This window comes from Biomphalaria glabrata, chromosome 3 (genome assembly GCF_947242115.1).
Source record: "Biomphalaria glabrata chromosome 3, xgBioGlab47.1, whole genome shotgun sequence".
Classification (NCBI taxonomy): Eukaryota; Metazoa; Mollusca; class Gastropoda; family Planorbidae; genus Biomphalaria; species Biomphalaria glabrata.
This window is the reverse complement of record NC_074713.1, coordinates 56,281,254-56,353,342: the sequence shown is the minus strand read 5'-3', so window position 1 is coordinate 56,353,342 and position 72,089 is coordinate 56,281,254. Positions and strand designations below refer to the sequence as shown.

General features: G+C 35.7%; 1 protein-coding gene and 2 long non-coding RNA genes across 15 annotated transcripts; 1 reads left to right on the top strand and 2 right to left on the bottom strand.

Moving 5' to 3' along the window:
* Positions 1-12,940: 12,940 nt before the first annotated feature.
* Positions 12,941-54,713, bottom strand: LOC106050675 (uncharacterized). 12 transcript variants are annotated; one of them, XR_008776844.1, is made up of 18 exons: positions 54,697-54,713; positions 49,269-49,426; positions 44,377-44,563; positions 42,842-43,020; positions 36,031-36,139; positions 34,269-34,598; positions 24,953-26,070; positions 23,692-23,802; positions 23,329-23,424; positions 22,165-22,287; positions 21,745-21,887; positions 20,347-20,409; positions 20,133-20,199; positions 19,796-19,902; positions 19,565-19,688; positions 18,993-19,063; positions 18,671-18,793; positions 12,941-13,501 (listed from the first exon to the last, which is right to left on the bottom strand). XR_008776844.1 is itself a non-coding variant. In XM_056022782.1 (5 exons), the coding sequence occupies exons 1-5, from the start codon at positions 24,730-24,732 to the stop codon at positions 21,856-21,858; spliced, it is 396 nt and encodes a 131-aa protein (XP_055878757.1). In that variant the 5' UTR covers positions 24,733-24,942; the 3' UTR covers positions 21,315-21,855. The 12 variants fall into 12 exon arrangements, 2 of the variants coding, with proteins under 2 accessions (XP_055878757.1, XP_055878756.1); XR_008776842.1 differs by lacking the exon at positions 54,697-54,713 and having other exon boundaries at positions 49,269-49,473; XR_008776846.1 differs by lacking the exon at positions 54,697-54,713 and having other exon boundaries at positions 42,842-43,015; positions 49,269-49,473.
* LOC129924980 (uncharacterized) lies at positions 26,085-34,109 on the top strand. The gene is made up of 2 exons (XR_008776852.1): positions 26,085-28,331; positions 33,619-34,109. It is a non-coding gene; the product is annotated as an uncharacterized LOC129924980 (long non-coding RNA).
* A 1,740-nt stretch (positions 54,714-56,453) lies between the features above and the next one.
* On the bottom strand, positions 56,454-69,947 carry LOC129924988 (uncharacterized). Of its 2 annotated transcripts, XR_008776863.1 has the most exons (4): positions 69,384-69,947; positions 67,354-67,503; positions 57,673-57,824; positions 56,454-56,616 (listed from the first exon to the last, which is right to left on the bottom strand). It is a non-coding gene; the product is annotated as an uncharacterized LOC129924988 (long non-coding RNA). The 2 variants fall into 2 exon arrangements; XR_008776862.1 differs by lacking the exon at positions 56,454-56,616 and having other exon boundaries at positions 57,304-57,824; positions 69,384-69,945.
* Between the last annotated feature and the right edge of the window lie 2,142 nt (positions 69,948-72,089).

Genomic DNA, 72,089 nt, shown 5'->3' with positions numbered 1-72,089 from the left:
CTGTAATGAGACATTATGGGATCCCCAATAAAATAATAACCATAATCAAGAACCTTTATGATGGTTTCACCTGCCAAGTAACCCACTGTGGCAAGCTGTCAGAGGAATTTCCAGTCACAACAGGAGTCAAACAGGGATGTCTTCTTTCACCACTCCTGTTCCTTCTAGTACTGGATTGGGTCACAAAAGAAGCCTACTCTAACGCAGGGAAAGGAATCCAATGGACTCTCATACAAAAGCTGGAAGATCTGGAATTCGCTGATGACATAGCCCTATTATCACACAGACTACAGGATATGCAAGAAAAGGTCACAGCTTTAAGCGAAGTAGGAAAAAGAGTAGGCCTCAAAATAAACCACCAAAAAACTAAAGTACTTAAAGTAAACAATAAACAAAGTGGAGACATAGTATTGAATTCTCAGACAATAGACCAAGTAGAAAATTTTATATACCTTGGGAGTGTAGTCAGTATATCAGGTGGAACAGATGAAGACATTAAACGCCGTATAAATCTAGCATGTCAGACATTTACACAGCTAAAACCAACCTGGAAAACTCTAATGTCAAGGCTGTCCTACTGTATGGTTCTGAAACATGGAGAACAACTGAAGCCACAACAAAAAAAATACAGACCTTCATCAACAGATGCCTGAGAAATATCCTAAAAATACACTGGTATGACAAAGTAGAAAACACCAAACTGTGGGAGATGAGTGGACAGAAAAATATAGAAGTGCAGATCTTAGAGAGGAAGTGGAGATGGATTGGTCACACCCTTAGAAAAGATACCAGCAACAGAGCTAGGAAGGCCTTAGAGTGGAACCCCCAGGGAACAAGACGCAGAGGAAGACCAAAAAGAACATGGCGACGCAGTGTACTTGAAGAAGCAGAGAAGACCGGGAAGAGCTGGGACACCATCAAAAAGCTAGCAAGAGACCGTGGAGAGTGGCGTGTTTTTGTCGAAGCCCTATGTTCCATAAGGAACTCAAAGGAGTGATGATGATGATGAATCTATAGGGCAGATGATGTAAATGTCATCTGTTTCAGTGGCCTACAGTTATAAAGGTATCATGATATGGCCAGCACAATGATAAACCTTCTTTACTTCCCCAACTAATGTCATTAGAATTGCATGGACTTGAGGCACTCTAAGATCCTGAAATTCAAAAACAATCTTCACCAAGATTTGAACCTGAAAACTCTAGCTTAAAAGCAGTTGCACTTAACCACTTAGCAAGTCCCTCCCCCCATTAAAAAATCAAATGTTCCATTATGAATCAGCACATCATCATTTGCAGAGAGAATTGCTGCCAATCTTTTGACTATACAGGATATAGCTAGCTTAAGTACAATAGAGATAACTTTATTCAAGAATTTTTAACTTTGGCTGAATGTGCATTGTGACAAGCTAATTCAGGAACTGGCTTATACTGTAATATTTATTTAAATATTTTAGACTAAAATTACAACTATTATACACTAAAATAAAATGTTATTTCATTCACTATGTCATTATGTTATGGAGTGTTTACCCTGGCCCAGCATCCTCCTCCTTTTGCAGCATTACATGTACTGTAATCTTCAGGGGCCCAAAGACTTTTTCCAGTGATGTAAGCCTCCAGAGAATCATATGTCCTTGGATAATGGAAGCTGTGAACAGAATCACTTTTGCATAACACTTTCCAAAATGTACAAACTATTTAAATATATTAATATATGCCTTTATTCTAAAAACAACTACAATTAAAAAATATACTTATTCTTTTAAAAGTTTCATAGAATTTATTACATGCTAGATATCCTTATATGTTCACCTAGATGTCTACAAGCTAGCAGAGCTGTTTGTTAGAAAGTTGATTAGGTCTTTCCAAACTCAGCCACTTTCAAAACTTAATAAATAGTGAACAATACACAAGTTACACCTAAAATAAAAATGCCAACAAAAGAGCTATTCAGGCTTCAGATGGGAACCCACAGACACAAGGCACAGAGGAAGACCAAAAAGAACAGGACAAACACAATCTTCATATCTTCTAGATTACAGGCATTACTTCAAAATAGAATATAATTATGTCCTATGTCCTATGCATTTCATGATCAATCTAGTCAGGCATGTTAATAAGTTACTTCAACTCTACTAAGTCATTGGTTTTCCTGGCCGATTGAGGCATCCCATTCCCCCTCTCTAATGGCATTAGGGAAAATTGAAAATAATTATGTGGTGTTGTCTTTTTATCTGTTTCTATCTCATCATCACTAGTTTTGGGGAGTAAAAAACTTAACCAACATACCCAATAGCATAAACAGATTTAGCTCATTTTTTTTTTTATCTTTTAAGATGTCATGAGCAATATCCCATCCTCCATCATGTGCTATAATTAAAATATTTTTAAAAGCCATTTAAATCCCAAGCCCAGGTGAAAAAGGAGGAGGGTTTGGCGTGGGGCTAGCGACCCCCACCCTGTAAAACCACTATTGCTACAGAAACGGCAAACTCGACACACCAGGTGGGAGGAGGATTCAGACATTGCCAGATCATTATGGAGACAGCTTGCCGCCCAATGCGCCGAACGGCGCGGGAGGACCTAAGTCTAAAGTAAGTTTAAATCTAATGCATTTCTCAAAGTCTGCAAATAGAGAGATAAACAAAGATGTCTGGTAAATGTTGTATGCAGGCCTTCTAACAGAACTAATAATTTCAAAAACAAAAATGATTAGGAAAATATGACCCTAAATATACAATCTGTTGAATTTCAATAATCAATTTATTTATGAACCATCTGGTTTATTATATATTCAAAAAATATTTTGATATGTTTAAAAGCTATAGAAGATTGTCCTTATGATCACTTGAGAAAAAATGTCAATATACATTAAAAGTCAGAATACTTTTTATATCATTTCTACAATGATTCACTATAGAATAAGTGATGCCTTGTGATGACAAGAAACTAATCTTTAACTCTTGGACAACTATCAGATACATCCAATATGATCTGGTAAAAACAAAGATCTTCACTTTTTCCAAAAATATACAAGTATTATTATACAGTATGTCTTATAAAGATAGTATAGTATAAAATGTAGACAATTACCTTTATAATAAGTCCCAAGATAAGTTAGGAATGCAGTATTTTCCGTGGCTGTGCAGCCCCAGCTGAGACCTACATATTTATATAATCAACACTATAGCCTCTCTCATTCCATATCTGATGAAGATAAATTAAAATTAGTTGTTAGATTTATACAAAGTCCCTGTGGGGCTGAGGGGCATACACCAGTTGGCTACCTTTCAAGGGGCTGGATTTAGAATTCCAGTAAGCACCACACATTTTCATAAATTTTCAATTTAGATTTGGCTTGAGCTATGTTGCAGAAAGGGTTAAGTAAGGGTTGGAAACAGCATGGAAATCTTCTCCCAAATACTGCTTCTCCCCACATGTTCCCCAAAGAGCTTAAACTGAGCACTGAGCAAGCTTTATGTTATGATAAACCAAAGAAAAATAATAAATAAATAAACATCTAAATTTCATTCAACAGAAAAGTAAAATCTAGACAGTCAACTGTTAATTAAGACTAGTAGAAACTAGAACAAATATATTCGTTTAGTAGAGTTCATTTTCAAGAATGTTTTTTTTTTTATGTTGCTATCTTGACTAAGGCTAACTCATTTGACACAGAGGGCATTTCAAACCCAAGCAAAGGGGCATAGCACTTGTAATACATATTAACATAAACTTTTTCATATAGAGTTAAATATAAATATCTTTATATTATGAACTAAACTGTGTATGTAATAGAGACCAACAAAAAAACAAAAACAGTCTAGAGAAAACCAATACATAAGACCATAGAAAGTGTAGGGGCAGCTACGGAAACTTACCCCAAAGTAGTCTATTGTTAAATTATGCCTTCTCTTAGCTCCAGTAATCCATCCCTTCTTTGTCTACTCAATCAATCATATACACTCTGGACTATCGTTTAGTGGTCTCCATGATCCTAGGTCCTAGGTTAGACCCCTGCCTGCTGCCACCCCACATCTTCTTGTGGGACGTTCAAGCTAGAATGTAGTTGTTTTCAACTCTGAAGGAACATCTGAAACATGTAAAACATTTTTACAATAATCAGAATGGGTCACCACAATTTAGATCATGCACACATAATAATTCCAGACTCATCATAGATAATCAGTAAGTCAAAGTTAATAAGTAAATACTGTTTGCATCAGTTTAATTTAACTGAAAAAAACAACATTATTACATTATAATATATATGTCATAGAAAAAAGCAGTTTTAAAATCATAATCAAGAAATTACTATTTTTCTCAAATTTACCTTAATTATAAATAGTCTAAGATTTCATTCCCCTGAATCTCTGGATAGTTGACAAAGTAGTTTTGAAGTTGCCTAGGAAAACATTTTTTTTTAGGAATTAGTTTCAAAAAGATCAAACTCATGCCTGTAATAAACCTTCCTCAGTTACCAGTACTATAAAAAAAAAAACTGTGTTTGGTACCATGGGGTCAGTTTAAGCTTTATTAGTCTCATTGTAATTTTTTCATTTATGTTTTGAATTCTCTTAATTAAATAACATTAAATCTCTAAAATCAGTGGCCTGACTTTAAACTGATCTGTTTGTTTCTAGTGTAACAGTGTAAGCTTACTTTATCAACTCTATGCAGTCTCATTTAGTCTATTTTACATGTTGTTGTGTTTTTATTTGCTTAGTTGTTGCTTTTTTTTTTTTAAAGCATCAAATTTACATAAAGAAAAAAATAATATCTTTTTGATGTATTTTTTTTTCTGCCTTTTTATTATGTTTTTCTTTTAATAGGCCTACATAGTAACATAGATCTCTATATATTTTGAACTTCCAAATTACAGCAGTTTTTTGTTTAGAAATAATAATGATATTATGCTTAGACTTAGACTTAGGTCCTCCCGCGCCGTTCAGCGCATAGGGCGGCAAGCTGTCTCCATAATGATCTGTCACTGGCAATGTCTGAAGCCTCCTCCTACCTGGTGTCCACTGTTCTGAGGTCCTCCATGAAGGTGTGTCGCCAGGTAATACGAGGATGTCCCTGTTTGCGCTTTCCACGTTTTGGCTTCCATGTTATCGCAACTCTTGGTGTGCGTAATTCATTTTGACGTAGAACATGTCCTGCAAATCTCATGCGACGCTCAGTCACAACCTCATTAAGTGTTCGACTCCCAGTTCGGCATAGGATTTCCTTGTTTGAGATCCGGTCTGTGTAACTGACTCCCAAAATCCGTCTCAGCCATCTCTGTTGAGACACATTTAGTCTTTTCTCAATTTTGACAGATGACTTCCACGTCTCACATGCATATGTAGCAGTTGGAATGACGATTGTGTTGAGAAGGTGTATTTTTGTCTCGAGTCCAATGGCTTGGCTAGTCCAAATAGGCTGCAGCCTTTGGAAAATGCTCCCTGCCTTTCCTATTCGACATGCTACATCATGGTAAGCATCTCCATCATTTGTTATGATGCTGCCAAGGTACGTGAACTTGTCCAGCTCTTCAAGCTTTGACTCGCCAAGTCTGACGGGGACACCCTTTGCCTTATATCCAACTCGCATAATTTTAGTCTTATCCAAGTTTATGCGGAGGCCAATTTTGGGTGCCTCTCTGTCTAGGCTCTCCGTCATTTCTTGAATGCATTTATTTGTAGCCCCGAGTAGTGCAACATCATCAGCAAAGTCCAAGTCTGCTGCACCCAGACAACGCATATATCTCTAAGTACAGTAACCTGAAGTATCTGCTGCACCCAGACAGCGCATATCTCCGAGTACAGTAACCTGAAGTATCTGCTGCACCCAGACAGCGCATATCTCTGAGTACAGTAACCTGAAGTATCTGCTGCACCCAGACAACGCATATCTCTAAGTACAGTAACCTGAAGTATCTGCTGCACCCAGACAGCGCATATCTGAGTACAGTAACATGAAGTATCTGCTGCACCCAGACAGCGCATATCTCCGAGTGTGTTTTTTGTTCCTAGTCCAGGACAGTTGGACTTTTTTGGATATATATAGTCTAAGTGTGGACTCTAACTATTTTTCTGTATTATAGTGCAAATAATGTAATTAAACATGTTTTATGTCGGTAAAGTGGCATTCTGAATCTTATTTTGTCGTTGTATGTGTCATTATAATAAATGGTATTGCCCAGGACTTGGGTACATTTAGCATGACACATAGATCTACATATATTAGAGAGAAAATGAGTCTTGGACTGCACATTACCAAATTAGTTAATTTAATAAGGTTTGGACAAAGATGTACATTAGATTTATACAGATCTAGAGTCTAGTATAATTCATAACATGTTATTGTTATGATGACTGGTAATCTGATTATAATTATGACATGCCACATGGTGTAAAATAAAAATGATAAGATTCAACTTGGCAGAATTTAAGTCATTGCATGACTAGATGCCTGACGCGTAGGACAAAATAATCTTCTTTTTTTCAAAGTAACGTCTGGGGACTCTGTATTTTATAAGATAAGAAGATTCAACAATCTAATTCTAATATATCTAGATATCTGTCCAGTCGTCTAGATCTAGATCTACTTACGGTAAAATCTGCGGCGTCCTTGTCCTTATCTACCTTTTGTTGGCAGTGGCCAGGGAATGGTTGAGTGTGATGACTTTATTATAGGCTAATCTTATCTTTTAAATTACAGACACGTCTTCAAGAAGACATGCTAATTACGTCAAATGCGTTTAATGTGTCAATCTAGTCATGCATGTTAATAAGGGGCTTAAACTCTAAGTTGGTGTTCCTGGCTGATCCAGGCAACCCATTCCAGACTCTAATGGCACTAGGGAAGAAGAACTTGTACTTGTAATCAAGGGCGGATTGGATGTCAAAATCGGTCCAGGCATTTCTAAACAGTACATTTCGTAAATTGTATATCATTTGATGGGTCTCCAATTATATGCCTATCTGTTCTCAAAATCATTGGGTTTTTTTAATGACGTATTGATAAATGTATGCATGCTCTATAATACTCTATATCTTTAAAAGAAATATAGGACTTATGTTGCTTTTGAATCGTCCTAAAGAATGAAGCCTACTAATAGCACTGTCTACGTATGTAGGCTATTACATTATTTTTGAACATGTGTGAGATTAAATGAGTATTACACTGTAGTCTGTAAAAGATGTATTTAACTTGATGCTCATATAGCCCCTTATATAAGAGAATATTATAAAACCTTTAAAAATTTTATGCGTGCCATAGTGGCATTCATGAGACCATTTAGGCCAGGCATGTCAAACTCATTAAATGGGCCACATAAAAAACTTACTATGACCTGAGGGGCCGCAGCCAAAAATCAATTGCAAAACAACCTACTAGTTTTATGTAAATTATAAACAATAGAGAGGAAGTGGAGATGGATTTGTCAGACCCTTAGAAAAGATACCAGCAACAGCGCTAGGCAGGCCTTAGAGTGGAACCACCAGGGAACAAGATGCAGAGGAAGACCAAAAAGAACATGGCGCATCAGTGTACTTGAAGAAGTAGAGAAGACCGGGAAGAGTTGGGAAACCATAAAAAAAACTAGCAAGAGACCGTGGAGAGTGGCGTGTTTTTGTCGAGGCCCTATGTTCCATGAGGAACTCAAAGTAGTGATGATGATGATAAACAATACAATAGAATACATTATTTAATAGCATACCTGTCCCATAGTTAGCTAAATTTGTTGTAGCCTACTATTTTGGTAATTATAAATTACAATGATTACGCGTTATTTTCTTTGTCCTGATGCTTAACATTCTTTCTGGGATACAAGTTTATAAATGTCTGATTGAAGCTTGTTTGCCACTGACACTTTCATCACTGATGACAAATTTTGATCAGATAATCTCGAACGGGAAGGTGTTTTTGTAGCTTTCATTATGGAAAAGAACTGCTCACAGAGATCACTGCTTCCAAACAAAGCAAGAATTCGGGCTGCAAATTTCCGCAATTTAACTTTCTTTACAGGTAAATAACTGTAAAAATTTTGGCACAGCCACTTCTATCTACTTTGCTTTCAACAAAGATCCAGACTGCTTTTCCATCAGCTCTAGTTGCACATTATAGCAGCATTTTCAGAAGCAAATAAAAATGGAGATACAAACAACGAAAATTCTTGCTTGTATGAAACGAAGTCAAGAAAACGGTCATTGAAAAGCATCTACTAATGATTCCAGGTGTAGGACATATTTACCAAATGTTGTAGCCGTATTTAATATTTTTAGTTACTGACACGTTGAGACGTAAACAAGATTTTCTAATCATATTTGATTTATCCATAGTCGTAATTTTGCTTGAGAGCATTTGACATGATCACACGCAGTAGTGACAATTTTGTCTTTACTTTGAAGTTTCAAATTCAAGTCTTGCAGGTGAGCATTGAGATCAACTATAAATGCAAAAATCCTGAATCCATTCGTCAGTTTGGAAATGTTCAACAGGTTCACCTTTCATGTTCAGAAACAATACATTTTCTTCACGCAGTGCAAAAAATCTCAGCTTTAACGACACACTCCTTCATAAACTCACATTCACTAATGATTTGCTATGGCTTGCAATTAAGTTTGACAAAATGTAGCTTGCTTTCACTGCAGACTCATTCTCGTTGTTCAGCTTAACAAATACTTGTTTCAATTCAAGTAGCTTGTTATCTCTTATTTTCCAGCGTAATAGACTAATATTATTTTGATAATTTTGGAGCTGACCAAGCGGGCCGCATGCAAAGTGTCGCCGAACGCCGTGTTTGATATGCCTGCTTTAAGCCCCTTTGAGTACCGGCCCACCGGGCATTTCCCCAAATGCCAATATAGCCAGTCCGCCCGCTGCTTGTAATAATATAACATTATTATTGTTATAAAGGAGGCTGTTACATTTATATGTGTATTTGTGTACGCTGTGTGTTTGTTTTCTTGTAGTCTCCCTTATTCTACTGTTCAGTGTTTTCGCGTTCGAACAGATCGAGACAGCTGGGGGTCACTTACAAAGGCCGCGGCATACACATTTGAGACCAAAAGAAAATCTGCTGCCGAGGACAGACGCAGACGGCGAAAAGAAAATCTAATTCGACCAATAACAATGGTTATTCTTGCCCTGTGTGTGGCAGGGTATGTAGGTCACAGCTAGGGGTGCGCATCCATGGGAAATACTGCATTCCTCACTAATCTTCGAAGACAAGCCTTATTAGTGTGTTGACGTGTTTTTCTCAAGTTTGTTTGGCATATAATTGTGTATTACAGTCTCCTGTTAGTGTGTTGTTTTTCATCTTCTAGTTTTCATGTCAATAAAATTGAGTTGCATCTTAAACATCAGTGTTGAAATTAAATATTAGACTTAATTGATAGCCTAATATATTAGAGGCAATACAGTATTTTAGATAAATAGCCAACTAATTACTAGCCGCAACAGGTCGATAGGATACCTCTAAAAGTCGCCTGCTGGCAATGGTTGGAGGCGGCTTCAGAACGAGACAGTCGGAGGTTCACTTACAAAGGCCTCGGGATACACATTTGAGACCATAAGAAAATCTGCTGCCGAGGACTGTTGTAGACAGCGAAAAGAAAATCTAAATCGACCAGCGTCGGACAATGTTTATGCCTGCGCTAGATGTGGCAAAACATGTAGGTCGCAGCTGAGGAGGCGTAGCTACGGGAAATACTGCATTCCTCATTAATCTTCAGGATAGAAGACTCAAAAGTAAAGTAGCAATTATACATAAAACACTTTTTATCCATAATCTTCAAATACAAAATTTAATAAAATACTCAAAAAGAAACAAAGATAAAGGCATATTCTTCGTTCCGTATGCTAGGACAAATGTGTAAAAATGCTCCTTCTTCCCTAGTGCTATTAGTGCTTGGAATGGGTAGCCTGAGCTAGCCAGGAAAAACCAGTAGGCCTACGTGGCTTGGAAGAGTTTAGGTCATTGTTTAATATGCATGACTAAATGCATGACGCGTAGGACGTAATCATCTTCTTTTTTTGAAGTAACGTCTGTATAATATATTTGGACTCGAAGACGAGCCTTATTATTATTGTTATAAAATAACTCAGTCCTCGGCAGTAGCCTAGATTTCTTTTTTTTTTGTCTCAATAGTGTATCTCGCAGCCTTTGTAACAAGTCTCGAAGTCTCGTTCTGAAGTCGCTTCTGCCAGGTGTTTTCTATGTCAGTTAAAGCTTGCTGGCTCTAAGCTGATCTTAAAATGGTTTCATGGGATTGGAGAAGGGGGGGGGTGAACATATGTTAGGCCGACCTTTCTGCTCACCAAAACAAAAGGATTGCCTTAAGCGTATGGCCGATTGACTGCAGAGGAAGACACAAGGGGATCATTAAAAACGCTATGAAATTACACTCAAGATTTCTATCCAAGAATGTGGAACTAATATCGGACTGGGAAAACGTAGCTTAAAATCGATTTCTTGTAGTCGGAATTGTCTTGCCGTGAAAGAAGGACAACAGCTGCAACAAGAAACGTAGAATAGAGCTAATTTAATAAGGTATATGCTTCCGTAGGCCATGACTAATTTAATGATCCAGATAAACTCGTCTTTTGCATCCATATTAGTGAAGGCTACATTCAAAATGAGAATATACTTAAACTTTGCGAACACATTGAGATATTATGTGTGTGTGAACTAAGAGGGATTCGTGCTCAGTACCAGTACATGAGATGATGTTTTATAGACATCTTTGATCACGAATGATAAGCATTTTGTTAACCGGTACATGATGATGATGATGTTTTGTAGACATCTTTGATCATGAATGAGAAGCATTTTGTTAACCTCTATAGATGAACAATGGTTATGCTGTGCTGGCAGTGGCAAAATATATAGGTCATAGCTGGTGCTGCGAAGCAACAGGAAATACTGCATTCCTCATCAATCTTTGGACTCGAAGACAAGCCTTATTACTATAGATCCTTAGTTTGATTCTATCCCCTTTAACAGGATTTTCTTCATTACAGAGAATTCATAATCAACTCTACTAATAACATAATGAAACAGAATTTTTTTTTTCTCCGAAATGTTAACATGGACATTAAGCTCAATTTACTTTTGAGTGTATTTTAAGTTTGGCTTAGTCAAATAATAATTAAAAATATTATTTTATTTATTGTTCTTTTTAATGGCTGTAAACTGTTTTAAGTTCATTATGACATCTTTCAATTTGTAGTCACTCACCATTGCCATAAGGCATTACCATTCTCAATCTAGTCCATGCATTGGCTCATATAAAGGCTAAAAGCTATAGTGTGATATTCAGTTTTTTCAAAAAATAAAAATATTGTGTTGAATAAAAAGTTGCATTTTACATTTTACAAATTTATGTGCAGAAATAAAAAAAAAACATTTAGGAAAGAGTACCAAATCAGTTCTAGTAAAGAAATGGATTGCAAAAAGTGATCACTTATTCCAAGGAAGAGGTAATGAAAAACTGGGTAAAATTTTAAATTATCTTTAAATAGGAGAATCACAGAAGAGCGAGTCCATGTTTTGACTTTCATATATAGATTTATGGATTTCAAATATTTACACTTTTCTTTAGAGTAAACTATTCTGGTATTCGACATATGTCCAAGCTTGTGCAAGTTGTGTGCCAGACTAAAGAAATGTTTGCTTTACATGTTTCAGATGTACCTTCAGGATAACATAATTCCACGTACAAACCTCCTGCAAGATGACGGGGATGTCATTGGGCAGACTGCCAGAGTATGAACTCTGGACCATTGAGAATTCTGATCGACAGTCCAGAAAATGGATATTTAGTTTGACAACAATTGACAACCTCAGCACAACTACTGTAACAATAACATTATAGATGCAAATACGAACAACATTCACACACAAAACACATACACACTCACAACCAGCGCTTTATGAATTAGACTTCTATGAACTTCTCGATGATGATAGATGATCTTGTAACACTCTGACCGACAGTGAGATGAAGGAGTTTTAAAATCTTTCTGTTTTAGTTCTAATGGAAAGGAGACAACCACTTCATTCAGATCTTATGTAACAGTGGTTTAATGGGTGAAGGTTATCTTTAAGAATAGTGAGTGTTTTGGAAAGGCATGTTTCATGGAAAAGCTCTTCTTGAGATGGTAGCAAACCGCTACATTACAACCAGGAAGCTATCCAATGTTTATGATGAAAGTTAATATAATTAAAATTGAGGCTTCCATAGAGTGGTTTCAAGAAAAAAAATATAAATGTTTTCTGGAACTTAAAAAAAAAAAAGAGTTAAGATAGGCTTACAGATGATCATGGTTTATAAGTGCGGAAACAAACAATTTAATTTAAGAATCTATATTTATGAACAAACTAAAACACAACAGATATGTAAGCATAAATAAATAAAAATATTAGTTTAAAAACATCAACAGTGTAACAATTTCTTTTTATTTTTTTTACATTCGTAAAATAATATAGAAAATACAATAGACTTACATATAATAACCCACATACTGGACCAAACACAGTGGGGTTTCCTACATTTTGTGACTTTACCATCACAAAAGAGATACAAGACACTGATGGCAATCAAATCATTAAATAGAAACAATCTGATATAAACTTTTCACATGTAAATTATGAGTGAGTCAGGTGTGAATGTACTTTTGGTTTTTTATAGTTATACGACAATAAAGATTATTATTATTATTTATATTATTATACATGTCTATTGTATTTTTTAAAAAAGTTTTTCATCCCTGCAGAAGTAAATCTTAATATTGTATAATAATACGGCAAATTATAAGTAATTGTTTGCTAGACTATTACTTATTAGACTCTCAATTGATTTATCTGAATATTAATAAGATCAGTGAAAGAGTCTCACTTTATTAGAGTATCTTTGTGGTTTAACAAAAATTAAAAAAAAAAAAGATAATTTACAATTGTGTTCTGAAGGAAAAAATTCAATAATGTTATGAAGTTATGGAGGAAATTGATAACATTTTGAAGGAAATGATTTGAAATTTTGGACACTGTCTTACATACATAGATCTTTTTTTTTCTGGAAAGTTACTTCAGATATGGATTTAAACATGTGCAGTTTTTCCTCAATGGTGAAGCAGTAATAGATTTAGAAAACAATCATCAGTATCAGATACAGATAAGCAGAAACATGATGCCATTAAAAAATTACACATTTTTATGAACTCAAATGTATAATCATTTTACAAAACAATTTACATTGTATGTTTTATAAATATTTCATCTAATAAATTTAAATGAGTTTAAAAATGTACTCTAAGATTATGCAGACATCTTGTTTTCACATAAGAAAGACTGCAATCTAAATGGAAACAAACTGTTACCAGAAAATGAAAATCACTGATTACAATATACTGGTATACATGTTTATAAATAGATATCACATCCACCTTGATCCACTCTGGCAGCTACAAAAACTCCACTAGTAAAATTTATTTCCACAAAAATATAAGACCTATAAAATAAAAGAATGTTTATTGTATTAATATCAAAAATAAAGTTAAGTAACTAAATATATTTAAAAAATCATTTTCTAGTGTGTGAAATGGACAGCTTACATGGCTAATCATGAAATCAGAAAGACTAATTTAACACATAGCAATGACTTAATAAGGAAATTTAAGTTGTTATAGTGAGTAACTTTTTATGTTAGAGATCTTTTAAATACAAAATGCTTAAATGTATATATTATATATCATCTGTTCCTTGACTTTTGTCATGGGGGTGCAGTGATAGTTCACCTAACCTAATCCCTAAACTTAACCCAGTCATCATGCAGATAGAATATTATTTGATGGATATGCCTATAAACTAGGGGTGCACCAGATAGTTGCTCCGGCTCTGGCTTCTGCCGAATATTCTGCACTTTTTCACTATCCGGCTCAGGTTGGATATCACTACCGGATAGTAAAAGCTACACCTGTATTTCTATGAATATTGTTATGCGCCTCCGTGCTAAGTGTTTTCTAGATACGCCAAACGGAGGTAACACTTAAATATCGAAACAACACAGGCGAAAGGCAAACAATATAAAGGTAGTCGACGCTGATAAACGATGTCCAACAAGAAGTTTAAACTAAATCTCCATGTTAATAAAAATAAACCAATACTCATAAAGTGGACATGATTCAATAATGTCAGTTCTGAAATACATTAACTTTTTTGTTTCAAATAAAAAAATCTGTTTTTAAAACTATAAACTATGAATATGCACCAAATATTTTTTTAGTACAAAGACAAGGCGTGTTAATCTAAATAGAAATAAGACTTTACATTATAAATTCGCATTACATACATAGCAACGATGTCTTGGACATTTTAAAAGCTTGTCTTGACTTTTGAGTGGTCTAGTAAACATGTAATATTCCTTAACTACGCCACGCTGATAATCTGTCTAGATGTGCGGGTATATCTCCAGAGGTAGAGATGAGCAACCCCCACCTCTTTTTGTTTGTTTAGTCCATAACATTGAGTTCACAGATAGGCAGCTTACCACATCAAGCCAGATGTCAACGTGTTGACACTTTCCAGAGGTCACATCTTATGAGGTAACTGAGTTTGTTTACTTGGAGAAGAATTTTTATTAGGGGCGGGACTACAAGCCAAATCTGGTATGAGTTTGTTTATTATGAGATAGGTTGTCAATCAAGGGTCTGGACCACAAGCCACACCTTTTATACTTTTGGCCGGGACAATAAGTTTGTTTACTTTAAGTCTCAATTAGGAGGCTGGACTACAAGCCAAACAGACACTGACCAAGGGTATCTTTAAAGGGAGGGCTCAAGAGACTCAACACGCTCAACTTCTTATTTGTTTAATCCATGACAATGTATTGATAGACATTGACCATTCTTAAGCCAGAATGGATTAATGCAGATTGTTGAGAAATATTGACGCTGTCTAGAGGTGACTAGATGATGAGACTAAGTTTGTTTACTTGGAGAGAAATGTCATTTAGGGCGCTGAACACACGTTCGTTGCAAAATAAAATAAAACAAATATGTTTTTGTTTTTTTGGTTTTCCTAATTCTCTTAGATCTATATAACAGTAGATCTAAACATAGATATCAATAAAAGGCCTACAGACTACAATTAAATCTATGTTTCGCAACATTTAAAGCTCTGGCTATAAGTAGGTTTAATAGATGTTCCTGCTGTTAATAAAATATTGTTTGCCGCAAATGGATTAATAAATATATGATCTACAACGCTTCAAATTCCAACTATTAACTAACAGCTATCAGTATTAAGCCCTTGAATCCAGAACCAGAAGCAGTCGTTGGACTAAAATTACAAGTCTGATGACCAGTTGTTGGTCAGAAATTCTTGTACACATACATCCAACCACCATACAAGCCAGATGAGAGATTTACATTAGTAACTAGTTAAATACTTACTAACATATTTTACATTGACCCTCCAACACACAGCCTTTATAGTTGGTGGCCTTGTACATACATACAGACACGCTCATGCTACACAGATTAATTTTTGTTTATACTGTTAATCTTTTATAAATCAATCAGTAACAGAGTTTAAAACAATAAGGTATATAAAAGGAGAAAAAAACATTCAAATATAGGTATGTTATTAACAGTTTCGTAATATGCTCAGCAATACAAGCTATTTACAAGACACTTAGGTATTCGGCTCCGGCCGAATATAAAAAAGTACTATCCGGTGCACCCCTACTATAAAAAATTTTTATATTGTTTAATGCTACATATGAAATGTTTGACTAATATGCCTATAAACCTCATTGAAAAAATAATCATTTATACATACAGAATATTATGAGTAGGACTAAAATCTAGGCTATATCAAGTTAAATTTCACAATTATTATTTAAATTATACAAAATGGATCTTTTAAATATTTTGACATGAAACCAAATAAAACAATTTTCAAAATAGGATTTTCAGAAGGCCTTGGTTCCTTTGTTGGAAAATAAAGATAGTTGGTATTTGTGATAAACACATGACACGCAGATTAATAAGTGGTTAAAAAATCTTGACATTATCTTGACATATCAATTAATCATCATTTGATACAAATTTTTTTCCCGGGCATGCTACCCTGCCTCATAGTGGTGCCTGGGTGGAAACGATCGTAGGAGGAAACGAGGTTAAAGGGTAGCAAAACAAGACTCCCGTGGGGGTGCCTAAGGGGGTGCGAGTGCATCCTCTTGCATTGCGCAGAGTTGTAAAAAAGCTCCCACAACCTTGTCACAATCCAGGCGCTGTTCCTCAAGGGGCTGTTACATAAATGGCGTGTCCCGCATGGTTAGCCTGGTATAGAAAAGGAAAATGGCGGGGGTATTAGTGTACGCGGCCTCTTGCCGTGAGTCTGACCCACCCGCCAGACAGAACAGTGTACACTGTTCTCATTCAGGCCGGTGAGAGAGAGCTCTTGTTCACTTTTGCTGGCCTAGAGTTCCAAATAGCCGAAGGCTCAACTCTAACTGACAGTTTCAAGAAGAAGAAGAAGAATAAAAAAAATTTTCTGATAGTTAGTCGCTATTACATTCAAGTTTTTATTTAGCACGCACAAACACATGCCTCCATTTTTGAACTTGAATTTTTTGTCTCACTAACTCTACCAATAGTTTAACATTAACTTCAATCAGTGATGGGAACAGACTTTGAAAACATTTTAGGAAATTTTGTCCACCAGCGTTTTTTTAACTGGCCTGTTGCAGCGACTTTAAAAAGATGTCGCTGAATTTTTTAAAATAATGTAGAATTAATTATATTTATTATATTCTTTAAATAATGTATCATTCATTATCACTAAAATCTAGGACTAAACCTAGATTTTCTAGACACTAGTAATTCCTAGTAAAGATTTATCTACTACAAATCACTCATTAGATGATATTTTCTTGATCAAGAATCTAGATTAGAACTCTAGATAAATCTAGACTTGTAGTTGGACTTTTATTAGTCTCATTAGATCTAGATCTATCTATATCTAGATCTACTTAAATCTAATCAGACATTATATATCACTGTGCAAGAGTTAATTAAAAAGCTAGAAACTTTTAGTTTAACTAAAACAAATTAATTAAGGCCAAAGTTTAACTAGAAAAAAATAGTTTAGTTATAATCATATTTTTTTTTTAGTTACAAACTAAAATGTTTAATTAAAATTTGTAAAATTTTCAACATGTAGTAGCAGTTGAGAAGCACATCCCAGTTTTCTGGTCTTGTGATATCAACAACCTTTGATTATCAAAGAGTGATGCAGTTAACAACTATTTTGTCAGTCTGCATTTGAAGAGGGTAAAGTAGAAGTTACCCGTGAGTCAATATCTGCACTTGAAACTAGCAGTAGTATTAAATGTTGCTAAACATTTGTTTACCAAAAGCTTTTATGCAATATTATGAATAGAGTTGTTCCGAGTTTTTTCTAAAATCATGTTCTGGTGTTTAATGTCTGTTTATAGTGGGAATCTGATTAGCAAGTTAGGTCAATATTTAGTAGTTTTAGTCAATTCATTTTCTGCAAACAATAATTTATTAACTGCAGGAACATCAAGTACAACCTTTTTATAGCTTAAACCTTTGATGAAGCAGAGACATATAATAGATTCTAGTCTTAAGACTTATTATTGAGATCTATGTCTAAATTGACAAATTATAGATCTAAAAGCATTAGCATAATGAACTCTAGAAAAAAACAACATCCTAATCCATACCCTCCCAGACCAAAAAGTAAATAGACTGTGTCCGACAGATTTGAACAGCCTGTAGGCCTAGTGTACTGTACATGTGTAGTCAATGATACTACAAGACTACCCTGGGCTTTTTTTTTCATTGCACGTTATGCAATTGTGTTTGCTTAATGTTGATTGGTCAAACAAGAAAATAACACACTGGCCCATGTTTAGTCAAGCATGTTCGTAGATCTATCTTTACACTGAAATTTGTACACACCCTTCCTGCCCAAAAAGTAAACAGACAGTGATTTTAACAACCTGATCAGATAGACATAGACACATGTAGGCCTAGTGTACTGCAGTGTGCGGCCCACAGTGACAAGACCACCCCGTGTTTTTTTCTATGCACACTTTTAACGGTTATGCAATAGTGTTTTTGAGTGGTCAGACAAGAAAATAACACTCCAAAATTTTGTTTCTATATCTTTCGTTACTAGATCTAAATCTGAAATTCTAAATCTGTTATTTAATGAGATTTTAAACTTTACCGGTATAATAATAAGTTAATATAATTTTTTTTGTAAAAGTACCAGGTAAAGGTTTTAATTCAAGGCAAATATACAAGCACACATATTTATTTAGACATCTTTTTTTTTTAAATTTTATTGTGCATTAACGTTTATGTAAGAAACATCTTCCTCAATACTGATTTTATTATGCTCTACAATGTTAAAAGAATTAGTTCAAGCCGCAGGCATAGAGTCGAATGATTATAGATAGGTCTAGATCCCCTCCCCCCCCAAAGTTATGAAAAGGTTTGTATGGTATGATTAATCTTCTTTAGTTTAGTTTAACTACATTTTGAAATTCATGATAAACTTTTAGTTTAACTACTTTTTGTTAGTTGAAACTTAGTTTTAGTTTAACTTTTTAAATTTAGTTTAGTTCCCATCACTAAGTACTGACCTTTCAAATTAAAGCTTTTGAAGTGTAAGTATGATTGGAGCCCAAGTCCTTAACCTTTAACATTTCTTCTTTTCTTTTACTTGAGTGTTCTTCAGAATAATGTCTGGAGTAGATGCCAAGTTCCTAGACAAGAAATAACCCAAAATTTTATTGCATGCCTTAATCCAGAAATACTGTTGTACAGTAGAGAGAATTACAGCTTTAAAGTAACTGACTTGTGTTGACAAAACTCAAAAACTAACCTTTTCTTAAAAAAAAAAAATCAAACAAATTAGTTGATTTGTCCCAACGAAATGACTTCAAAAAAAAAAAAATGACTTACTACAAACAAACAAACTAAAGCTCCAGTTTTGTTTCACCTCTGTATCCTACTGTTTATGACTCCATCATCACCTAAATAAGAACAAATTTGTGTTAGAGATCAAGTCAAATTAATTTTGGATATATGGACTTAGTAACAACTTAATTTTTATTTTTCAAATAATTCTTAAAAAAAAAACAACATATGTACATGGAAATATAGTTGTTCATTACTGATTTAAACTGTATTCATAACACATTTTCAAATTAGTGCAAGCTGTTCCATGCACCCATGGCATTTGTTTTGTGCAGTCTGTTATTTAAGATCTCAAAAACTAAGACCACAATTAAAGAACTCATTCAAGATTCTATACTCTGTGTTTGACATGCTCTGTCAATGACCACATTCCCCGCCCAGCCCTGCCCCCACTCCAATATACAGTAAACATATGTAAAACACATTTCCTCACAGATTAAAACATTATTATTATTATGGTAAGAATAGTTTAATCATGAGAAGGAAAAAATTAATCTCTTTCTGTTTGCAACACTAATTCCTAATATCTACAGTACAAACATTACTGCTTATTGTACCTGGTTTGAAGTGACTGATGAGCTTCTTCCTAAATAAAATGAAAAGACTGTTGAAGGAACTCGAAATCAGCTCCTTTCAAGATGTCTGCTGCCTCATTCATCATCTTCAGCAGGAAAAACATAACTATGAATAATAACAAAATATTGTTTTATGAGCTTTTACCACATACAGAAATAAAAAAAAAAGATGATTAATAGATAAATAACTCCCTATTCCAACTGTGTACTTACATCTTTGGACTGTGTCTGGGAAATAGCAGCACTTAAAAACTGGATTAAATGTGACCATTTATCAGCAGCAATCAATAGAACTATTGACCTTGATTTGTTCTCCTAATCTAAAATCAACAAAGACAAAACAAAAGATTAGAAAATGACTTCATTGAAAGTGCATACTAATCAATAGACAGTATTTCAATGAAAGTGTGAATCTTTAATAATAAGAGATTATTAGAGCTACTTCACAAAGGATTTAGGTTTGTGGATAGAAAATAAAAATCATTTTGTAACTTGACCTACTTTACAACTAGTTTTAATTTCACTAACATGTAAACATTCATCCACTTACTTATCAATCTGTTGGAAGCAGGAAGGAATGACCAACACAATAGCAGGGACTTCACTTTCTATTCCATCTAAAATTTTGATATGAAACACACAGAAGATGAGATAGTATTAACAGTTTAGGCCAAGATTTCACTTAGGCTGTTATATTTATAAGAAGACTATATTGATAATCGCTAATGAATTAGATTTATACTGAAAAAAATTACAAAAATTACCTTCCATCTTTCAGCATCAAAATTTTCCAAAATCTTGACAAAGTTTCCTTTTGCTAATGACACCTGAATGTATAAGAAACAAAAATCTTTACTATTAATCCCAACAAATACAACCACATTAAGAAGACTTAGCTACCACTAATCATTAATTAAACCTGCTCTGGTACCATGGGATCTAAGTGACATCAAACCTTTTTGGAACATTTTTTTTTATATTACAATTAAGATATTTCATTTCACACAATTCCTTATGAGGCTTTCCAAATTTAAATATTGTCTGGTTATTTATTATTTTGGTCTTTGGATGAACTTTATTTCAAGCATTTTAAAACTGTGACTATGATATGATGTTGGTACACATGGACCAGGGACAAGTCCTAACACAAGATATATGGATAAGCTCCCAACTATTTCATTAACAAACAGGAACAAGACAACTATTGCACCTAACTTTTACTGATAATTTAAAATCAAGGAAACTCAATTTGGAATGATGAAAAAGAACAAGATCTTTGATAACAACAGTTGTATGTTTAAATGAGAATAATATTTTTATTTTTGTTTCAAAAACAGACTGACTTTTAATTGGGAATGAAGAAATAAGGACAACCTGCACCCATTAAACCCCTGTTACATAAGATCTGAACGAAGTGGTCATCTCATTTCCATTAGGACTAAAACAGAAAGATTTAAAAATTCCTTTATCCCACTTTCGGTCGGAGTGTTACAAGATCAGCTGTCGTCATCGAGAAGTACATAGAAGTCAAATTTATAAAGCGCTGTGTTTCGTGTGTGAATGTTGTTCGAATTTTTCATCTATAATGTTATTGTACAGTAGTTACGCTGATGTTATCAGCTGTAAACTGTAGTCAAACTGAATTTCTATTTGATTGGATCAATAAAATTATCTAATCTTATCTTATAATAAAATATGTCACTACAAAGAAAAAAAATTGTTTAACAGACATGAAAATAAATCTTTGAACAGTGGCTAAATCATTGTGTCTTTTAGGGAATGGCTGATAATGCTGCTAACAAGGAATTTCTTGTAGAACTTCAAAGAATGTACAAAAGATAAATGACAAAGACATAATTGGCCCTAGCTTTGATCACTCTTGTGCCATTTAACAGTTTAAGTGTATCAAAGGTCATAAGACTTCAAACAAGTCCTTTGTAGCTGTAGAATTTTCATTGTACAAGATCAGGTTGATATTAGCAACTATCTGGTTAACCATTGAAAAAATCGTCTAAACAATTCAATGATGATAACTGGCTTTAGTTTATAGACACAGCTATACAGAACAAATTATAGATGCAACTTTAACAATTTGGTTCTCCTCCAGAATAATAAAGATTCATACAAGGAAACTGAATGAAAAAGTCCCATGGCAAACTCACATGTTTGTGCTGATATTGGACAAGAGCTCTAGCCTTCAAATGCCATTCTGGCAGTTCCTGGCGGTGATGAACTGGGTGAATATCTCAACTTCGCTCTGTGAGAAGATCTAACTAGCCCTGATAGTCCAACAATTGTTTATTAACTGAAATAAAAATTATTAGCAAAAGAATTGTTTTCCTATTTGTGCATCAGCATCTGACACTTTCTTTCTTTATATTTATTAAACCTTCTCTAGTGCTGTAAAAAACCTGTACAATTTTGCTAAAGAGTAATCTTAACATGAAATATGTTGCTCTGAATATAAAAAAAAGTAATTAAAAAAAGGACATAATCTTGAACTACAATATGAAAAAAAAATAGTGTTTTGTTTATGATATATAATCTAAATCTAAACAAAGCTGAATAATAAATAATCTTACTCTGAAATGTTTTAACATGACATCAGGATCTTGAGTCTTGACTTGAGCTCTAACTGTTGAACTGTCCATCCAAAGCAAGAATGAAAGCATGTCTTCTTCCAGGTGGCAAACATCATGGTAGAACTTTGAGAACATTAGAATAGAAAAGTCTAATCATTAAGGTACTTCTATCAGAACATCATGGTAGAACATTCAGAACATTAGAGTAGAAATGTCTAATCATTAAGGTACTTCTATCAGAACATCTTGGTAGAACATTCAGAACATTAGAGTAGAAATGTCTAATCATTAAGGTACTTCTATCAGAACATCATGGTAGAACATTCAGAACATTAGAGTAGAAATGTCTAATCATTAAGGTACTTCTATCAGAACATCAAGGTACAACATTCAGAACATTAGAGTAGAAAAGTCTAATCATTAAGGTACTTCTATCAGAACATCATGGTACAACATTCAGAACATTAGAGTAGAAATGCCTAATCATTAAGGTACTTCTATCAGAACATCATGGTAGAACATATAGAACATTAGAGTAGAAATGTCTAATCATTAAGGTACTTCTATCAGAACATCATGGTAGAACTTACAGAACATTAGAATAAAATGTCTTATCATTATACTACATCTATAAGAACATCATGGTCAAAATATCAGAGCATCTTGGTACAATTAAGATGCAATTATTGTAGACATAGACCTGGTTTCATGCATGTCTTACTGATTGTACTGAGATGTTTGATTTAGTATTAAAATTGGCATGCAATTTTGGTTTTCTGCCTGTAGTCCACTTCTACAGCTATTGACACTTTGGTTAACTACTCAAACTTTAGTGTCAGTTTCATTTACTTCTTGTAATAATGTTTCACTTGGTCTACTGCTTCTAATTAGATTTCACTTTAGTTTTCTGCATTTTCCAATGACCAGTTTTGAGCCCAGCTTATTTCATAATATTGCATTTTAAATGTTTCTTTTACCATATTTTTGTCTATTTCTCTGGTTCTATATAAGATGAAAGTCTTGAAATACTTATTTTTATTTTTAATCTATGTTGGCTGGGTGAAAATTTACTACACAATTATTTACTGAGAATCAATATCTTTTGATTCTAGCTAGCAATTTCTAATACACAAAATTTCACAAAGGAAAAGGAATAATACTTACCTGATGATAGTTAGCAGTATTTTCACTATGAATGCCTAAACATTCATTGACTGTTTGAATCCAAGACCAACTCTTATGCTTCGCTGAGACACAGTCCTAATTAGAACAGAAAGAAATTGTAAACAAATTGTCTTCTTTTTAAACACATTTTGACAGAGTAGCAAATATTATTTATTTGTAGGAGCTGGTCTTTAAAGTTTTCCTCTAAGAACAATGGTATACTGACTTTCTTCATGCCTATAATCACTGGTATATAGATTTGTTATCCTAGAATGTATCTTGCACTAGACCTATTGTAAACCCTTTGCTTATTTAATTCTATACATAAAATTTTTTTATAATTTAATAAATATTTATACTTACTTTATGAATTTTGGACTGAGCTGGGACATCTTGTCCTCTGTAAACACTGTCAAATACTAGTGGTCTTTGACTTAGATACAAAGCTCTGGCTTCAATATCTGACTCAACATTCTAGCGCAGAGTGAAAAAAAATGGATTTATGGCATAAAACAGGTAAGTTGAAAAAAAAAAGGATTTACTTCAGTTTCTGCAGACTTTAGTGTTCTGACACTGAAAATGTGTAGTATGTAATTTTTTTTCCTAATAACTTTCAAAAATCCCAGAAAATGTTCATTTGTTTTAACTCTTTAAATATTATCCTGCCTCTCTATTTTAATGAGTATAATGAATAGAAGGTACTTATTTAAATAATGAAGTTGGTATCTAACCATGGATAATAAGTTATCAATAGCTAGTGATTTTACAACATAGATGGCTATTTTTAGTATTTTGACAGTAAGCAAACAGTATTGTAAATAAGGCAACTTGTACTATTGTGGTTTAGAGATTAATCTTATAATAAGTGTGACAAAGATGTGCAAGATAAAAATGTTATAAGTTGCAAGAAATATTGTTGTGGATGAAGCTTGTCTGTCTACATCCTTTAACATCTCAATAGATGATCTTTTCTCTTTGCAACTACTCATATGACTTAAGAGGCCAGACCTAAATCCTAGATACACATCTGCAGTCACAGGCTTGGTATTTTTGATCACTAAACATTGCATCATATTCAACTGTGATCCAGGTCATTTCTGTTATGTTTGCTTTCCATGAGGGTCTATCCTGTGCTTTTGCTTTTTTTCTCCATGCTATTGGTGTTGATTTTGAAAAGCTTCATATAGAGCAGAAAAAACAACACCATGGATTTATGGAATAAAACTGTTAAGTTGAAAAAGTGTTCTATGAGATGAACCTTTGTCTTTATGACTGAAGGAGGCCAAGAATCATTTAAAAATGGAATAGAGAAGCTCTACTGCCCTCTATTTGATATGGACTAACCTCTCCATTACTGGGGAAAAATCTGCGCATAAAATGTGTGATTGCTGGGCTTTCCAACATCAGCACTCATCTCTCTTTCATGCTGACCAGATACTGATGTATCTTGTATTATTATAACATCACTGTTGATATCATGATGTAGGTAACTTTCAATATAATTACATCAATAGCTGATAATGTTATATTTTAGTAACATTAATAGCTGAAGTTACAAAATGTAGCTAAAATTATAGAATGATGTAAGTTGCTGATGATGTTGAGGTATCAAGAGCTTACTTACTTAGACATAGGTCCTCCGGCGCCGTTCAGCGCATTGGGCGGCAAGCTGTCTCCATAATGATCTGTCACTGGTAATGTCTGAAGCCTCCTCCCACCTGGTGTCCACTGTTCTGAGGTCCTCCATGAAGGTGTGTCGCCAGGTAATACGAGGACGTCCCTGTTTGCGCTTTCCTTGTTTTGGCTTCCATGTTATCGCAACTCTTGGTGTGCGTAATTCATTTTGACGTAGAACATGTCCCGCAAACCTCATGCGACGTTCAGTCACAACCTCACTAAGTGTTCGACTCCCAGTTCGGCATAGGATTTCCAAGAGCTAATGATATTATAACATTTATAAAGTTACTTGATAAAATTGGTCTTCCAAATATCTTTACAATCCTCAGACAACGACGTCTGAGCTGGCTTGGTCCTGCAGGACAATCATATACCAAGTGTTATTTTTATGGACAATTCACGACAGGTTCCAGATGTACACACTATGTAAAGAAATGGTAACCAAGAAAGGTATGGACAGCGAAAAAGATTTGCCTCAGTTCTGGAAAAAAAAGCATGCCAAATGTCACCTTAACCTGGGACACATGTGGAAAGGAACATCTCTCTACAGCCACATTAATGAAAAAGTGTTATGTGAAATGAACTATTAAAAGAGGTCCACTAGTAGATCCAAATGTGTTGAGTCAACAAAAATGCTAGCTGTGGCATTCATACTCTCTCGCCTTGACTACTGCAACGCCGTGCTAGAAGGTATACCTGATGACAAAATAGCCAAGATGCAATGTATTCAGAACAACGCCGATGTGGCATTCATACTCTCTCGCCTTGACTACTGCAACGCCGTGCTAGCAGGTATACTTGATGACAAAAGATGCAACGTATTCAGAACAAGGCCACATGAATAGTACTTAGAAAAACAAGACAAGATTCTGCTACTATGCTCTTTTGTTAATTGGAGGCGCAGTAGCTGAGTGGTAAAGCACTTAGCTATCTGAACCAGGGGTCCCGGGTTCAAATCCTGTCAAAGACTCGAATTTCTAATTTTGGGATCTTTGGGTTTAGTGGTTGGTTGTTGTGCTGGCCTCATGACACCCTATTTAACCATGGGCCAGAGAAACAGATGAACTTTACATCATGTTAGACACCTTATTTATATAGGTTAGTTATTTTAGTTATTTAGCGACGCACCATAGTAGACGCATATTGAACGGGACTAGTGACGTTTGGGATATGTTGGGTTAGAGACCGGAAAATCAGTTAGCGATATAAGATTCCAGGGTAACGACGTGTTTAGTGACAGAGACTTCTACTGTGGCCTTTTATCAGAATAAATCTATGTACAATTGTTCATCATCGTTCGACTACATCTCTTCACTTGTTACAACTGATGTTGTATGGTTTTTGTCTGACTTGTTGGTCAACTGCACGTAATACACCCGAACAATTACACCCAAACGATTGCAGAGTAATTGGTTGACTTCAAGACAGCCTGAACTAGCAACATCACAGTGGCGACCCCGAACCTCGAAGCCGGACCCCTGATGAAGCTGAACATCGAACCGGACCTCGAAGCAGAACGTTTACTCAGGTGAGGGTCGTGCACTCGAAGATATAAGATTTCATCGGAGTACGGCTGAACACAGCATCATCGCAGAGTGACTTTGTTCTAGATCTACAAGCAGTCGTCGCCTGTTTGATCGCACGTTCAACGAGCCGTTAACTCAGGGTGACCTTCGTCGGGACAGTAATCATCGCAACGTCTGGTCTACTTAACCAGTATAGTATCAAAGCCTGATCTTCATATGCTGTATCGACCTACAACCAGAGAAACCGTTCATTCATAACGGGTGAGAGATCGTTAGTGAACCTGTTGGACATATTTTTTCTTCGTCGTAGGAGCCACATCGAGTATCAAGTTTTACCTCGTCAGTTTCGAGAAGGACAGTTTGCCCGCTGTCAGAAGTATTGTGAGTACTACAAGTTTGGTAGCTAACTAAATCGAAATCGCTCTGTCGTCTTACCCTTGGAGAGATTCTTGTGGAGCAGTTTGCTCATTGAACCGGTTGCTTGCCACGTTTATAACGGTCACTGTGTTTAACCTTTGGAAGGTTAGTGATATATTTAGTATTCGTCGGTCTAGACCATACCTAGACTTGGTAGCAGTGAAGTTGTGGAAACAGCTACATCCACTTAATTTCGTTGAAAACAGTTAATCGTATAACGGAACGTCGTCGGAGGTGACCTTGGTCTCACCTAGTCTACATTGGACAGTTTGGTCTAGTGAAGCAGAGTACAACAGCAAACTTCGTCGTACTACCAGAGTAGCAGCAGAAGCTGTGAACTATTTTAGAGAACCGTTATTCGTCAGCCCAGATCAAGTCATCGTCAAGAAAGTCGTTATTCGTCAGCCCAGATCAAGTCATCGTCAAGAAAGCCGTTATTCGTCAGCCCAGATCAAGACATCGTCAAGAAATTCGTTATTCGTCAGTCGTCCAGATCAAGTTGCCGTCAAGAGACTGTTATTTGTCAGTAGTCGTCTACACAAGTCAAGTCATCGCCAGAAGAACCGTTAACCTATTCGTCAGTAACTGTGTACACAAAGTCGTCGGAACTACACATACGGTCATCAACAGTCGTCAAAGAAACTGGAACATTTTGCTGTGGCATATCAGGACATCTGTGGCATTACGTGGGATACTGGTAGCACCGGAGAACAGAGTCAGAACTGGAAGAGAGGCAGTGGAATTTGTTGTGATCTAGCATATTCGGGAGTCCGAACAAAGGGATCTTTCTTATCAAAAGCTAAGTGCCATTTTTCTTATTAGTATATGTTTAGATTGCCCTTAGAAATAGATTTTGTCTAAATTTGGTACGTTAGCCTGAGTAAAATCAGGTGGTACGCCTTAAAACCCGTCGGGGTAGAAGACGTAATTTAGATGAAAAGCTATATTATACGTTTAGAGTTGTAATTTGTTTTGTTTGTGTAAACGTCATATCCGTTGTTGCCTGGTTACTTCGTGACGTCATCATTGTGTGCCATATTGTCATATCCCAACCCATAGCGATAGTCTCATTTAATTATTTCATTTGTTTATATTATTTTAAATTATTTATTTTTATTAATTTAATTAGATCTGTATTTTTTTTCACTTAATGATAGAAAGTGCGGGTAGGATTCTTTCATTGTGAATCAGACTAAAATAATTTTTAGTTTGAGCGGTTAAAATCAAATATGATTTTGCCATGAGAATAATGCCGAAACTGGCTATGTAGTCAAACACTGTCGTCTGGCTAAATATAGATCTACAAATTTTGTACATCTCTTTGGTACAATTTAATTATCTAGACTCTAATTTGAAATATTATTAATTGAAAAATGAATGAAGGTAGTACTTTCTAGATATATATCTTGAAGACATATTTGACATTGTATACATATATTTATTTCGTATGGTTGAATAGAACCATAATCTAATCTAGATCTAGACTCTAGACAGTCTTTGAATTTACTCTAAACACTTCACTGTGACTTCAGTCACATCAGATTTTAAAATTGATCATAGTTATTCATACTAGATCTAAAAGTCATAGTGCTCTTGATAACTATAGATCTAAATTGTATTATTATACATACTATAATATACTAGATTTAAATTTGTGTGATACTAGACCTAATATACAGATCTGAATATAACTCAGACTAGATTTACTCATTTACTAAATCTATAGTTAGAGACATAACACTTGAAACTGGTATAAAAGTGTGTAAAAACCTAAATATAAAATAAGTTTAAAGTATAGCCATAACCAATATAGGCTAAGTAAAAATATATAAATTTGAGTGAAAATAACATACAATGGCTACATCATCATATGTGGACCTTAAGGAGGTTAAGGAAGCAGCTATGCAGGATGGAAAGGCCATGGAGCTAAAAGGAAAGGACTTAGCAGCTTATGTACAGCAAGTGGTGAAGGAAGAAACGGAACGTCAAAGACAAGAGATAGAGAGACAAGATAGGATCAGAAAGGAAGAATATGAAAAGCAAAAAGAGGACCAAGAAAGGCAGAGAGAACATGAAGCTAAAATGGAGAAGATGAGATTGGACGCAGCACAAGCCAGAGCTCAAACTGAACAAGGAAATAACACAAATAACTCAAATAATCATACCACTCAAAGAGACAACCCTAATTCGCAGACATGGCTAAAGAGGAAGATACAAAGTTTTGATGAACAGAAGGATGACATTGGTGATTTCCTGAAAAGATATGAGGCAAAAATGTCTACATTTAATATGCCTGAAGAAGAATGGTCTGAAATACTGATAGACTTTGTTCATGGTCAAGCTCTAACAATATGCCAAAATCATGACCATCATATTGATGATAGCTATCAGGTTTTAAAAAGAGAGTTATTGAATGCCTATGGTCATAATGCTACAACTTTTAGAAAGAAATACTTTGACAATATACCATCATTAGGAATAGAACCCCAAACTACCATTAATATGGAAAAGGATTTTTTCAATAAGTGGGTAAAATTAGAAAAAGTGACAAACTCTTATGAGGGATTAAAAAATTTTATTTTAGTGGACAACTTTGTAAATAAATGTGATCCTCAATTACAATCTTTTATTAGAGAAAGAAACCCAAAAACTATAGATGAAATAACAGAGATAATGAGAGTATACAAAAATGCATATCCAAATAAACCATTTTCTGATAGAGATAAGAGCAAAGTAGATTTAATAGGATACACCAAAGAAAATGTTGATAGAAGTAGAAATAGAAACAGATCAAGTAGTGGAAATAGAAAATATAGTGAAATAACCTGTTTTAAATGTCAAGGAAAAGGTCATATAGCAGCTAACTGTAGAAGAGGGAATAGTAGGTCTGGAAGTAGAAATAGATACAATGAACAAAATAACAATAGATATAGGAGTAGAGATAGGAATGACAGGGGAAATTATAGAAATAGGAGTTACAGTAGGGAATACAAAAATAAAGGTGCAGATAGGGTATATTTCATGGAAGGAAATAGGAACAATTTTGCAGTGTACCCAGGGTTTGTAGATAGAATTCCGGTGGAATTAATCAGGGATTCAGGTTGTAACACTTTGGCAGTAAAAACTAAATTTGTCAAACCTCATTGGTATAAAGGGTTTACTAAGAAAGTAGAATTAGCAGATGGCACCGTAAGGGAATTTAAAGCTATAAGGGTATACATCGAAACTCCATTTTTCACTGGTTATTGTGATGGCATTGCAATACCAGAAATGAGATATGATATGTTAGTAGGAAACATAAAAGGAGTTAAAGAATGTTCTAGAAAAGAATTAGAAGACTGGCAAAACAAATACAAAAACATAAGACAAAATCATGAAAACATAGAAACACAAAATATAACAAGTATGATAATAACAAGATCAATGGATAAACAAGATGAGAAACAGAAAAATACAATAAATGTAATAAGTAAGGATGAAGAAAAAGAAACCAGTAATGTAATACAAATAGAAAATACAGATGTTAAGGAAAGAGAGATAGAAAATGAAACACAAAATAGTCTTGAAACACAAATATCTCAAAGTGAAAAAGAAACAACACCCACATTTGCATTAGAACAAATGAATGATAATATTATTGGGAAAATTTATTCAAGAATATCAGATAAAAACAATAATAATCCAATGGAGAAATTTTGTATAGAGAATAAAATATTATTTAGACAAACAAGTAATGATAACAAGAAAATAAAACAACTTGTCTTACCACAGAAATATTGGAAAGATGTTTTAATCATGACACATGATAATAATTTAGCAGCACATAGGGGAGTAAAGAAATGTTATAGGAATTTGTCAAAACAAGTATTTTGGCCCAAAATGAAAGCAACAATCAATAAATACATAAACTCATGTGACATATGTCAAAAGAGATCTAACAAAAGCCTAGTGAATAAAGCACCTATTCAAGAAATGGATGAACCTACAGCACCATTTCAGAAAGTATCTATTGATTTAATAGGTCCTTTAATTCAAACTGAAAATAATAACAAATACATTCTAACAGTAATAGACATGTTTAGTAGATACCCAGAGGCAATCCCATTATCAAATACAAGTGCAGAAAATATCATTAATGCCATAACTCAAAAAGTAATTACAAGACATGGTATACCTAAAATTATATTGAGTGATCAGGGATCTCAGTTTAAGTCAGAACAATTTAAGAAATGGACTAAACAATACAATATACAACACATATACTCTTCGGTTTATCACCCAGAGAATAATGGTTTATGTGAACGATATGGTGGTTCATTAAAAAGATCACTAACAAAAATAATTCAGAATAATCAGAACAAGTGGGATCATTACATTAATTATGTACTATTTGCTCATAGAAACAACATCCATGAAGCAACACAATTTTCACCATATGAAATAATACATGGAAGAAAACCCAGAGATGAATTAGATGTTTTTAAAGAAAATCTAATAGACAATGAGAATAAATTAAACAATGACAGTGAAACAACAATCACAACAGAATTGAAAGAAATATGGACTCAAGCATATAACAACAATAAGAAGTACAAACAAAGTGCTCATGAGAATCTAAATAAGAAAAGACAATTGAAAACACTAGAAGTAGGAAACAATGTATTAATATTGATAAATGACCTGAAAAATAAAATTGGTAAACAATGGAAAGGTCCATTTAAGGTGATAAAACAAATTAGTGATGTGAATTATCAAATTGAAATAAATGGGAAAATTAAAACATATCACATAAATAATTTGAAACTGTATCATGATAGAGAAGATGAGTTAATACAAAACATTCAGGAGGAAATAGAAAATACATTTTCAGAAAGAGAAGAATGCTTGATGATAATAACAAATGAAAATCATAATGAAAATGATATTAAGGAAATACCTGTAATAGAAACAAAAGAGAATCAAACTTGGCAAAAGATTAATCTTAATAATTTAACTAAGGAAAAGTCAAAAGAAATAACTAAAATAATACAGGAATACAAAGAAATTTTTTCCAGTATACCAGGAAAAACTAATATTATTAAACATGACATTAAAGTAACAGATCCAAAACCTATCAAGCTTAAGCCATATAGAATACCGCTACATTTACAAGACAAAGTAAAGAAAGAAATAGACAATTTACTAGAATCAGGTATAATTGAGCCATCAACATCTCCTTATGCTTCACCAATTGTGATAGCCAAAAAGAAGAATGGAGATATAAGGTTATGTATTGATTATAGGAAACTTAACAACATCACAGAATTTGACCCATATCCAATGCCAAATATAGAGGATATTTTACATAAATTAAATGGAGCAAAATTTTTTACTAAATTAGATTTAACTAAAGGTTATTGGCAAATACCTTTAACAGAAAATGCAAAACCTTACACAGCATTTGTAACACCATATGGTATTTTTCAATGGAATTATATGAGTTTTGGATTAGTAAATGCACCTGCCACATTTAATAGAATGATGAACATGATAATTGGAAACAAAGAAAATGTTATTTGCTATTTGGATGACATATGTATTTTTAATAATAGTTGGGAGGAACATTTGGTAGATGTAAAAGAAGTATTCAAAATAATAAAAGAAAGTGGACTTACAATTCAAGCAGAAAAAGTAGAAATAGGATTGGAGGAAATAATTTTCTTAGGACATAAAGTAAATAACAACATGATTAGCCCTATTGAAGATAACATAAAGAAAGTACTTAATATTGAAATACCTACAACAAAAAGACAAATTAAAAGCATATTGGGAATAGTAAATTATTACAGAAAGTTTATAAAGAACTTAGCAGAAATAGTGAATCCACTAAATGACTTACTTAAAAAAGGAAAACCTCAAAAAGTAGTTTGCAATGAGGAATGTGTGAAAGCTATTGACAGAATTAAAGATGTTTTTAGTCATGAACTAATATTAAGACTACCTGATAAAGACAAAATATTTTATGTCACAACTGATGCATCTGGTAATGCTATTGGTGGTTGTTTAATGCAGAACTATGATAACTTACATCCTATATTATATGTAAGTAGAAAATTATCAGAGGCAGAGAAAAAATATAGTGTCATTGAAAGAGAAGCCTTAGCTGTAATATGGGTAATTACTAAGCTAGAGAGCTATTTAATAGGAAGGAAATTCATATTATTAACTGATCATAAACCTATTCAGTATATACAGCAAAAGAGCATGAAAAACAGTCGTGTTTATAGATGGTTCTTAGCACTACAGGAGTATAAATTTGAAGTGAAAGCTATTAGTGGATCTGTGAATATTGTAGCTGATCTATTGTCTAGAATGACATTGAAATGAAATAAGTTTGTAAATAAACTATGATTATATTGAGTATGTAATATATATTAATATATTGGCACAATTTATATATTATGGAAAAGGGAGATAAGTAAAGTTGATGTTAAGCATTTAAAAGTAAGTATGGATATATTTTTTTTTGTGTGAATCATTTCATATATCATTGACGAAAGTTAGTTCTATGGAAAATGGTGAGTATAAAAGAAAAATGGACAAAAGCGTATAAAAGGGTGGTAAGAAAAAAAAATTATTGAATGTGTAAATAAAGTATATAATTGTTTTTTGAAATGTTGTATTTTATCAGATTACTGCCAGTGAAGAACACTTGTGACGTGTGACGTGCCCATAAGATGCCACATTTTCTTTTATGATGAACTGTGTACTAATGAAGATGATTTTGGAATGTTATGAACTGTTATGAACATTGACATGAATATGAGAAACTGTCAAGATGAAGATGTCAAGATGAAGAGATCAAGATTTTATGTTTGTGGTCTTCCCCTTAAATTGAAAATGCCCTTGTAAGACTTGACAGTAGTGGAAAAATATTGACATATTTTTTTTTCAAGGGGGGGAGGAATCTGTTAGACACCTTATTTATATAGGTTAGTTATTTTAGTTATTTAGCGACGCACCATAGTAGACGCATATTGAACGGGACTAGTGACGTTTGGGATATGTTGGGTTAGAGACCGGAAAATCAGTTAGCGATATAAGATTCCAGGGTAACGACGTGTTTAGTGACAGAGACTTCTACTGTGGCCTTTTATCAGAATAAATCTATGTACAATTGTTCATCATCGTTCGACTACATCTCTTCACTTGTTACAACTGATGTTGTATGGTTTTTGTCTGACTTGTTGGTCAACTGCACGTAATACACCCGAACAATTACACCCAAACGATTGCAGAGTAATTGGTTGACTTCAAGACAGCCTGAACTAGCAACATCACAATCATCAGCCCCATGGTCTGAAAGGGGAACTTTTTTTTATAATTATGTCATTTGGCTATGAAAACATTATTATTCACATGACTGATGGGCCAATACATTTTGAAGTAACTTTTTTTTAAAGGGATCTGCTTAATATAATAAAGCAATCATAAAAACTGCTTATCTATTGTATCAATGTACAAAACTATACTTGCATACACTGACCTTTGGTGAGCATCAGCTGAGGCTTGTGCAGCCCACATAATTACCAATGAAAATACTTTTTTGCAGCTGTATGTGATGAATTTCATTCCCAGCATGCCTTCTATACGTCTGCTGCCATGGCTCACCTGGTGTGGCATTGGAAGTAAGAAACTAATTAGATTATTCCTAGTCTTATAGAGTTTTATATTCTGGTGTTAGAGAGACACATTACAAATGTTAAATCAATTTCAGAATGAAATGTTTGTTAATCTTCATCTGCTGAGAGAGACAATATTTCTTTTCCAAGCTGCATTCCTTCATCACATTTACCTATCCTTTAGCATGTTAGACCATTGGGGCACCACAAAGATCTGTTGACCATCTTTCTGCTTAGTTCCTTAGATTTAGATTTTTTAAAAACATGGGCTGCCCAAACATTATTGCCTCTCTATTGATCTTAAGAAATGCCAAGCTTTACATTAGGCACCCACCCTTTCCAGCAGCTGCCCAAAGAAATGACATAGTTGGTAGTTTAACTAGATACAGTTTTGATGAATGCCAGAAACAAAGAAAAATCTAGAATGAACTAATAGTGCAATGCAATGAGCTGTAAAACACACTGAGAACATGTTTAGCTTTTTTTTTTTTTTTCAATTTGAAAAATTGTTTTTAAAAACTTTTAAATTATTTGTTATATGTAGGGTTCTTGAGTTTATAAGGCTCATTTTATCACCATTTTGTTCTAGAGTTATTTTAAAAGGAAGTTGAAAACTAAAACAGTCATAGCTTAGGAATGTTTTAAAGTCAACTTACTGCTGAAAATGTACCAGCAATAATACAAGTGTGGACAGTCCAGGATACAGACAGTTGTTGGTTAACAAGGCAAAGCTGAACTCATCTAACCTAACCCATCTTTACGCACAATATGATCGGTGAAGTACAAACTTTGATGTCAAAATGTAAATATATTAATAACATTACTCTATTTGAGTAAGGGCCTAAGAGTTTGGCCTGAACTGTGTGAAATTTGAACCAATCACTTGGCAGCCTCATCCAGGGGCTTCTTGTCCCAGCATTCAAATCTTTTTTTCCCAATTTATTGTTTTCAGAGCGTTAGTCTTCCCTTAAGTCATTATTTAGTTGAAGCTAACAAATTTAAGTTTATACCAAAAAGTAAAGCATTAAATGTATGTTAAGTTCCCCTTGCAGACTTTGCGGTCTATGTGGTAGATGTTGTTTCTGTGGCCCATGGTTAATGAGGGTGTCATGTGGCCAACACAATGATCAACCACCTTTACAATTCCCTAACTAAAGTCAGGTACCCATTAGAACTCTTTGAATCCTGGATTATTTTCCACGTTTAGATGGAATTAATTTTTTTTGCCATTCGGGGTGAAAAGAATGCTTTGATTAGACTTTTATAAATTTTTTGTTTATAATATAGCACAAAGCAATTATAATAAAACAAAAAATTATTTTTATATTAATGTTTGAAAATTAAAAATAAACATTTACAGACTGCAAAAAAAGCCTCTAGGATCTAGATCTAGAGCAATATAATAAAAAATAAATATTTACCAACAAGTTTCAGATGTATTTTATTGCCGGCATGGAAGAGGTAAAGATACTGACGACAGTCCGGTGCAAAGACTTTCACATCCCAGGATCTTAAAATGGTATGACGATCCTTAAAATACAAATAAAAACTCCATGAGTCACAAACATCACAATTTTTGTTTATCTTTTAGCTCCCTTGGTTACCTAAACTAGTCCATATCAATATACTTTTTATAAAGCTTTTATCAAGTCTGACTGACTTTTTGATAAACATTGTGTACATGTTATTCTCCCACTTCCCATACTCAGATCAAGTTGAAACATAGCACTATTATTCATTGTCCTTAACAAAACATAATTAACCAAAGAGTTAAATGATTATTGGCTACATGTAATTTTAATTGGGGAAAAGTAAAGGCGGTTGGTCATTGTGCTGGCCACATGACACCCTCACTTACAATAGGCCACAGAAACAGATGATCTTTATATCATCTGTCCTATAAGACCTCAAGGTCTGAAAGGGGAACTTTCCTTTTTTATGTGTTCTTATACAAACTGACAGGAGAAGGGATGAAAGGCGGAACACTGGCGCCTCAAAACAAGTTTAGCTTCGTGTTGATGGGGCATGTCAGCCTAAATAACGCAACCCATATAGGAGAAGGAAAACTCTGACTACAAACCTCCACTCTGTGGCAATATTCCCCCGTGTGGGTATCAGGGCTTGGAAATGACCAAGAGAAATAAATAACCCCACTGCCTTTCCAGTTGCATTTCACTAAGTGAATAATAGTGGACCTTCCCCCCCTCTAGGTGCTTTTTGACGGAGGTCTGGATTGCACTACACCAGACGGAGGTCCTTGTCTCACTACATTCTAATACTAGATATAAATCCATCATGAAGTGTTTTTTTTTCTGGATCTGGTGAATGTGATATGGTGAAGGGGCCTGGATCCAGGATGTGACGATTCCACAGGGCATACCCAGGGCACAGTCCACTTTAAGCTTTCTACTGCAGAAAAGTTCCATTTGGAGAGCTCTATGGATGGCCGAGAATGGTCCATTGGCCAACCCCACCTTGTCCCATGGATATTCCGGTTACAGTCTTCAGACCTAGATGTTTCCTTTCATGTCAGTATTGGAGAAAATTCCCAAGACCGAAAACTCCCTTAAAATGCGGGGACTATATATTTATATATTTTTTAAAAGCCTGAGGAAACACCCAGCCTACACTAAATGCCAAGGAACTTAACGAAAAAATCCATACGAGCTCAGACGTCGCCTCGTAAAAGGTCTGCGCATGGCAGTTTCTTCCAGGACTGCCTGTGATAAGTCAGCTACTGATAATAAAAAACAGACTAGCAGCAAACACCTAAACTTTTTGCAACTAAACATCTTAGGCCTACAAAACAAGACAACAGAACTCCAACACATACTCAAGAAGCATGATATACACATAGCGCTATTGCAAGAAACACTACAAACATCACAAGCTACACACAGTACATATGCCTTTGCACCAAATGCCAGGGAATTACAACCCTCATAAGAAACGACACACAAGCCACAGTAAAACAAATACAGAACAATACAGACATCGACACGCAGGAAAAACTTCTTTGGAGAGGAGGAACAAAGTACACCATCAAAAACTACTATTGCTCACCATCATCAACAGCAGAAATAGACATACAACTACCACACTACACAAGGACAATAATAGCTGGCGACGTCAATGCACACACACCTTCCCTAGGCTACCCACACTACAACAAGCGTGGCAAAGAAATATAGGATGTAACAAATGCCTCTAACCTACAACTTCTGCAAAACAAAACCTCACCTCCAACTTTCCTCTACAGAGCACACAACACAACTAGCAGACCTGACCTAACTTTTATCTCTACAGACATTACCGACTCTTAATAACAGTACTTGAAGACATAGGTAGTGACCACAGGCCTATACTCCTCAATATTGGAACGCCAGGTAGATACCAATCCAACAAAACAACTAGATGGAACTATAAAAAAGCTAACTGGGCAGCTTTTTCACAAGAAACAGACACAAGACTATCAAGCATAATTGAAACAGACGTCAAATCAACCTACACAACTATAGTCTCCAACATCTTACAAGCAGCAAAAAAACACACCCCTCGAGGCCAAGTTAAGAAATACAAACCTTTTTGAACACCTGAATTAGATAAATTAGTAAAAGAAAGAAACATGGCCAGGAAGATTATAGAAAAAAAACCTACTAGAGAGAACAAGACAACGTACAACAAATTGACAGGACTTATAAGATACAAAATTTAAAACAGAAAAAAAGAAAAAGTGGACCACAACATGCGAACAACTAGATCTAAACAAAGATGGTCAAAAGGCCTGGACCCTTCTGCACCGGCTAGCAGGAAAGAAACAAATAACAAACCCCCAACCTATAAAAGGCACTGACGACATAATAACAGAAAACCTTAAAAAGGCTGAAACCTTCAATAAATATTTTGCCAGCATTAACAAGTCAAAGCCAAGAAAACAACTGGACCAGGCCTTCAGTAATATCTTAAAGAAAGAAGAAAAAGCCCCAACAGTCAACTGTCAGATCTTTGACACTCCTTTCACTCTATATGAGCTCAATACTGCCCTAAAAAGCCTCAAGTCAAGAAAATCCCCTGGACCCGATAAAATAACAAATGAAATGATTCGGGGACTAGGACCACAGGCCCAAAACTGTATACTTAACTTTAACTTTATCAACCATACATGGAAAACTAGAGACATACCACAGGAATGGAGAACCGCAAACATAATACCCATTTTAAAGAAAAGTAAACCACCTGGAGACTCAAAAAGTTATAGACCAATATCTCTAACATCCAACATTGGCAAAATGGCAGAAAAAATGATCAATAACCGACTTTATTGGTGGCTAGAAAGTACTTGCTAACTCCACAATGCACAAGCTGGCTTCAGGAAAGCAAGTAGAACAGAAGACCACCTCTTTCGTTTTATCCAGGACACAGTAGAAGGGTTTCGTGAAAACAAGCACACTACAGCAGTATTTATAGATTTGCAGCAAGCCTATGATAGAGTGTGGAGAAAAGGTCTATTTTTGAAGATGAAAAAAATGGGCATCCATGGAAAAATGTACAGCTGGATCAGGGCATTCTTAAAAAACAGAACCATCCAAACCCGATTCAAAGGTGCCATCTCTAGTAAAAAAAGTTTGGAAGAAGGACTACCACAAGGTTCAGCCCTTAGCTGCACTCTCTTTCTAATCTTCATGAATGACCTCCCGGACCTCATTTCGGTCAATAAGGCACTTTATGCAGACGACCTTTTAATTTGAACTAAAGAGAAATATCCAGTGCTGACTAGATCCAAACTAAATAGAGCCCTCACAACTATCTCCACATATTCAAAATTATGGAAAATGGAAATAAACAAAGAAAAGTCAGTTTATTCAATCTTTAGCCACAGCAACAAAACAGCAAAAAGAAACTACATCCTAAAAATAGACTTTCAGCCAATAAATAAAGAAGAAAATCCAACATATCTTGGTGTAAAACTAGACCAAAGACTGTCTCTAAAACACTTTATGGCAGATTTAAAAGAAAAGGCATTACAAAGATTAAACATAATAAAACACCTAACAGGAACATCGTGGGGAGCTGAAAAGAAAACCTTAAGACAGTTATACACTGGATATGTCAGATCTGTAATGGATAACTGTCTCTCCATATAAGTAGCTGCCAACAAAACCTATCAATCATCATTAGATACAATCCAAAACCAAGCCTTGCGGCTAATTAGTGGAGGTATGAGAACTACTCCCACAGCAGTCTGTGAAATAGACTCCAATACTGAACCTCTTAAGTTAAGGCGCAACAGAGCAGCATTAGAAGCTATTGAGAGATACAGAAGGTTGGAGGAAATATAGGAAAAACAACCCAAAAAAAGCAAAGGACTCTGATCCAACTTACTGACGAACTAGCCCTAAAACACCACCTACCAAATAACAGAGAAAAAATTACCAGGTTTTAAAACATTACACCCGGACTAAACTACAAACAACCAACCATCAAAACACATTTACTAAATAACACCTTAACAAACGAATCAAATCCACTGGAGCTCAAAGAAGGCACGCTTGAAACAATCGAAAGCTATAAAAAAAAACAGCTATCCATATTTATACAGACGGATCGGCTTTCAAAGCTACCATCAATGCTGGTCTTGGTGCCTTCCTGATCTTCCCTAAAAATAAACACTTTGAGATAAGCGCACCCTGTGGCGATTACTGCTCAAACTTCCAAGCTGAAATTGAGGCAATTACCATAGCACTTCAGACAGTGGAAAACAAATTATATGAAGGAGTGCAACCACCATCAGATATTGTTGTCTTTACAGACTCCCAATCTACTCTGCAAGCACTTAACAGCAGCACCTCAAACAGCCCAAGAGAGTTGACAACACTCATTGTGATAATCCACCAGATGATATCAAAATTAAATATCAATATCACACTACAGTGGATCCCTGCACACATTGGCATCATGGGAAATGAAAAGGCAGATAAGCTATCAAAGGCAGGTTCATCTATGGAACAACCAGATACCTCACCCTAAGGTCAATGTTAGTCAACAATCACAAAGAGGAGTGGCTCAACCAATGGGCATCAGGAAACACAGGCAGAGCCATGTACAGAGAAATGACTACGCCTAACAAACTGGACAGTATTAACTTCCTCCCCCGCAAAGAACAATCTACAATCTTCCAACTAAGAACAGGACACACACCACTATTAAATTACCACCTGAACAAAATAAACTCCACACAACTACCCCTTTGCAGACACTGCGCCCACCCCTTTGAAACCATAAACCATATCCTCTTTGAATGCCCCTCCCTAATCCACCTTAGGCAGACCCTACTTCCACTACAGCCCAACAAAGAACAATCTACAATCTTCCAACTAAGAACAGGACACACACCACTATTAAATTACCACCTGAACAAAATAAACTCCACACAACTACCCCTTTGCAGACACTGCTCCCACCCCTTTGAAACCGTAAACCATATCCTCTGAATGCCCCTCCCTAATCCACCTTATGCAGATCCTACTTCCACTACAGCCCAAAATAACCAACACCCTGTACGGCAGTGCTGAACAACTAAAGAAAACAGCACACTTTTTTCCTTGGCACAGTCTGCAAAAGAGCTCACAGCTCAGCAGCAATAAAGCTGGCTAGAAGAAGAATGTGAAAAGTGAAATAGAACTAACAGTATTGAGATAAGTGCCAGTAAATGTGCAGCTATTTTATAAGCTTTGTTTATTTTTTTATTTTGCTTGTTACATTTCTTTCTTATGAGAGGCTCAATGTATTGAGAAACTATATTGTGATCTTATATTTCTGTATTACAACATTGTTTCTTTATAAAATCAACTTGTCAAGATGTAACCTTATAAATTGAGAGCTTTAATTCATTCTTCTTCTAGCCACATTTTTGTTGCTGACCTTTAAGCTCTTTAGCTGCCCACTTTTCCTCATTTAGACCTTGTGATCTATAAGACAGATGATGTATAGGTCATCTGTTTATGTGGCCCACAGTTAATGAGGGTATCATGTGGCCAGCACAATGACCAATGGCCTTTACATTTCCCCAACTATTACCAGGTACCCATTACAGTTTTGTGGGACTCAAGAGCGCCCTTAAAATCCTGAAATTAAAAACCCAGTCATCACTCGGATTCAAACTCGAGACCCCTCAGTTTGAAAGCCAAGTGCTTTACCACTTAGTCACCACAACCTGTCCCATAGAAAAAAATGTGCTGTTTACTTTTTAGCTGTTCTACACTGCCATACAGTCTTGGTTATTTTATGGTAATTGGTTCTGTCTGCGATGAATTAACTTCTGTGAAATTTCCTTTATTAATTCACTTTTTGTGTTTATTATATTTCTAAGTAAAAAGGGAAAATGGTGTCAGATCATGTCTCAGTGGTTCAAGTGTAGTTACATAAATAATTTAGTGTTCTTCTACAAGTCTGGAGCATAAAATTGAAAAAATTTCAGAAACTCAATAAAGTCTCATACAAACTAGAAAATCTTGATGAATTTTATTTTTATTTAATGTACATAATCCAGCTCAGGCTTTAGAACAGCCACAAAAACAGTGTTTCTTGTTTTAAGCACCAAAGAGTTTTTTTTTAATATTTGGCATTTTCAATAGAAGTGGAAGAAAGAGAGAAAGAAAAATATTATGGGGTAATAGCTTGAACAAATTTGCTTTTTTAATTTTTTGTTATTTTTTTGTTGCCAGTTTCAACATGACGCTAAATGTCGAAACAATGAACAATACATACATATAGCATATGTGAAGCACTAGGGTCCACATTTTTATAAGAGAAATTAGTGAATTATATAAACACAATAAGGGACTGTATCAAGCAGGGCAATAACCAGTAACCCTAGAAACAGTCTTTATATATGTAATATGTATGCATCATTCAGTTTCGAAGTGAGACTGCAATTTGTGTTTTCAGTTAACCAGGAGATTGCACATTTTTATAAGAGAAATTAGTGAATTATATAAACACAATAAGGGACTGTATCAAGCAGGGCAATAACCAGTAACCCCAGAAACAGTCTTTATATATGTAATATGTATTCAGTTTCGAAGTGAGACTGCAATTTGTGTTTTCAGTTAACCAGGAGATTGCAAGCTTCATTCAAAGACCAATGTCTGAGTACCACTCATGGAATCAAATTTTTAGACAGTAAAGAAATTTAAAACAAAAATCTAACATTAAATGGAAAAAAAATCTTACAGTATGTGCTTTGTCTTGTTAAACGAACAGCCAAAAGAAGCAAGCAAAAGCTTCATCAGCTTGACACCACATCAGGTCCACATCTTTTAGTGCTGATCCCTTGATGTACATGACCTCTATTAGAAGACTTGCCTACTGGTTTCCAACTCAAGGGGACACAGCAGAATTACATCTCTATTCTTGAAAAAAAAAAAGATATATAAGGTTAAGCATTCTGATAGCTGAATTAAACATTTTTAAGTTTCTTGGGTTAAATTTTTTCTTTACAACTAATCAAGTTTTCAGTCCAATTTCTTTTGAAATATAGACAAATGGTCAACATCTTAACAAACTATATTTATTACGACTGTTTCTTATTGCCTTAAACTCAGATTACTCTGCTAAGTCATTGGTTTCCCTGGCTGATTCAGGCAACCCATATGAGGTAGGCATTAGAGTTTAGTGGACTCTAAGGCATCCATGATTCCAGAAGTTCAAAACACAGTCTTCATCTGTATTTGAACTCAAGATCCCTCAGTTTGGAAGCCAAGCATTTTACGACTCAGCACCCATGCTCCCAGGTATGTTTGTAACTAATTTTTATTACATGGTTCCCTGGTCATATGTTATGCACTCTGGGATCCCCACCACCCTAGAGGAGGTTTGGATTACTACATAAACTTCATTTTTCAAGGAACATAAAAAAAAAACTTTAAAAGAAACACTTATTTTGATAACTAAAATCAAATTTTTCAACTAATTAATTAATTAATTTATAGCTTTAATATAGTGCAACTTTCATGCTTATAGCATGCTCAGAGCGCTTTGGCTCAATCTCATTTGTGGACCAGTAGGGGGTAGTTTTCTGGGAGAAGGTTTTCCGTGCTGCTTTGATAGGTATTCAAGCCAATTTCAAGCGTACTTAGCCTCTAGATCCCACATCTAAAGGCAAATATTAGTTTTAAATACTGATGAAAATAAATATTTATAATGTCAAATGGCCAAGTCCAATACATGTCCATGTGTACCTGTCTAGATTATTTGTGTATAGTTTAAGAACAATGTATAACTAAGAGACATTACAAAATATTATTAACTTAGCTTCATAACGAAATATGTATATGATTGATTAATAAGATTATGAAATACATTAAGATTATTTATTTGATAATGCCTAACTATATAACATTACATTGAGACATGGTGGCTGAGTGGCTTCCGAACCAGGGGAAGTTCTGGGTTCAAATCCTGGTGAAGACTGGGATTTTTATTTTGGGATCATAAGGCACCTATGATTCCATCCAGTTCTAATGGGTACCTGACATTAGTTGTGGAAAAGTAAAATCGGTAGGTCATTAAGCTGGCCACATCCTCATTAACTATGGGCTACAGAAACAGATGACATTTACATGATCTTCCCTATAGATCACAAGGTCTGAAAGGGGAACTATAAAATTACATAGCATAATTATGAAATAACTGTAAAAATACTTAGCTAGATTATGAACTAATCCTAAAAATACTTAGACTAGATTATGAGACTTGAGTATGATTACCTGGCTAGGTATAAAAACAAATGCCAGGGCAATGGTTAGAATCATTAAGAGTCGGCCCAGCCAAATGTCAGAGGAAACATCTCCATAGCCAACAGTGGAGAACGTGACAACAGCAAGATTGAAAGACTCAAAAATTTTGAAGTTTGAGCTGCTGCTTCCTCTCTGAATGTGTTGAATAATGCAGATACTTGAAGGAAGGAAATCAAAAAGAAAACTTAAGTTAACTCATGTAAACCTATGTATATTTATGTTTATTACTGAAAAAGAAAATAAGGCAAGCTATTAACTCAAGAGAATACATGGTCACTTAATTATAACTAATTATTTATTCAATTTAACTCACACTCTGTCAAAAACTAACTCTACAGCACAATTTCTAGAGGCTATATTTTAGATTCTGATATTTAAGCTATATTACATTTTACACAGCACTATATCTAGTCTAGGCTACATAGCACATAGACACACACACACAGATTTATTTATTATTGTTCTTTGGAATATACATATTATAATTAATAATAATAATAATAGCTTTTATATAGCGCTACTTTCATGCTCAGAGTGCTATGTTCCAATCTCATTTGTGGACCAGTGGAGGGGGGGAAGGTATCTGGGAGAAGGTTTTCCGTGATGCCTTTAGGTGCTTTGCTCAAGTTGGGTGTTGAACCTCCAGCCCACTTAATAGGTAGCCAACACTAACGTAGTTAGCCTCTGGACCATGCTTCCCAACATATGTCAAGATCTGTAAGTCTGTTAATAAGAGTAATACTATGTGTACAGAAACAATCAATCTTCTGATCAACACAAACTCGACAGACCCAGATTAGACATATTATTGATCTAAATCAGACAATATGAATAATAATAACAATTGCTAGAGTTCTTAATGTCAAATGTGAAAAAGCTAATGAAAACATTGTTGCTTATGTAATGTGTCTAGAAGAAAGTGGACTATTCTAATAAACTTGTTCTGAAGCAAATAGTCAAACAAGTTTGTGATACTCGCTATAGCTCTGCATCAGCAATCGTACACAAAATAAAACTAAATGAATCTGAAAATTGACACAAAGAGATGCAGTGATAAAGGAACTGCAACATCAACAAAATACAGATGACATCATATGTAGCATCCTCTTGAGTGATAGTTAAAAAAAAAAACAGATTAGATTTTGCTGTGTTATTAGAGATCACATTAATGTGAGACACTTGAGACTTATTTAAAGAGCTAGGCAACTCATTTATTAAATGTTTTTGAGTTCAATTATTGTGCTTTGGAATATGTGCTTTGTAGCCTAGATATAGTGCTGTGTAATATGTAATATTCTGTTCTACAGAATCTAAAATATAGCCTAAAAATAGTGCTATAGGGTTAGTTTTTGATATATTATATTGAATTGAATACTAGAAATACAGTTGGATGTCTGCCTGTTCATATGGTAATCGATCAGGCTGACTGTGTATTTTACATGTTTCTGATATTCCTTCAGATTTGAATTTTAAATGTATTTTATCCAAGCCTAAGGATTGCAGGAGATGATGACAGGCTGAGTTTGAACCCAGGACCATTAAGACCAGCAACCAGGCAACCATCCTGTCATCTAGATGTTGTTCCAAGTTTTAACCAAGCTCATCCTCTGCCATCCAGCGAGAAGTTTGGGCTTGGTTGAAGAAATGGTTATTTCTGAAAGATGCGATAGGGTTAACTGTGTGTGATAACCTAACAAATGTGACCCAGGCCAGTAAAACAGTTCAGCGTACTGTGTTGGTGTACAAGGGACAGTACTGGTATGAATGTTACACATAAATATGACCCATGTGATTTTTGGGGACCAAACTGTCAGTCTACCGTGAAGTCAGTCTAGGGATAGTGAATCCTTGAGTGAAGCAGTCACAAGTCCAGAATGAGATAGAGAGAGAGCTTAGTATGGCAATTTTGAGTTTATTAAGCATTTGTAGTCAGTGTATCCTATAGCCAATTGTGTAGTATTTGATGTTATTTGTTTGTTTTTAAAGTACCACATTATTTTGGAACTCTTGTTGTCAAGTTCATGAGTTAGATGTGTTCTGTTGAGCAGTGTTTACAGAAGGCCTGTTAGAGAGAATCAGAAGGCTATGGCACCTTACCTGAAAATAAAGGCAGCTATCCAGAGAGCTGAAAGGGGCAGCCCTAACTACTTTGTCATATAAAAAACAAATACTGTTATGAAAGCTTCTACTCACAAGAAAACCTGGACAGATCTCAAAGGAAAACGGCCTCGGCCTGGAAAAGGACATGCAACATGCAAAGCCTTTATAGAGCAGGTGCGCTAGCCCAACTTACTGAAGTGTTAAAGAAATAAAGGATACCTCTTGTAGCCATACAGGAAACCAGGTGGAAAGACATTCTCAGAACTAAGGAGTATACTATATTTTATACTGGTGGAAGCAATAACAACTTAGGTACAGGTTTTGCTGTAAAAAGATAATGGCAGGTAATGTCATTGGATTTATACCTGTAAGTGATAGACTCTGCTCACTACCTTTTGAGAGGAAAATTCTTCAACATATTATTCATCAATGTCCATACCCCTACTGAAAATGCAGATGATAACACAAAAGAAGCCTTCTATGATGGACTGGAAAGAATTTATGATGAAGCACCAAAGCATGACATCAAAATAAATCCTAGGAGATTTTAATGCAAAAATTGGAAAAGAACCAGCATACAGACCAACAATTGGCAAAGAAAGCTTACATGAATAGTCCAACAATAATGGCATAAGATTAGTGAATTTTGCATCAGGAAAAGGAATGTCTATCTGCAACACTAAATTTTAACATGAGAATATTCACAAGGTAACCTGGATCTCACTCGATGGAACACCCAGAATCAAATAGATCATATACTCATAGATAAGAGACATGGATCGGATATACTAGATCAGAGGTGTGCAAATTACGGCCCACAGGCCACATGAGGCCCACCTAACTGTTTTATGCGACCTGCAGAAATTAGGTGAGCTCATAGATTATACATATAAAGAATGCAAATATATAAAAAATAACTTATTTTAAATATCTATACTATATAAATTATTGAAATTTCTGATTCTTATCAGTTATGATGAAGAGGTGAAAGAAATAGTCTCTACACATCATTCTAAAAAGCCTAAACTAAACGTAGCGTAAATTCTTATTTGCAATATTTTAAAGATCCAGTCAAAGATTCAAACTCAGAGAAGTACTTGAAGATTTGGAAATAAAACATTCCAATGATCGGTACCACAGTATTGTCTGCTGGCTTAGCATAGACAAGATATTGAGAAGAATATACAATCTCAAGGAAGAAATTGTTATGTTCCTTGAAGGACATTGACTATGACTTTGCTACTAATATTTCTAATGAAGAGTGGAAGACTCAAACTGTTTTTTCTTCGAAGGTAATGCACATGAAATGTATGTGTATGCTAAATCTTTTCAAACAAAACTTTCCCATTTTTCCAGGCAAGCAAGTGAAAACTGATTTTGACATTTTCCTTTCCTGAAAGGTAAAACTATTTCTAGTAAAACGGTTGAATTATTTGATTGTGGAATGGGCTGAATACTTTGAGGGGACAATGGAGTATATGAACTGCCACATTGGAGGACCAGATCCCTTAGAGAACCAACACTCATTGAAACATCAGAAATAATTAGGACCACGAAGAATCACAAAGCACCAGGAGAGGACCAAATTACAGCAGAACTAATTAAATATGGAGGAAAAGACTTAAATTCCCAAATACACAGAATAATATCCAGAATTTGGGAAGAAGAAGTAATACCAACAGAATGGAAAATAGCTCTTATAATCCCAATACACAAAAAAAGGATCCAAGCTAAAGTACTGCAATTACAGAGGAATCTCTCTACTAAATGTGACTTATAAGATCCTGTCTAGGCTTATAACTAAGAGACTTGGAAAATATTCAGAAGAAATCTTAGGTGACTACTAATCTGATTTCAGATCAGATAGATCCACAACTGATCACATCTTCACACTAAGATGTATACTAGAAAAATGCCTTGAATACAGCATACCTATCCACCAACTCTATTTAGATTATAAAATGGCCTATGACAGTATCAAATGGAAATATCTATATGACACTCTACAAAATTTTTGAATACCTAACAAACTGACAAGACTTATACATATGACTTTAAATAACTCAAAAAGTAAAGTCATGATAGAAGGAGAACACTCACTGGAATTTAAAATTAAAAGAGGATTAAGACAAGGTGACTCACTAACTTGCATGCTTTTCAATTTGACACTGGAGAGTTATAAGAAATATACACATAAACACGAGGGGAAATATTACTAACTTTTTAAATACTTCAGGAGAGAAAATATGGTTCCACAACCAACAGGGACGATATACAGCTAACCTCTACAATACCTTGATTATGCAGATGAATTGCCTTATTGGGTAACTAGAAGCATCTCGACCAGCAGGACTTGAGGTCAATGACAGTAAACCGAAGTACATCACAATGACAAGAGACAATCAAAAAGATAGGACCATATATTAAAATCATAAATCACAAATTTGAAAATGTCAAAGCATTCAAATATCTAGGAAGTACAATTGATTTAAAAAATGACCTACTAAACAGAAATAAAGGAAAGAATAGCAGGAGGCAACAGAGCATTTTATAGCACCCATCATTTACTTAAGAACAAAACAATATCAAGAAAAAACAAGAAAATAATATACAAAACCATAAGACCAGCTGCAGTGTATGCAAGTGAGACCTGAACACTGACAAAGACGACCGAAAATATACTAAATACTTGGGAACGAAAAATTCTTAGGAAAATCTATGGTGCTATACAAGATGAAACAGGGTGGAGGACATGTACTAACCATGAGATATATCAATTGTATGAAGACCCACAGATAGTGACGGAGATAAAAGGCTAAGGAGAGATCTGAATGGAGGGATGTGTTGAAGCCAGCTAAAGCCCTCCATGGGCTGTAGTGCCATTGGGATGGATGGATGGAAAGTGTTTCCTGCAAAATGACTGAAAAATAATGACAACATTAAAACAAAAAAAATATTTGCTCTATTCATATTTTACAATGTCTTAAGTATTTCTTTCAAAATAACTATTTTGTATTAAATAGGTTAAATAAGATCTAGATGTAGTGATAAATCTCATCATCTTGACATCATATGTGATAAATATACATGACTTGATCATCATATACATAAATCATACAGGAATGGACTGGATTTCTGGATGCACTAAGATTCTACATCATGCAACAATACAGGATTACAGGCAGCACTCTGGCTTTCTTACTGTCACTAATACCGTAGTCTTACTGTAATACTTGATCTAGATTCCGATCTAGACTCTAGTAGACTGTCCCTTAGTTTACTCATAGTCATAGTCACCATATAGATCTAGATATCATAGTTTGGTCAGACGTGAAGACCTCCCGCAGGAGTGGGCATGGTTTGAGCCCATGACCATCAATAAATTCAAATGACAGTCGAGTGCGCAAATCGCACGACCAGGCAGCCATCCACAAATACTAGATCTAGAGATATAAATATATATAGAGAGAGAGAGATAGATATAGAAACTAGAATCTATATACTAATAATGTAATATAGATCTAATATAATATCTAGAGTAGTTTATTTAATCCAGACATTACATGAATTCAGACACTAGCTGTTTTTGTGGTCATTAAATCTTTTTTTTGATATTTAATATGAAACTAGCATGTCCATTTCCAATGATTCTGACCCAATTTCCTTCCATTTAGTTGTCTTTTTATGTAAAAGAAAAAAGAATTTCAAATGTCTACATCAGGTTTTTGTTTTTTCCTATGTTACCCGGATGACTTTACCTCTTCCTAGGGTTAAGACTATATTTTTTGGTTGGCTAAGTCTAAGCTAATGAGCCCGGCAATACTTATTCTGTTTTTTGGAGCTGTTTTATTTGATTCATAAGCCAAGTTGTTTGATTTTATACAACAAAAATAATAGGGTGTTTGAATTAAATTATGATTTTCTTACCAAAATTTATTTCAGACAGCCAGTTTTGGACATCAATGTTAATGATCTTATATTATATTTGTTTGTTTGTTTTTTTCATAGAGAATAAATGGGCAAATGTTTGTAGTGAGCTTGGTACATTGAATGCAGTTAAATGCCTAGATCTAGACCTACTTTTTTACCTTTACCTATCCCTTAGTCTGTTGGACCGTTGGGGCACCAGGCAAGATTTGTCGACTGTCTTTCTCCATTCCTCCCTTTTTTTTGCCTTGTTTAAAACCTCTCTCAATGGCAGGCCTGTCCATTCTTTAATGTTGTCCTCCCATCGCTTTTTCTGTCTGCCTCTTCTTCTTTTTCCTGGCACTGTTCCCTGAAGGAAGGTCTTTGCGAGCCCCGTAGATCTTGTAATGTGGCCAAAGGTTTTAAGCTTTCGTCTTTTCACAATAGTTAGCAGGTCATCATGGGCTCCGATCGCTACAGTAACCCTGTCTCTGATTTCTTGGTTTGTGATGCGGTCTTTGAATGTGATGCCTAGGATACTTCTGTAGCATCTCAATTCCATTGCTAGGATCCTCCTCTCAAGCTCTGCATTCAACGTCCATGACTCGCAAGCATATAAAAATGTGGCCATGACCAGAGAGTGCATCAGTCTGATTTTGGTGCTGAGGGCTAAGCCCTTATCTTTCCATATTATTTTAAGTTTCGAAAGGGCTGCTGTGGACTGTGCTATTCGGGCCAATAATTCGGGTTTTGTTCCCTCATCTGAGACAATAGCTCTGAGGTATTTGAAGCTGTTAACACTGGTTAGCTTTTCACCTCCAATACTGAAGCCTCTTTTAAAGCCCTGATGGCTATTGGCCATAATTTGAGTTTTTTCGGCATTTATTTGCATGCCATATGCTGCGGCAGTCTTGTCAATGCGCATCACCAGGACAGCTAGTTCTTCTTCTGTCCCTGCTAGGCAGTCAATGTCATCTGCGAAGCGCAAGTTAGTAATTCTTCTTCCTCCAATGCTAACAGTACCTTCATAGCCCTCGAGGGCATCTTCCATTATCCTTTCAAGAAAGATATTGAAGAGTGTTGGTGACAGTAGGCAGCCTTGTCTTACTCCAACTGTGGTTTTGAACCAGTCCCCAATATTATTGTTGAAGTACACCGCACTGGTGGCATCCTTGTAGAGGTTCTGGATAACTTTGATTATGTTTTTATTAATGTTGTACTTTTCCATTGTCGCCCAGAGTGCTCCGTGCCATACTCGATCGAAAGCTTTCTTGAAATCAATAAAGACATGGAAAAGATTCTCTTGGTGTTGGAGATATTTCTCACAGAGTATTCTGAGGTTTAGGATTGGCTCTGTTGTGCTGTGACCTTGTCTAAAACCTGCTTGTTCCTCTGATATGATGTTGTCTGCTATCAGTTTTAGCCGGTTTAATATGATTTTTAACAGTACTTTGCTGGGATGATTTATGAGGCTGATGGTGCGATAGTTTTGACAGAGTTGTAAGTTGCCTTTCTTTGGAAGGGTTATTATGAGTGATTGGGTCCAGGGTTTGGGCCAATCTCCTGATTGCCAGATCTTGTTGCAAATCATATAGAGTGCGTTTATCATAGTTTTTCCTCCCGCCTGAAGAAGTTCGCCAGGAATGTTGTCAACTCCGGCTGATTTTCCCTTTTTCAGGGTTTTTACTGCTGCTGCTACTTCTGAGCGAAGAATCGGATAGTCATCAATGTTGGAAACTGCCGGGACATTTAGTATCTCTGGATCTCCTGAGATTTCAAAGTTATACAACTCTGAACAGTATTCCTAGGTCGACTCTGTTGTATTTTTTTCTATTATAAAAAGAATGTTTTTGACATTTTTGTAAGGTTTTATTAGATCTAATTAGTTTTTTCCTGTGAAATTAGTCATAAAATTGATTTTTTAAAATAACTGATACAGAGTTATATATCCCTTCTCAGCCTTCTCCAAGCCTGTCTTTGGTGATAGATAGTTTCTGACAACTGTTTAGTGGTGAAAGGATTAATATAGACTAGATCTATTATATAATAATATATAGATCTCTAGAGATAGATTAGATTGATTAGATCTAGATCTATAGAAATCTATACTAAACTGACTAAACGGTATAATTATAATACTATTATAATGTGTATAACATAGATCTACTGACTAGATGACTACATTGTCTAGATCTATAACTAGTTAGTAGTGTAACTATAATTTAATAAAGTATAGACTCTATAATATAAAAATATAGTATAAATAATATTAATGGACCTCATTCACCAATCGTAAATAAACACATTTAGCCATGGCATAATATTGATAAAACAATAAAAAATATGTATCACGTGACAGCCACTATGGATGGCATACTTTGTATAGAGGATATAGATAATCACGTGGCTAAATGTTGTTTGTTTACGATTGGTGAATGAGGTCCATTAACTATATTATAATTCTATTTAGTATGAAAAAATATAGTATAAAATAGTAGTATTTTAATTAAGTATAGTCTAGTGACAATAGTGATGGTATAGTCAGACAAATAGTATAGACAGATACTCAGATAGTGTGAGATAGTCATACTATTTTTGTATTATAATTAAGTATAGTCTAGTGACTATACTCAGACTAATAGTATAGACAGATAGTGTGAGATAGTCATAGTATAATGATTATGATAATAATGACTATTGTGAATGTCTAGATCTATAGTAATGTATTTTATATAAATAATAATAAATTATAATAGATCTTTTATAAACTAGATCTAGAGTAGTTTATGCTATTTGGACACCTATAGGCTAAAATTTCAAAGTTTGACTTTGACAGCGCATTATTAGACAATGTTTCGACATAGAAAAGAAATAAGTATCAAAATCTTCTTTAGTTTAAGTTTAAGGAGAATAAGGATGACTACTTATATTTGTACCCCTAACCTATAATTGTTATATTTAAGGGCAAAGAGGCCATGTGTTTTCATTTAATGCAGATAAATTTGACCCACATTATTTTATTCCGGAGACAATAATTTATTTCAGACAGTCTCTATATTTAGGCATCAATAATTCTATATTAACATTAACTAAATTTTTGTTTTTTGTTTATTAAATTAATTTAATAAATTTCTAATACAGATGATCTTTTGTAGTATAGTACAGGTTAGGATAGCCATTCTTGCCTAAATAGCTGAATCCTCTATATTCTCTCTCTATAAATCTATCTAGTAGGTGGATGGACTTCATCATGGATGTAACTGGCAGTGGTGTGCTACTAGGTGGTGAGTGTGGTGACATGATAGTCAGATGGATGGCTGCCTGGTCATGCGGTCTGTGCGCTGGATTGTCGTTTGGATTTATCGATGGTCCCGCGTTCAAACCCTGCCCGTTCCATCCCCCGTCGTCCAGCCGGAGGTTTGGATTAGGAAGTAACTATCTTCAACTCTGAAGGAACATCGGGAACATGTAAAACAAACAAAACATACACTGATGATGCAGAGGCAGGGAGCAGTAGTGATGTAGTTAAGATGTATTGGATGATACACTAACTTTGACACCTGGCAGCATCGCAGAGCTCAAGAAGGAGATGTGGCTGCGGTGTGACATGATTGTCATACACACTAATGTGGCAGCAACAGACAGGGATGTAATTTAATACTTTTACAGATTCTGCCACTATCATTGAGGGCAAGCAAAATAGTTCATATTGGAAAATTATTTTCGACCTGGTGACTTATTACATCTACTTACTGTTCTATAACAGTTCTATAACCAAAAAAAGTTTTGTGCTAACTTCAATCTCAGGTTTCAAAATAATGAAAAGAACAACACAATTAAATTCATGCATTTGTACTGAAAATTGTATTCATATATCTCTGAAAATTAAAAAATTACAGCCTTTTTAACAGAAAAAAAGTACTTTTTCTGTCTTTTTTTATTGCAAAATTTCCCTTTTTCGGTCACGAAATATTTTTAAAAATATAGGCAAAATTTTCGCCACTAAAATTGCTATAACTTCTGTTCTAATTATCTTATTAGTCTTATAAACATAAATTAGGTATCAATAAATTCAGTTTAAAGAGCTCTATCTAACTATATCAGTTTCATTACAATATATTGAGTTTGAAATTTTTATCAAAGTACCTAGTCTAGATCTAGATCCTGAGTAGACACCTAGCTTAGTCCCGAGACCTAGAATAAATTGAAATTCTAAATTAAGTAAATAATTTTAAATACAAATTTACAAATTGACAAATTATTACTTGACTTACCTTACCTTACCCCAATCATTATTTATACTTAAAGTTTATATCCATATTCTGCAGCTGAAACATTAATATTCCCATTAGAATCTTATTCTATTAAAGCCTACACATAAGCCTAAATATGTTCCATTTTAAAGGCTAGCAAAAAAAAAGTAATTTTCAAAAAATCTAAAAAATCCATTCCAACATGCTGCAGCCAGTGCAGAGATACAGATAAACATCTAAAAAATAGCTTCACTGTCGCTCTTCTATGTCAGAGTTAGTAAGGGTATAAATAGTTATTTAAGTTATTTAAAAACTAGCAGTGCGTGCGTAAACGAAACAACCCAAAATCGGCGACTCTAGTCGGCGCCTTCGACATAGAGGTCACGCTTTAGTTGTCTACCTTCAGTGAAGTCCAGAAGGGCGTCGACGCCGTAGGCGCCATTATCCCATTGGTGGTTAGAAAGGCTTTTATCTAACTACCAGGCCTGGACGTAGGGCTCTTCACCCCTGTCCTGTCTGAGGGCTCCCAACGGTAGACGGTCATATCGATTGACTGGGCCAGACCGGACCGGGACGTCAGGGCCGGTCCTAGCGATTGCGGGGCCCTATGCGAAACGGATAGTGCGGGGCCTAGTCTGGTTAGGATAAGGATAATAAGTGCAAATTGCATTTTATTCATTCTTTACCAAGTAAAATACCAAATGCCAAATTGTTCAATATATCTTCGTGAATTGTTGACCTCGAGAAATTGAATGACATCCCAATATGACAATTTGTCTTTTTTTTTCAGGAAATTTCTTGAGCCCGTAGAAAATCCAGAGGCCGAGGGAACCCTGAAATATAAGTTGTAATGGTTTATTTAAATAATATACACTTAATATTAGCGCGGGCCTATGAAAGTGCGGGGCCCACTGCTGCCGCATAGGTTGCAGTGGCCTAAGACCTGCCCTGCGTGACGTGTACACAGCGCACAGTCCCTGTTCCTGGGCCCCACTCGCTACAAGTGGCCGAGAACAGTGCTAACTGAGGGGAGCTTGTCTCATATTCCTATACTGTAACCGCCACTGTTCCATGCAAGGACCGCCACTCCAGCTAACGGGACACTGATGACGGCCCCCTTGTGGAACGGCGTGACGGACTTATTGGACTGGGTTCCGGGCGTTCTTTCCATCCCAACCCCGAGTGAGAGAAAAAAACAACAAAAGCTCACCCAGGGAAGCCCGGCCGGGCCTGGTTCACTACTCGTACTTAGACTATCTAGTCTCCACCCACTAGACGTTTCCATCGGAGGGCCACGCTGAGGCGACGGGTAGCTGAATTCCTCCGGAGTTTCCACCACTAGACGTTTCCACCAGAGGGACACGCGACGGGTAGCTGGAATTTCCTCCGGCTAGTTGACCACCAGTAGCGGCGACTCCCGGCCACTCTAGTTGTCAAATGGTTAAATATTGACTCTATAGCTTGCCATGTTTGTGTTTCAGACGTCAATAAGATAAACTTCTTGCGGAAGTAATCTTTTTTTTGTAATTCGTATTTATAATTTTAAGTTCTCACTTCCTGGTCTTCGCTTTAAATGCTCTAAATTTTAAATTATCTCGAATTATGTAATTTGAGATCGATCTAAGTAAGGGGGAATACTAACAAAACAAATATAGATCAATAATCTAGGCCAGGCCCTAGGCTATGCTGACATAGTTTGAACGTAGAATTTGTGTACGCTTTTAACTTCCCTACATTTTAACATGTTCAGATGATTCGTTTAAAATGTTTTTTCATTGAAAAAGTCAATGTGATAGATAAATAGATAAATTTTGTTACAGGAATTTAAGTTTGTAATGAACATATTGGATTTCAGAATACGCACATAGATTACTTTGAGTGATCTTGCTCCTCATCAGCAATGCAAATTACTTGGAACAAAAAGGTCTTTCAGAAGTACTGGATACACTATCTGGACAAGAATAGGAACATAAAAAAGGCAAAATATGAAAATACTTTTTAAAAAGCTTTTCTATGGTATGGGGAAGAACTCCACATTCGCAACTATAAATTTCAATATTGTAAAAGGAAAGTTTCCCTTTCAGACCTTGCGATCTATAGGACAGATATGTTAAGGTCATCTGTTTCTTTGGCCAACGGTTAACGAGCAGGGTGTCATGAGGCCAGCACAATGACCAACCGCCTTTACTTTCCCAAATTAAGTCAGGTCACCATTAGATTTGGGTGGACCGAAATTCAAAATCCCAGTCTTCACCAAGATTCGGACCCAGGACCCTAGGTTTGGAAGCCAAGCGCTTAACCAATCAGCCACCACGCCCCAGTACAAATGTGTTATTTATTTTGTTATTGATTCATGTATTTTCTTTATTGATACGATCTTCTCTATCAGGCCTTCTGCAAACACTGCCAACAACACAACACATCTAAAACAACTTGACTACAAGAGCTTCAATAAACAAAGTGGCGGTTTAATGACAGATTACAACAACAGCCAATAAAAACAATTGGCTACACTAACTGAATTGCTTTTCTTCACAACAGAACTGCCTAACTAATCTCTACAAGTCTCTCTAGCTCGCACAGCTACATCTTCGAGGACTCTCAAGGTACTGCGCAGTTTTTCTCTTGCTGTCCTGGACTCAACTGTCCTTTCTTTACACTGGCTTTACACACTGAGTCTCTCCCCCGTAAAGGCTATCTGTCACATGACCTCAGCACAGGTCATACATGCGTGCACTAGCAGTACTGTCCCCTTATTCAACAGCCCTTGACCTGTGTGATCATCAAACACACTGGAATTATTTTTTTTCAGGTTTATCATCCGTTGCTATGAATATTATGATTCATATAGGAATTTGTAGTTCTATGAAGTAGTCCTTCCAACATTAAATACTAATTAATATGCCTTATATATCATTGTAAAAGGTTTCGCAAAGAGCAGTTTCTTGAGTATTTATTGATTTTCACGAGCGGCACAAATATTGAATCTGCTGAACAAAACTCAAACCTTTGCTGCCTTGCGATCATTCTGGAAGTCGACAGAAGTAAAAAGTATATAAGAAGTTCTAGGACACAGAGAAGGTTGACTTTACTTGCTGTTCTATCCATGAGCGAGAAACAGCAAACGTTTAGAAATAGATTCACTGGTTTCTGAATTATCTAATTAGAAGAACAAAAATAAAATAAAAAAAATGTTAGATTGATCTAATATTAGTTGATAGACATGGAAATATATCATCGCTAATTATCAATGTAAACTAGTTTTAATTAACTAGATTGGTTAGATTTTTTATTACACACAATATAGTGGCTGCTCGGTCATGTTCTATGCGCTCCACACTATCGTCTAGACCAGTGGTCTTCAACGGGGGCGATATATATCGCACCCTTGGGGGCGTTTTCGAGATTTTGGGGGGCGCTGGGAGCCAAAGGGACCACCCCCCCCCCGTCACGCGTGAGACCGTGACCTCCGTGACTCCATATCGAAGGTGCGAGGAGACAGAATTCCAGTAGTGAAGTTTCAACTTGATCAGAAAATAGGTGCTGAAGTAGGCCTAATAACGTGTTCAGATTTTTTCCCAGACGGACAGAGTCAATTTAAGTTTTGTAAAAAGCCTCTCCACTAGTACAGTATGTCAGGAGACGGGGGAGTAAGATGTGAGTCTGTGTGGAAGTTGTTTATTATTGTGAGTGAGACATGAGAATTGTGTTGTTAACATTTTTTAATTCAGGGGAGACTATGTGTGTGTGTGTTGGGCCAGAAGTTCGAGTGCTAAGCTGGTCTTTGATAGGAGTGGGATTCTGTTTGTTTATAAAGAAGTGGTTCTCAAACTGTGGTCCGCATGCGACCGCGGGGAGGTCCGGAAAAAAAAAGAAAATAGTTTACAATTTAAAAAATTTCTTCGCTGATAGCCAGTTAATTCGATCGGGTAATTCGAATAATAATTGACTCGCCCATCTCTACTGTTTATTGTTGCTTAAAGACTGTTGGGGGCCAGAATTTTGTTTGGGCCTCACGATAAAACAACGCGATGTGTTCTTTGGAGGAACTCCACAAGGCATGTTTCACTAGTTTTAACATCCAGAATAAGTGTTGCCTCATTATGTTGTGCCCTGTTCAAAGGTGAAAAATAATTCATGGACTGTGTCCTGATAGAATGTAACATGCATCCTTAATCCTGATGTTTGAGTGACAACTGTTTTGGTTTTGGTTTATACTACTTTCTTTTTCTCTTCTGGATATAGTGGAATTTAAGAAAAGAAAAAGTATAGTACCCCTTTCAGACCTTGTAGTCTATAGGGCAGGTGATATAAAGGTCATCTGTATCTGTGGCCTATGGTTAATGAGGGTGTCATGTGGCCAGCACAATGACCAATCACCTTCACTTTTCCCCAACTAATGTCAGGTACCCATTAGAGCTGGTTGGACTGGTTGGAGGTGCCCAAAGATCCAGAAATTAGACCTTGCGACCTATAGGACAAATGATCAAAAGTCATCTGTTTCTGTGACTGACAGTTAATGAACGAGGATGTCATGTGGTCAGCACAACGACTGCCTTTACTTTACTTTAATGTTGTGTATTTATATTTCTTGTTGTGTGTTGTGAACTGATCTGTTCTAGTGTGTCAAAATGTCATGGTGTCCAGGTCAGCTTGTGTGTGTGTGTACTGTGTTATTGTGAACAGTTTTGTAATTCTTGTTCAATAAAACCTAGCTTCAAGACATGTCTTCATGTAGTATTGTATTAGGTCACTACAATCACATAATTCAAAATAATGTTTCATTGAGATTCGAACCCGATACCCCTCGGTTCAGAAATCAAGCGCTTTACTACTTTGCCACATCAACCCTAACCCCAACTCCTTATATAAATATATCTAAATTGAAATCTACTTAGTAGGTCTATCTAAGAATATTTGTGATTAATTGAAGGTCTTATTTTAAAAAAAAAGCAATAATTAAAAACGTTTATGCCCATTATGGCAATGAATTTGTCAAGGATTAATCATTTATTTAAAAAAAAACGAGAGTTAATCGCCCGCCCGGTAAGCATGCTACGAACCATCCCAAATATATGCCCATGAATGCTTATAGTTCAACGGCTACAATGGGCGATGCATATATTATCTTGTATATTACAGAAGTTAACTTTAAAAAAAAAGAAGATAATTATATCCTACGCATCTTTTGTGTCAATCTAGTCATGCATGTTAATCAATGACTTAAACTCTGCCAAGTCGTTGGTTTTCTGGCTGATTCAGGTAACCCATTCTATTCTTTAATGGCACAAGGAAAGAAGGAGCACTTGTACAAATTTGTTCTAGCGTACGGAATAAGAAATGTGCCTCTATCTTTGTGTCTTTCTGAGTATTTATATCAGGTTTTCTTTTTCTATGTGTAAGTTCCGGTTTAGTGTTTTATGTATTATAGATACTTTACGTTTTATTCTTCTGTCCTGAAGTGTCCCTAAGTTTAGTGATTTTACTAATGGTGTTACTCTAATCAAACTAGAAGGGACGCAATACCAACTCATTCTCAAGGATGACCATTCTTTGTTATCCGTTTTTGGTGGTCGGTGTTGATAGGTTGTCTGCTGTACAGGAGAAATTCAGAGGAATACTAGAGGTTGATCTCAGAAAGCTCCAGTACGATGATTCATTTAGTAACTGAAGCCAGATAAAAATGATACCCCAGGATGTGACAGCCAAACCCAATAGAGACTGGTTTGATGAGAACAAGGTGGAAATTTAAGAGCTGCTAAAGAAAGAGCACAACTGCTATCGTTCTGTTCTTGCAAACCCTAATGACAATGCAGCCATATCTCCTAATAAAGCTTCTTGTAACACAGCAGTCAAAGTTAAAGGCTAACATTATCGACAGATGACCAACTCCACTAGATGACTTCCTTCTGCATATTTTCAACACACTCGTCACTTCCCGCAAGTCCCCTAACTCTCCGATACCCTACACTTGACCGTGTGTCACTGTTGACCACACATAGTAACCGTGTCAAAACACTACTTCAGATGGTGCATTACTTTGCATTAGAAAACGTTTGACTATGACGTAACGCTAAAAAATCACCTTTCTTAATCCTTATGCCCCCTTTGTAAGAAATCGTAACAAGACTCAATCCCCCAATCCCCCCGGTAGAGTAACAAGAAAATTTTAATTTTACAAAAGGCATATTTATTATCATTTTTTCCAATCAAATTTTTCATCATTGTATGGATAGAAATGATGGAAAAAGTATCGACTTTTGGCACTTTGATGACGTATTCAGTTTTATTTTACTGTACATTTACATCGGGCGTCCGACGGAAAACCCCGGAAGTATTTTTGTCATTAATGTTGTTTTGAAACAAGTGATATTGGCTTTCCACGACAGTCGAAAACTAGGACCCGCGAAAGATAAGGGGCCTGTTATTTCATTTAAATATTTTTTTTTGTTTTGTTACATTACAAATCTTCAAACTCCTCCCTCCCTTGTAGCAAATCTTCAAACTCCTCCTCCCTCCCTTGTAACAAATCTTCAAACTCCTCCTCCCTTCCTTGTAACAAATCTTCAAACTCATCCACTCTCCCTTGTAAAAAATCTTCAAACTCATCCACTCTCCCTTGTAACAAATCTTCAAACTCATCCACTCTCCCTTGTAACAAATCTTCAAACTTCTCCTCTCTCCCTTGTAACAAATCTTCAAACTCCTCCCTCCCTCCCTTGTAACGAATCTTCAAACTCATCCACTCTCCCTTGTAACAAATCTTCAAACTTCTCCTCTCTCCCTTGTAACAAATCTTCAAACTCATCCAATCTCCCTTGTAACAAATCTTCAAACTCCTCCCTCTCTCCCTTGTAACAAATCTTCAAACTCATCTACTCTCCCTTGTAACAAATCTTCAAACTCATCCAATCTTCCTTGTAACAAATCTTCAAACTCCTCCTCCCTCCCTTGTAACAAATCTTCAAACTCATCCACTCTCCCTTGTAACAAATCTTCAAACTCCTCCCTCCCTCCCTCCTTTGTAACAAATCTTCAAACTCCTCCCTCCCTCCCTTGTAACAAATCTTCAAACTCATCCACTCTCCCTTGTAACGAATCTTCAAACTCCTCCCTCCCTCCCTCCCTCCCTTTCTTGTAACAAATCTTCAAACTCCTCCTCTCTCCCTTGTAACAAATCTTCAAACTCATCCACTCTCCCTTGTAACAAATCTTCAAACTCATCCACTCTCCCTTGTAACAAATCTTCAAACTCACCCACGCTCCCTTGTAACAAATCTTCAAACTCCTCCCTCCCTCCCTTGTAACAAATCTTCAAACTCCTCCTCTCTCCTTTGTAACAAATCTTCAAACTCCTTCTCTCTCCCTTGTAACAAATCTTCAAACAGTGCGAATGATCTTCAACTATGTATGTACAACCTCTCGATAACTATGATCGACAGTGCTATATAGTCTGGACTAGGAGCCGATAACATGTTTCGCCACGGCCGCTGGTACCACAATTGAGATCCAAAGAAGTCCAAAGATAGGTTCTTATTGAAAACAGGCAAAGTAGATGAAGGTTACAAAATAAAGTTGTTGCAGACGGCTGGGGCTGGCGGAAGGCAGGTTTCGAAACCATTAGAAGGCCTGTAGACATGCCACCTAATTTAAAGAACCCTCTAGACCAGTTACTAACCACTGCTCTGCTCCTTCCAGCACCCAGCTTCGTTACCCCCCCCCCTCCCCATGCACGAAACACATCAACCAAGATGTAAACACGTCCAACTACCGGATGTTTTTCTCGTGTAGCAGGCATGCGCGCGCACACTTAACTTTTGGTAGTTGTTTATATTAGTTGTTTCGTTGTTTCCTTAACAAATCATTGGAAAAAAAGTGATGTAGCGAAATGGTGTGTGTGTGTTTATATTTTATAAGCAGTCTAATGGGGTAGGAGCGAGATCATTCGTTATTGAAGGTGTCAACACTGACCACTGACTGACGTCACAGCCTGTAGACATTTTAGACCAATAGCTCGTTGCCACGTCACAGGTTTTTACGACATGTCAACGAGCTATTGGTCTAAACTGCCCAAAGATTTTTTTTTAAACGTTAATCCATTTTATATTTACAAGAAACCTCTCAAGGGTGCCAGCTAATGTCAGGTTTTAAATGCCTTAACGCCAATGTCAGAAGGTCATGTTATAAACAACATCTTGAGGTCAGAAGGTTAGGTTATGAACAACTTTCGAGGGCGCCAGTGCTAATATCAGAAGGTCATGTTATAAACAACATCTTGTGGTCAGACGGTTAGGTTATGAACAACTTTTGAGGGCGCCAGTGCTAATGTCAGAAGGTCATGTTATAAACAACATCTTGAGGTCAGACGGTTAGGTTATGAACAACTTTCGAGGGCGCCAGTGCTAATGTCAGAAGGTCATGTTATAAACAACATCTTGAGGTCAGACGGTTAGGTTATGAACAACTTTCGAGGGCGCCACGTGCTAATGTCAGAAGGTCATGTTATAAACAACATCTTGAGGTCAGACGGTTAGGTTATGAACAACTTTCGAGGGCGCCAGTGCTAATGTCAGAAGGTCATGTTATAAACAACAGCTTGAGGTCAGACGGTTAGATTATGAACAACTTTCGAGAGCGCCACGTGCTAATGTCAGAAGGTCATGTTGTGAAAAACCTTTCGATTCAATAAAAAAAAAATCAGCGAATTTTTTGATCATTTAGTTTGAATAAATTTATTTTGCGGTTATTCCCTTTAGACAAGCATTGTTTTTAAAATGTATTTATCTTCTTATCTTATATAATACAGACGTTACTTCAAAAAAGAAGATGATTACGTCCTACGCGTCATGCATTTAGTCATGCATATTAACCAATGACTTAAATTCTGCCAAGTCACTGGCTCACAACCCATTCCATGCTCTAATAGCACTAGGGAAGAAGGAGTATTTGTACAAATTTGTCCTAGCTTATGTGACGAGGAATGTGCCTTGATCTTTGTGTCTTTCAGAGTATTTTATTAAATTTTGTTTTTGTATTTGATTATGGTTCAGTGTTTTATGTATGATTGCTACTTTACTTTTGAGTCTTCTGTCCTGAAGGCGATCTCTAAATTTAGTGATTTTACTAAAGGTGTTACTCTGGCTAAGTGTGAATATTCGTTTGTTATGAATCTCACTGCTCTATTTTTTCTATTTCGCATGTTTAAAATTAAATTTGAAACAGATTTGGGGCATATATTTCATTTTCTACAAATGGCGCGAGTCACGGACCGCCTTATTAAAAAGAAAATAAATAATTGAATTCATAGCACCGAGAAATTGCATCTTTATTACTATGGTCTGAAGTCTCCTTGAGCTGTATAGCACCGCGTTACGGGCTGAATATGTCCCACAGGCCGAAGATTGTGCATCAGTGCACTCTAGCATTAGGTGCGTGCACAACATGACGACATGACATGCCACAAGCTAGCTCCACCGATTCGCTCCACTAAATCAACCTCGTACACACTAATTTATCTTTAACCAAACCGCAGCTGAATGAACGCAAAAAAAATGATTAAGAGAATATAGTTCAGACATTTTTAATTGTCTATTAGTACAGCTCAAAAGGGAAATAACATCTTGTTTGCATTCGTTTTCTTGTGACACCATAGTCATAGGATTTGTCTCCCTTTCTTTAGCAGTGACATTGATTCCCAAATTAAGTATTTGTAAAACAAGTACAAATGGTTTAGAGTAGGTGCTAGATCTATAACACAAGATCTTGTTATAGTGTAGGTTTGCTGGACCATAATATGTTGGTCTAAAATGTGTGCGACACTTGAATTAAGAGTTATTCTTTTTTACAAACCCGAGCAGACGACATAAAAGCAGAATTGTCGGAGTTACATTGTTGAGTATATAATTTCTGCATTTCAAAGAAAATTATAAAATAGAGTAAATGAAGTTTCCCTTTTAGACCATGCGATCTACAGGGTAGATGATGTTTAGGCCATCTGTTTATTTGGCCAACGGTTAACGAGCAAGGTGTCATGTGGCCGGGCAACGACCAACCGTCTTTAAATTTCCCCAACTAAAATCAGGTACCCATCAAAGTTGGGTGAAGTCAGAGGCGTCCTACAAAATCCGAAATTAAAAACCCAAATCTTCACCGAGATTCGAGCCCAGGATCTCCAGGTTCGGAAGCCCAGAGCTTAACCATTCAGACACCGTGGCCCCAAAGAAGATATTTAATAATATTAAAGTACACATTTTCAAACCTTGCAATCTATAAGACAGCTGATATAACGATCATCTGTTAACGAGGGTGTCATGTGGCCAGCACAACGACCAACCGCATTTATGTTACCCCAACTAATATCAGTACTCATTTGAGCTGGGTGGGATCAGAGGGTACCCTGAAAATCCTAAAATTCAAAATCCCAGTCATAAAACAAGGTTCGAAGCCGTGTGCTTTATCCCTCAGCCGCAACAGTTGTAATATTTCATTGTCCGAAATCTAATTAGCGTAAGCTGGAACGCCAGGGACCATTCTCGACGGTAGATGGGCTCTTCGGGCAAATGCCCAACCTGTGGCAATGGATGTGTATCTAGGATTAAAGCTTTTTAGTCACATTAGAAGTTGCAAAGGGAAATAATTATTTCCAGACGTAGAATGCCAGAGATCCTTGAATGATGTAAATAGAATATATACCACACCAGAGCTCCTCATTGTCACGGGTGCTGGAGTATAATTTTAGCTTTTTAAACCTTTCATTGTATGGTATGTTTAAGTGTGTGTTTTTCTGTCTTCTTTGTATAAGTGTACTTGAATGTTACTCTGCATGAAGTGTTCTTGTATAGAGTGTTCTTGTATATTCTTTGTAAGGAGTGTTCTTGTATGTTCTTTGTAAGGAGTGTTCTTGTATGTTCTTAGTAAGGAGTGTTGTTGTATGTTCTTTGTAAGGAATGTTCTTTTATGTTCTTTGTAAGGAGTGTTCTTGTATGTTATTTGTAAGGAGTGTTCTTGTATGCTATTTGTAAGGAGTGTTCTTGTATGTTTTTTGTAAGGAGTGTTCTTGTATGTTCTTTGTAAGGAGTGTTGTTGTATGTTATTTGTAAGCAGTGTTCTTGTATGTTATTTGTAAGCAGTGTTCTTGTATGTTCTTTGTAAGGAATGTTCTTGTATGTTTTTTGTAAGGAGTGTTCTTGTATGTTTTTTGTAAGGAGTGTTCTTGTATGTTATTTGTAAGGAGTGTTGTTGTATGTTATTTGTAAGCAGTGTTCTTGTATGTTCTTTGTAAGGAATGTTCTTGTATGTTTTGTGTAAGGAGTGTTCTTGTATGTTCTTTGTATGGAGTTTTCTTGTATGTTATTTGTAAGGAGTGTTCTTGTATGTTATTTGTAAGGAGCTTTCTTGTATGTTCTTTGTAAGGGGTGTTCTTGTATGTTCTTTGTAAGGAGTGTTCTTGTATGTTATTTGTAAGGAGTGTTCTTGTATGTTGTTTGTAAGGAGTGTTCTTGTGCGTTCTTTGCATGAAATGTTGTTGTTTGTTCTTTGTATGGAATATTCGTGTATGTTCCTTGTATAGAGTGCACTTGTATTTTCTTTGCATGGAATGTTCTTGTATGTTCTTTGTATAGAGTGCACTTGTATTTTCTTTGCATGGAATGTTCTTGTATGGTCTTTGTATAGAATGCAATAGTATGTTCTTTGTAAGAAGTGTTCTAGTATTTTCTTTGAACGGAGAGTTCTTGTGTGTTCTTTTTATAGAGTGCAATTGTATGTTCTTTGCATGGAATGTTCTTGTATGCTCTTTGCAAGGAGAGTTCTGGTATATTCTTTGTATAGATTGCTCTTGTATGCAGTGTTCTTGTATGAAATTAAAAAAAAATGTTTATCATATCATTACACATTACAAAACAGAATCAATCCTAGTTTCCACCTTTATCTTAGACTTCATTTAAAAATTAATAATCATAGATTAAATCTTAGACTTAATCATAGTTTTAAAGAGTTCGAACACGGGACTATCGAGGTGACAGTCGGGAGCGCATCACAAGGCAGCGATACTTGTAACACTGGACGTAGTCTTAGTTTTAATCGTATACATATCAAAGTTGTAATCATAAGATTTAATCTTAATATTAGCATTAATCACAGCCTTATTCTTTATTTGCTGCTAAGAACTATAATAATTGAGCTCTGTTATGATGGGTAGATTAAATTTTCAATAATCTGAGGTATTAGTTGGATACCAAACCTCTACACGTATTTGATAGTAGAAATGGTCAATGTATAAAAACTTTGTTGTTTAGTCGATTATCTCTATAAAAACTTTTAAACAAACATTGTCCATAGCGAAATATTACTTGTATTCATCATCATCAGGTTGGCGTTTGCTGATGAGGTTGACTTCCGTATTGCTCGCGCCAGTGCTGCTTTTGGCAGACTTCAAGAACAAGTATGGCAACGGAGAGGACTCAGCATATCCACTCAACTGAAAGTCTGCAGTGCTGTAGTTCTCCCCTCACTCCTATATGCATCATAGACCTGGACCCTATACTCCCACCACACCAAAAAGCTAAACTCCTTCCACCTACGCTGTCTAAGGAGTATCCATAAGGTGCTTTTACTGTATCAGGAAGAACTGCTTTTAAATCGAATTCATAACTCGGAGTGGTCAAATATACAAAAAAGAGACATAAACCTCATGAAATGTTCGTTTCGCTTTTCGAGCCAGGTTGGCTTTGTTGTATCTCTGGGCCCCTGGCTCCACGATGGGTATGATGGAGACGATGAGGGCCATGACTCCACAGAAGATGAATGAATAGTTTCAGGACTGCATCTCTGATGGCTCCTGTGTGGGATAATACAAGAGAACATTATTAGGGGAGGAATAAAGGTGACATAAAATAATCAACTTATCATATTAATCATCATCATCTAACTCCATCTGAGTCAGGGCTTGAGAGGCTCAAATCCTCTCTTGCAAAAGCCCTGGACAGAAACCCTGCTGCTTTGCGTAGTGCATACATGTCACCGTAGGGGTCAAAAATTTTTGGTTTCCCAGACCTGTCGAGACGGAAATTATAACTTTGCATCTGTGCATACTAATCTACAAGTGAGGATGTTATGCGTTGGGTCATTTTCTCATGTTAGTTAGTGATTTATTTGTTAGTAAACTTAACTTAAAAAATTTCAACTTAATCATTACAAATTTGAGTGTTTATTAAATTATAATGTATTCCATATAAAACAATTCATTAACGACAGTGGCGTAGCTAGCAATGTGCGGGTGGTGCTGGCCGCATGGGGCATCAAGTTCTGAGGGGCATCAAGCTGAGCACAAACTTTGTCAGTAAAAACTACACATTTGTATAACACATGAAGAAACAGAAACAAATGGTTTTATGTCTATGCTTTGTTTTCCTCCTCTTTTCTTTCTTCCATTACATGTAAGGTGTAGAACATGTTGACTCAAATTGATTACATTTGTTTAAAGCCCTAAAGGCAACGCACTTGTACACTTTCTTCTGTGGTACATGGTAAAAGGATACTACATTGTTCAATGCTCTGTATTTATATGAGGGACAAAGCTATGTTGGTACATTTTATACTAAATTGTTCAGTACACTAGTTTTATCTAAATCTAGATTGCATTAATATGTCTCTTGACTAAAGTTGACTGTTGTAGCTTACTTTCATTTCACTTTGATTCCGTTTAGTTTCAGTCATTTTGGAAAGAATTCACAGCTTTTTTTTTCATTGGACCATATTGTTAAAATCAACATATTGTTAAAATCAACATATTGTTAAAGAAATTATCATCAAATTTAAGCAATATCATGATGTGATACGAGTTTTTGTCGCTTTTCCAATCCTAGAATGAAAAAAAATTTTTGATAGTACTATGGACAAAAACAATTTCATGTGGATAGAAAGAGATTTCAACGGTTGTCGCAGTTTCTTCAGAAGCCTTCGACTCAAGAAACAAGGTTCCGTTCAGCTCTAGAGAAAAGCATTCACTAGATGAACCTGTCTCGAATATCGCAATCTTGATTCGCATATTTCTGACAATTGTGGTACATGCTACATGCAAGAGAAATAGTTCTAAACTTAAGTTATGCAAGAATTACTTTCAATCGACTGATGACACATTTGGCAATTTTGTCAATTGAACAAAGTTGGTAATTTTCTCGATAAATTGCTAGTAAGAAAGCACTAAGATGTATCTTTTTGTAAAATTGATTTTATTCCGAATCAGCAATACTTGAACATTGACTACATATATATTTCTATTGGAGAAAAAAGGACGTTTTACTGTTTCGTTCCCTTTTTTTTTTTGGAGGACAATATGAAGACCTGCCGCACCGGGCATCAAGTACCCTAGCTACGCCACTGATTACTAATTGATTAACTCGTATGTCGTTTTGTTTTGATTGCTTCATGTATTGTTATCTACTATGAATAACTGTGCAAAAGTTAAATTTAATCCGAGAATGGGAAGTTGGAGAAATTTGTACCAGACAGACGGACGGAGGGAGTTAATATAAGCTTTGTAAAGAAAAAAACAACAGTACTAACTCTTACATTACACTGGAAATCTGTCATGGAGTTACAACAGCGTATTGTATAATAAGGCAGTGCCGCCTCCACGTTTCATAGATGTACATTTTTACAACGAAATGAGATTATATTTACAAGTACTCAATCTCTTTATTTACAAACATAGCATACTTTTAGAGATGTCTGTGACGATCACACTTGCCGGGGATTATATTATCAAACTTGACAATTCAATGAAATGAAGAAAGAAACATCTCTCTGTATTTTCTTAAAACTTCTTTAATAATACTTCTTCAACTTTCACATAAAATGACTTCTCAATTCAATAACAATTTGACTTGATACTTCATAAATAAAACTTAAAGATACATGAAACTTCACTTAGTATAACATTCAACTTTAACTAATGGACCCGCTAATATCACAAAACTTATAACCATTACTAATCGAGGACTAAGCGAGGACCCCGTCTAACTGACTTTCCCTTAATGTATACCTTTCTTAATCGTACATTCCAGAATCATGGAAACTTCTCCCCCTAATTATTTTAGTAACTTTGACCTTCTAGAAGCTGACGTGTGCTATTTTTTTCCCTTAACCTCTTTCTTTGATTGGATACCTAAAATTAACTTGTTTACGCTGGACACTTGCACTGGTTTGACCTCGAGCTTCTAGAAACTGGTCGAAATAGATCACAGACTCGACTCGTGACAATGTCAATACTACTAAGTTTATTTATATTGGAGCTTCAAGAGGGCAGGCGCCTCCATAATAAAGGCATATTCCTTGTTCCATATGCCAGGACAAATCTGTAATAACGCTCCTTCATCCCTAGTTCTACTAGAGCATGCCAGCCAGGAAAAACTAATGACGACAAAATTTAAGTCATCTGTTTGTTTGTTGTAAAATGTTTTACATGTTTCGGATGTTCCTTCAGAGTTGAAGATAATTACTTCCTAGTCCAAACCTCCCGCAGGACGACGGGGGATGGGAGCGGGCAGGGTTTGAACCCTGGACCATCGATAAATCTGAACGACAGTCCAGCACGCAAACCGCACGACCAGGCAGCCAGTTAAGAGGCATGACTAGATGCATGACGTGTAGGACGTAATCATCCTCTTATTTGAAGTAACGTCTGTATTATATAAGATAAGATTTGAAATTAATTAATTCATTCATTACAAGAGAGAGAGAGAGAGAGAGAGAGAGAGAGAGCTTTAATCACAGCGTAGAACGGAAAGAAATTGAAGGTGTACAATCATTGTACTAGACTTAAACAACACGAGCTTCAATAAACACAATGATTTTATTCGTCCTTATTTATGCTCTCTACTCCAGCCACTTGTTCTCTATACTCTGACTTCCTTTTACACACAGTCCCTGACACACTGCTGTTCACTCAAGCATGTACACTCAAGGTCCACTGGTCATTTCATACACAGGCACACACACTGCACTACCATCCACGCAAAACACATACACTTACTATCACAATCATTACCAGATCCATATTTACGTAAAGGAAAGCTATAGCTAAATTAGGGCCCTCAAGTAATATAGTTTTCACTGGCATATACGATCTGTACTTATAAAAGGCAAAAAAAAAGGGGGGGGCTCTTAATTAAGTAAAAAAAAAAATTAAAAAATTAGGGCCTGTTCAAGAGTAGGCCTAAATACAGGACTAAGACTAAGACAGCTATTGAACCTTATGGAAATTTGTTGTGCTTACAAGGACACAGTTCTCATATAAAAACAACACAACAGAAACATACACATAAATAGAACAGACACAACATAAAGAGTTCATTCGGAGATTACACAACTTTTATGCAGGTCACAGCACGTGACACACACACACACACACACACAAACACTGGGCCGATCCTAACTATTGCAGAGCCCTATGCGAAACGGATTATGCGGGTCCCAGTCTGTGTAGGGATACGGATAATAAGTGACAATTAAGAGTTTGTATTAGAAAATAAATGTGTCATCGCATTTTATTCTTTCGTTACTACGTACAAAATCACGATCAGAGTTTAAAAAAAATATCACTTTTATTCTTTTTTTTCTTTAAGAGATCGAGATATTTTACATCTATATGTATATGCCAGTGACTCTTATAGTAAAAGAAAATGTAAAGGAACTAACGCTTTAGGTTAAAATTAGTAGTATTTTTATTAAACGAAAGCTTACAATGCCTTTTTATATCGCGCGTAGAATTGGCGTTTTCATAATAATGACACACCAAAACGACAATTTTGTCTTTTTCCTGAAGATTTTCATGAGTTTTCAGGAGATTTAGAGTTAGCGCGGGCTTATGAAAGTGTGGGGCCCACTGCGACCGCATAGGTGGCAGTGGCCTAAGGCCGGCCCTGTATACACACACAAGAAACAATCCCAATGTGATTGTAACTAAGGGTTACGGCATCGGCGTAGCTAGGGTCGTGGGAGGAGGTAGGAGGATTTGAATATTCCTAGCGGGCCCCCACTTGAGGGGTGCCTCCAAATTAGTGTTTTTTACATTAAAAAATTAAATATTACGCGAAATGCAGGGGCCCCCAAAGAAATCAAGCCTACCCTGCCCCCAAGCAATGGAAAATTCCTAGCTACGCCCCTGGGTTATTGTGACGCAATGTAAGACGACAACGGAGACAAAAACTTGTTTTTCTTTTCTGCCGGAGAGGGGAGCAGGCAGAGGAGGTAATCCATAAGCTAAAGGACGTTAATTACCAAATGCTCTATACCAGGGATGCCCAAAGTACGGCCCGAATTCTTAATAATTTTTTTTAAAATTTAAATTGGCGAACATTTTGTAATATACTCGACACAACTCATCAACACATTGTAAATACATGATTAAATCGAGAGCGCAGA

Bases quoted from the DNA above. Each gene is read 5' to 3' on its own strand.
- LOC106050675 (XM_056022781.1), bottom strand. From the start codon at position 24,732: ATGTTGGAAAGCCCAGCAATCACACATTTTATGCGCAGATTTTTCCCC. The intron at 23,803-24,672 runs GTTAGTCCATAT...ACTCTGCGCTAG, and splicing joins TTTTCCCCAGTAATGGAGAG to AATGTTGAGTCAGATATTGA. The intron at 23,425-23,691 runs GTAAGTATAAAT...TGTTCTAATTAG, and splicing joins CTCAGTCCAAAATTCATAAA to GACTGTGTCTCAGCGAAGCA.